Source organism: Peromyscus leucopus, chromosome 8b (genome assembly GCF_004664715.2).
Source record: "Peromyscus leucopus breed LL Stock chromosome 8b, UCI_PerLeu_2.1, whole genome shotgun sequence".
In the NCBI taxonomy this organism is placed as follows: domain Eukaryota; kingdom Metazoa; phylum Chordata; class Mammalia; order Rodentia; family Cricetidae; genus Peromyscus; species Peromyscus leucopus.
In genome coordinates, this window is record NC_051086.1 from 45,787,249 (window position 1) to 45,858,813 (window position 71,565).

General features: G+C 47.1%; 1 protein-coding gene across 2 annotated transcripts; it reads left to right on the forward strand.

Moving 5' to 3' along the window:
- Nucleotides 1-19,607: 19,607 nt before the first annotated feature.
- On the forward strand, nucleotides 19,608-51,422 carry Cdrt4 (CMT1A duplicated region transcript 4). 2 transcript variants are annotated; one of them, XM_037201062.1, is made up of 5 exons: nucleotides 19,608-19,795; nucleotides 32,467-32,739; nucleotides 36,075-36,245; nucleotides 49,757-49,825; nucleotides 50,881-51,422. In XM_037201062.1, exons 1-5 carry the CDS (start codon nucleotides 19,771-19,773, stop codon nucleotides 51,333-51,335), a joined length of 993 nt encoding a protein of 330 aa, XP_037056957.1. In that variant the 5' UTR covers nucleotides 19,608-19,770; the 3' UTR covers nucleotides 51,336-51,422. The 2 variants fall into 2 exon arrangements, with proteins under 2 accessions (XP_037056957.1, XP_028725167.2); XM_028869334.2 differs by lacking the exon at nucleotides 36,075-36,245.
- The last annotated feature ends 20,143 nt before the right edge of the window (nucleotides 51,423-71,565 follow it).

Genomic DNA, 71,565 nt, shown 5'->3' on the forward strand with positions numbered 1-71,565 from the left:
GCTAGTAACAAGCCTGAGCTATTGGCTGAGCATTTATAATTAATGATAAGTCTCTGAATGGTTATTTGGGAGTGGCTGCCAAGACACAGAGAAACTCTGCCTACAGACTCAACCACAGAGTGGCTCTTGAACACCCACCTGAACCAAGGTGGTAGCTCAGACTCTGGGTCACCACACAGCCTTCGATGGTGACAGGAACCTCAGACATCAACACAGACCCTGGCTGTGGCAGGGCCACAGACCCAGACATGGCCCTCAGCATGGCCTCAGGTGGCAGTAGATATTACTCAGGTCTGTATGGGCCCAACAGCAGTATAGCCCTCTGACACCAACATGCCCACAGGCGGTGGCCCAGATCCTGGGCATCTGTGTGGCCTTTGGTGGCAACACAGGCCACAAACATCAACATAGCCTCAGGCTGTAGTAGGACCATGGGCCCAGACATGGTCGGTCCTTGGTAGCAGCCCAGGACCAGACATCATTATGGCCCTAGTTGGCATTGTAGATTGCCCAGATCAGCATGGCCTCAGATGGCAAGCAGGCCATCTCTGTCAGCCTGCTCCTCATGGTCCTCTCTTCTCCAGATCCACCTATTTCCCCAGCACATGAATCATTCTGCCCCCCCCCATGTCCTCTATCTCTCTCTCCCATTTCCTCACCATAATGGTGCCCCACAGCCTGGTGGTGGGCTCATGGCTGATTCTGTCATAAGGTTCTTACATACTTGTTTTAACAGTTTCTCATGTCTTTGTTAAGGAACAACACATTTGTAGACAGCAGGCTCTCTGCTGAGAATGAAGTTATTATTATTATTATTATTATTATTATTATTATTATTATTATTATTGGTTTTTCAAGACAGGTTTTCTCTGTGTAGCTTTGCGCCTTTCCTAGAACTCGCTTTGGAGACCAGGCTGGCCTCGAACTTACAGAGATCTGCCTGGCTCTGCCTCCTGAGTGCTGGGATTAAAGGCGTGCGCCACCACCGCCCGGCTGAGAATGAAGTTATAATCACCTTCCTGAGGCTCAGAATCCGGCTTCCTCTTTGTTCACTGATGTAGATTGGGAACCTGTAACCCACCTCACTGTCTTCACTTTTCTCATTTCTCTTTGTTTATCCATTCAGTAAACCTTCAGAACACATAAGATGGCAGGCCCTGAACGGCCCTCGTGCCTCCCTGACTTTTTGTGACCTACTCTCCTTCTATTAGAGTGAGAGTTCCAGGGGTGCAGTGGTCTGTGTGTTTTCCTCACTAGAACAGTGATTTACACTTAACACCTAGTGACTGCATGGACACTGTAGGCGACTGTGTTCAGGTACCTTCCTGATTGCCTGCCTAGCCCTCAGTAGCCCTCTGCTTGGTAATGGAACCTCTGTCTCTGTCTCTCTCTGTCTCTGTCTCTGTCTCTCTCTCTCTGTGTGTGTGTGTGTGTGTGTGTGTGTGTGTGTGTGTGTGTGTGTGTGTTATGATGTGCTAAACATGCAAACCAGGGCCTCAATTAGACTCAGTAAATGCTCTAACCATACAGGAAAATCTTTATTGATTTCAGATCCTGTGGCATGATGGAACTAATTCAAGTTCAAATCAGTTGACTAGATCCCCAGCCTAGGGCAGAGCGAACTTGGGTAAAAGAGATGCAGGCAAAGGCAGAAGACAGGGTGATCCATCCACAAGCCGAGAGACAGGAGAGGTTCCTCCAGAAAACCACCAGAAGCAAGGTGAGGAGCAGGGGGGAGCCCCTCCTTCACAGCCTTCAGAAACCACCAATACCCCTCCTCCAAGAGGCCCTGAAACTGGAGGCTTGTAAGGTTGGCACTGCTGTAGAACACCATGTCATGGCTGCTTGCCCATGCTTGAGTGGAGCCCAGAATCAGGAAAGCAGAAGTTAGAACAATCTAGATGGACTGGGTTCTGATGACTTTGCCTTTTCTGTATAAGATCTCAGTTTCCTGGGGTTGCTGTACCATGTGCTACAAACTGAACTTTTTTTTTTTTTTTTTTTTTTTGGTTTTGTTTTGTTAAAAGACAGGCCCTGTGTTTTCACTAGAAGTTGCTATGTAGACCAGGCTGTCCTTGAACTCGTAGAGATCCTCTTGCCTCTGTTTCCTGAGTTCTGGGACTAAAGGTGTGCACCATCACACCTGGCCAAATAGGACATCTTAAACAACAAGAACATCTTGTTCCCCGTGAAAGCAGTGCAGTGTCAAAATCTGCAGGCTTGGTGGCTTCTGAGGGTCTGAGGGGACTCTGTCTCCTTCTCCTTCCTCTTGCTTCAGATTTTCTGCAGATGTATCACTCTGTCCAAGGTTCCTCTGCCCTAGTCACACTGATTAGGACTATCCTAAGGATCTCACAGATTGCAAATAAGGTCACACACACACGAACTCCACTCTGTGACATTCTCTTGTGGTTGAGAGCCTTCTCTACTTAGGGATTAAGTTCTCTAAACCAAATCGTATATTTTTCAGAAAGCCATTCAAAGAAAGGGTGTGTGTGTGGGGGAATTCCACTACTTTCTACATGATCTTTCCATATGATGGGAAGTAGGAGACCAGAAACAGAACAGATTGCATATGGAGGGAGGGCAGCATGATATTTGTCTCCATGTACATACAACTCCAGCTGCCCTGCAGGGGAGCTCATCTCCTTGCTTGGTATCTTCTCTGACTAATAAATAGTCCAGGTACCTAATGGGTGAACCGTTACTGTCAATTCCACTGGGTGAGAATAAGATCACTACCACAATTTTTGAGCCACATTTGAAGCAAGTTTTATTAAATACTGACCAGGATTACAAACCCTGGCCAGGTCCATACCTGGGATTCCCTGAGTATGGTCATGGATTACATTGTTCAGGGGCTTATAAAGGCAAACCCTACAAGGCTATGTGCTTCCCACCTTTGTCCAGTCTGGGGCAAGCATACATCCCAATGTGCTTCCTGCCTATGTACCTCCACCTACATGTGATCAAGCACATCCTGTGCAGCTGGGCAAGCAAGCTTGTTTACAGAAGTAAAAACACAGGGCTTGTTATCTGACCTGAACAACAGACCCCAGCATTCTAGGAAGTATTCCATCCTTGGGCAAAGGGGGCTTACAAGTTAGAGGCATTTTTGTTTAATAGATCTCTTAAGCACAGGAATTTAAACTTAAAACATAACGTTAGCCCTCACCGTATTTTCACTTCTCTCAATTGGCTTCTTTGTGAGGGAACCAGAGAATAGCTGGCATGGCTTCTGATCAGGCCTTATTCTAGGGGCTCAGGAGGCAGCTAAGGGACTTGTTTTCTTTCTATTTCAGGATGGAGAAGCCAGTCCTGTTTAGCAGAGGCCCAGTCCCGCATGGTTTCAGGGAGGAAGCAGTGTGGAGAAACCTTGCATGTCCTGTTGATCTCAGGGTTCCAGGTCCACTCTTCCAGCCTGGTCACGTTTTCTTCACCAAGAAAACTCCAGTTTGTGAAGCTGCAGTCCCAGCCTTGTACCTGGAGAGGGTATGGGTGGCATCCTTGCCACACGGGGGGCCTCGTCTGAGCCTGTGAGCAGGAGTATTTGCTATAGTATGTATGATTGGAATCTGTCTTGTCCTCTGCGTGTTCATGCTTTGAATACCTGGTCCCTTGCCCATGGCGTTAATTTAACAACTGGGGAGCCTTTAGCAGGTTAGATCTGGCCAGTGGAAGGTGGTCACATGATTTGGGCCTTCGAAGGTTTTATTTGGTTTCCTTTCTCTGGTTCATCTCTGTTACCACGGGAACAAGCCGATTCCACCTCACACCCCTGCAGCCCTGGCCTGAGTGGCCCCACTGCCAGACCTTCACTGACATAATGGATTGAAGTTCTCAAATGTGAGCCGAGGTAACCTTTTCCTCTGCCAAGTAGCTCCTCTCAGGTGTTTTGTCAGAACAACTGCTTGTGAGCAGGGACAGATGTCTGCTCTGGCGTCCCTAGCCCCATGTGCTCTCCTCTGGATTCCACTTCACCAAATACTTTCCCAAAAGGCCACGAAGCCCAGGAACTGTTGTTTTCAGTTTTCAGCGATGGTTGCCGTGGTTCCTACGTTCCTGACAGTTCAAATGATTTCCGGTGTTTCAGTACCTGAATCGGCATGGGCCAAGAGAGTCCCAGGTCCTTTAGCTCTAGCAGGTTCCACTCACTAAGTGGAGAACAAATGTCCATGGAAACGTAATGAATGTTTTAATCTAGGGCGTTTTCTAAGGCTTTCTAGAAAGTGTTTTAAGCGTCAGGCTGGGTGGAGGCTGATTCCTCCGAAGGGAGTTGGGCTTTCAAAAAAGTAGAAATGACCTCGGTTCTGTCCCAGAGATGAAGGCCCTCAGCTGCTTCCCGCCCAGGGTGGAGCAAGGTCATCCCGGGGGAGTGGATGCTCTTGGGCTCTCAGCTCGGTCTGGGGTGTGGGAAGGTGAAGGGTGGCTTTCGGGCAGACTGGGGTTTGGAGCTTGGTCCCGCAGCCCACTTAGAGGGTCAGCAGTTATTGAGATAGTATTTGTAAGGTGTTTAGCATGGGTGTTAGCTCTTATCACAATAACTTCATTTGGAAATAAAATAAAATAGTTTATGACCGCAAGAGATCAGACAAAGGGTCATATTGGATCATGATATTCAATATTTTTATTAATTAGAAACCTCAAAATAGCATTAAAATGAGTTATATATTTACATTTTTTCCAGAAGGAAGATGAGTAAAAAAGAAAAAGTCACAGAAGCCAGCCTATCACACAATAAAATCGACTTGCCTCTTGCTGCGTGCACCATCAGCTCTTGCATACTATAGCAGCAGTGACCATGTTATGTGTTGACTCTTTTGGGCACGGAAATGGTATTGTTCTTTGCACCAAGACAGGCTCCATATACATGGTGTTATGATTTACTAGGCTAGGGGTGTGTGGGGGGAGGGTATCCTGCCAGTGCAGGGAACCGTGCTGGCACGCTGGACAGATGCAGCGTCGGGCTGGCGGGTGACCCACTCACTCCACGCAAGCATGGTGATGGGGCAGCGAGTGGACACTCACAACCCAGACGCTACATCCGCACGCGATCTTATAATCGAGAGATAAAGAGGCAGTGAGAGAGAGAGAGAGACAGACAGACAGACAGACAGAGGGGAAGAGAGAGGGAGGGGTGCACACCTCGTGGGAGTGGAGGGCAGAGCTTTTCCTTAAAAAGAGACTTTTATGTCAGGGCACAGGGTGGCACCAAGGGGCGTGCGCGTGTGCGCACGGGGGTGGGGTGGGGTGGGGTGGGGTGGAATCAGAACATCAACACACGGTAGAAGCTACAGGCAGAACTTGTCCATCTGCATGGCCTGATAGGAATCCCCAAAATGGTTCTTTCAGTCTGGGATGCAGGAGCATCCTTGCTATGTGAATAGTGCAGATGTTATCCCAGCTCCCTTTAGAAAGGAAGAAGTCAAGCTCCCCCGGAGGAAAGAGATTTTCAGAAGGCTCAAAGGTTTTAAGAGGGGGAAGCAGAACTGGGTAGCCTGCTGCCAAGTGCTTGGAACAGGCTATGGAATGCCTCGCCCTCACAGGTACTCAGGGAGAGATATTCTGAAGAATTCACTGCTGTGTGGTGGGTCAGAAGGCAGAGATCTGTTCTGTGGGGTAGGTTCTTCTTCTTCTTCTTCTTCTTCTTCTTCTTCTTCTTCTTCTTCTTCTTCTTCTTCTTCTCCTCCTCCTCCTCCTCCTCCTCCTCCTCCTCCTCCTCCTCCTCCTCCTCCTTCTTTTTTGAGACAGGGTTTCTCTGTGTAGCCCTGGCTGGCCTCGAACTCACTCTGTAGCCCAGGCTGGCCTCGAACTCACAGAGATCCACTTGGCTCTGCCTCCCAAGTGCTGGGATTAAAGGCATGTGCCACCACTGCCCGGCTGGTATTGTGTCTTCTAATGGAGCTAGCAAGGAAAGAGAGAGACACCAAATTTATTTCCCATAGAAAGCCCACTAGCTTCTGGCATGACACCATCCTGAAGGCTCATGCAGTGAGCTAGCCATTGATCGGCAGTTATTTCCCAGGCATTTTCTGTGGAAGACTTCGGTGTCCACAAAGGCAAGAGAATAACAGGTCACGTCAGGTTCCTGGAATTGCAGAAAACAGAAATGAGAAGATTCTAAACACTTTGTAGTGTTCTTTAAAACATTTTAAAATTTTATTTGCATGTGTCTGTGTGAGCATATTATGCTCGTGCATGGCATGCATTTGTGTGTGTGTGTGTGTGTGTGTGTGTGTATGCGCGCGCGCCAGAAGAGCATGTAGATTCCCTGGAGCTAGAATTACAAGAAGTTGTGAGCTGCCCACGTGGCTACTGGAAACCAATCTTGGGTCCTCTGGGCGAGTAGAAAGCACTCTTAACTACTGAGCCATCTCTCTAGTCCTCGTTCTGGCGTTCTTGATGCTCACGCTGAAAAAGCAATGCCTAAAAAGATATGCAGATTGCCTTGCCATATAATGGCATTATTTTGCACGAACTGTGGGCTTTCAAAAGATGAATCATTTCATAGCACACAGCAGGAGGGAAGCCAGGTCCCACACCAACCTTAGACAAGGCAGTAACTAAGAGGGCACTGACCCACTGGCACAAACATGTGATCCCCTCACATAACTGCGGGAGGGATAAGAAGGAAAAGGGTGTTAGGGAGGCCTTCCTGAGGGACAGGTCAGCTGTGCTGGCAGGAGAGAGGGAAGAGAGCCTTGACCGGAGGGAGGGTCCAGACTCCATTCCGAGGATCTGCTTTCTCCCCACTTCCGGTCTCTGCTCACATTCATCCCACAGGGCCCTTTCTCCTTCCTAGGCTCCAGTCTAGTCTTGGTGGACAGAAAATTGTTCTTTGTTGACTTGCTTCCAGACTTCTTTTTCAACTATGGAAGTGATTTGGTTTCTTTGTGGTTTCTTTGAGCCACTTTACATGAAAAAGCATCCTGTGGGAATATGTAGGAAATAAACTAATTAGCACTTTAAAATTCAACACCACTCCTGTGGCCTGGCTGCCGTGTGGGGCGTGTGAGAGTAGCGTTGAGGGTGAGGGAAGCTGATGAGATGGGGTTCTGCATTAAGGTGGGGTGTGGGTGCCGTCTATCACTGGGGGAGTAGGTGTTGAGGAGCCTTGTGGAGAGGAGCTGGGCCCAGAGCACAGCTGTGGGTTTGAAAGAACCCCAGCAGCCGTGGGGGGGATCTTCCTTAGTACTGAGAGGTCAGATGCTGTGGTCATCCCAAATTTCAGTGTTGTGGCCACTGGAATCACACATGCCAAGAGGGATGCAAAGGAAGCATAAGGCTTTCTGGGAAGAGCAGGGCAGACTTTGCAAGCTGGTTCGGAATGGCTTGAAAGAGGGAGAGGAGACAGGCTGGAGTTTTCATGGTGGTTACAGAATATTGCTGAGTCTGGGGTATGGCACATGGGCAGAGGCTTGTGTGGTTTCAATCTCTTGGTGGTGCCAAAAAAAAGAGAGTGTCCAGGCTTTTAATCACCTTGTCTCACAGAGGCAGGAGGATGGAGCGTTCAAGGCCAGCCCAGCTACACAGTAAATTGAAGACCACCTTGGGTGTATAGCAAGGTCCAGTTTAACAGATCAACCAACCAGTCAACTACCCAGCCAACCAGCCCAAAATAAGCTTCTTATTCCTCTAGCAGTTTCAAATTCAGCCAGTCATGTGACCTCGACTATGGGATATATTTCAAAGAATGAATCAGTAGGTGATTTTGTCATTGTGTGACTGTCACAGAGTTCTGCTAACACAAACTAAGACAGTTATGCTGTCACTAGGTGATAGGCTATAGAACCCTGCTCTGTGTGTTCTCTATTGTTGACTAATGTTATGCAGATCATGGCTGCGTATGTTATCAGTTACGATCACTGTGCAACTCAGTAAGTCAGTAAAACTTGTTCTTTTTGGTTTTTTGAAATAAGATTTCTCTGTGTAACAGCCCTGGCTGTCCTGGAACTCACTTTGTAGACCAGGCTGGCCTTGAACTCATAGAGATCCACCTGTCTCTGCCTCCCAAATGCTGGGACTAAAAGTGTGCGCCACCACCGCCCAGCAACCTTTCTGCTATTTCTATGGAATTGACTGTATTATTTTTTTTTCAATATCACATTTAAGTGAGATCACACAGCATTTATCATTATCTACTTGGCTTATTTCATTTAACACAATGCCTTCCGACTTCATTTTGTCATGAATGACAGAATTTACTTTTAAGGGTTGTATAGTAAAGTGTTTATATGTATATATGAACGTGTATATAGAAAAGAAATGTCTTTGTGTGTGTGACCACATTCTTCCATTGATGGACTCTGACTGCATCCTAACTCGTGTGTGTGTGTGTGTGTGTGTGTGTGTGTGTGTGTGTGTGTGTGTGTGTGTAGTGCTTTAGTGAAATGGGAGCGCAGCTATCTCTTCCACAGGCCAATTTCAATTCCTTTGTTTGGCTTTGTATTTAAGAGTGGGATTTCTGGGCCATAGGGTGGTTTGGTTTTGAGTTTTTTGAGGAATCTCATTATCTCCCCAAATGGCTGTCCTAATGCACATTTTCATCGAGAGCTTACAAGGCTCCCCCCAACATCTTTTTGCCAGCTTCCCACCATGAGTCTTTTTGAGAAGAGCCATTCCAGCGGTGCTAAAAGTGTGAGCTCACCGTGGTTTTCATTTTACTTCCTTGCTGATCTTTCATGTCTCTACTGGCCATCTTCCTTCCTTCCTTCCTTCCTTCCTTCCTTCCTTCCTTCCTTCCTTCCTTCCTTCCTTCCTTCATTCTTTCCTTCCTTTTCTCTCTTTCTCTCTCTCTTTCTTTCTCTCTCTCTTTCTTTCTTTCTACCTTTCTCTCTCTTCTTCCTTCCTTGCTTTCTTCTTTCTTTCTTTTTTGAAATAGCTGTTCAGACCCTTAGCCCATTTAAAGATAGTCTCACTGCAAAAAGCAATAAATAGGTGAATTGATGGATAATTGCTGATTGGATTTTTGTATAGAGTACACATAGATCAAAAACATCAATCACACTGTACACCACAGGCAGCACAATTATTTATCAATAAAAAAGTAAGCAAAAAAAAAATGAACAAAGGCACAAGGCTTCCCACACTGCACCCCAAAGCTAATGAGAGCCATTGCTGGTGCAGACTGTGGAAATGTGTGTGTGTGTGTGTGTGTGTGTGTGTGTGTGTGTGTGTGACTTTCCCTGTTGTTCGGATGAGCGTTTGATGGGACTGGGAACACAAGGCTATATCACCGAAAGGAAGGACTGGAAACACCAAACAAGAGTCCAAGACATGAGACCTGGGGAACCGTCTCCTTTGAGGATGTGCACTTTTTTGGACTGGTTGACATGTGATTGCATGGCCACTTTATGGACTTGGGGAAAAGGACTGAAAATCTCCCAGGTCTTCCTTGAAATCTGTGTGCAAGGGACTGTAAGTCAGTCCTGTGTTTTCCTGTGCATTTCCCACTGGCTGCAGACACATCAGGGCCAACATTCTCTCACTTCCTGTGCTCCTCCAGCCTTGGTGTTCTGTGTCTTTCTTCAGCGCTGTCCCGGGAGTGGAACCTTATAGTAACTTGCCAATGGAAAATGGAATTAATTAGCGACGAGACTGTCTTGCAAAATAAATGACGTAATGTGTTCCAAAGATAAAAGAAGCCCTATGAGATTGTCTGCAACTCTGGGTAACGACAGCACAGTGTTCTTTCTGGAGCTGAGAGCTAAGGGTTGGGTCGGGAGCCTCTGACTTGGCTTTATCAGGACAGCATAGCTTGAAGCTGGGGCGTTCGTTCGTTGTATACACAAGAGAGGTAACAGACAATCCAAAGGATTAGGGCTGTCAGGGCTGAGGGGAAAGTGTGAAGCGGCCAGGGGAGGCGGCCCCTGTGCATGTCTGGGAGGTGCTCTGCTGTTATCTTGAAAACGTAGTCACCTTCGTGATTTGGAGTCACAGGCGGTTGTGAGCTGCCCAGTGTGGGTGCTGGGAACCAAACCTGGGTTCTCTGGAAGAGCAGCCAGTGTTCTTAACTGCTGAACCATCTCTCCAGTTCCAATAGCTAGCTTACACTTTTTTCCAGTTAGTATGAAAGATGATGTGTTTTATCATGACTTTTCACACATGTCTATCACTGTTCCTTGCCTGTATCCCTCCCCTCAATTGCCCTTCCCATTTCTCCATCTGACCTCTTGCTGGTCTCCTTTCTCCCCGCTGAGTGCTCCCCTTTCTGCCTTCATGTTACATGTATGTATGTATATATATATTTAAATCTGGATTCCACATGAGAGAAAACATGCAACATTTTGCCTCCCTCATGATCCTATTTTTACTCCCTTCCCTTTAGAACTCTTCTTCCCGACACACAGTCTCCGTCTACCTCCCCTGCCCCCTGCCGTGTGTGTGTGTGTGTGTGTGTGTGTGTGTGTGTGTGTGTGAGAGAGAGAGAGAGAGAGAGAGAGAGAGAGAGAGAGAGAGAGAGAGAGAGAGAGAGAGAGAGAGAACATGCCCTATTCTGTATTTCTGAGTCTGGCTTACAGTGATCTCCTGATCACCCATTTTCCTACAAGTGACATAATTTCCAGAGTCGCCTGCGGATGGCCTCACTAGCTATTATTTGTTTGTTTGTTTGTTGAGACAGGGGTTCTCTGTGTAGTTTTGGTGCCTGTCCTGGAAGTCACTCTGTAGACCAGACTGGCCTCGAACTCACAGAGATCCGCCTGCCTCTGCTTCCCGAGTGCTGGGATTAAAGGTGTGTGCCACCACCGCCCGGCCCTGCTAGCTCTTATTAACCACTGATCAGTGATGTCTTTCATTTACCCCCTGTTTCATCTTAACTTTGGCATATATTAGAACACGGTCCAGTCGGTTTCTTAAAAAGCTTTATTGAGATAAAATTCTCATTCCATATAACTTACCAGCTGAACACTTACATTCGACTTTTTATATCTTCACAGGTCGTGTGACAGTCATCACAACCAATTTTAGGATAGTTCTGTCACCCCAGCATGAACCCTGGACCCTTTAGCCATCATCTAGCATTCCTGTGCCCCCCCACTATAGAAGTGTCTACACTGAACATGCCATGTACATGGAACCCGAGGCTTTGTTTGGGTGGCAGACTTTCACTTAGCCTCATGTTCATACGATGTGCCCACGTGGTCGAGCGTAGAACACCAATCCTGTATTCCCAAAACAGTGTGCTCACCAAATGGGTAGACTCTGGAGCCAGACCGCCTGTGTTCAGATCCAGCTCCGCCCACATGCCCCATTGCTCTCTGTCCGAGCCCCAGCGAATGGTTTTACCGTCTTTTGGATTCAGCCTCACTAGGAAATAGAGATAAGAAGTCTGTAGCTTGTTTCCAGGGTGCCCCATGAGATCCAAATGAGAGGGAGCATGGCTGTAAAACTCTTGGTCTGTTGCCCGACCTCTGATAGGCCTGCAGTAAGGCTGGCAATGACTGCCATTAATTATTCAGAGAGCTGGGAGCCCCAAAGGCACATGAATGACTGTAGTACATTGTGCCTTCGTGAGAGGACTGTGACGAAAAGACCATGGCGCACAGCAGCAGGAGCCCTCAGGTCTGCATAGGAGGGAGCCTTTTATTTTTTATGACGGCAACTAGAGCCTATATCCATAACCAGGCCACTACTGATTTTTGGGACACTGCCGTCCTCTTTTAACGACTTTTGAAATTCATCACTTTAGGCAAACTGAAACCGCTATCATTCCCTAATGATTCAAACCAGCTTGCTTGGGATATTTATACTATCGTTTTAAGTTCTGGGCCACGTGTGGGAAATGACCTTTGACCTAGCACTTACAAGGTTGGTACAGAATGTATCAGGCAGGGAAGGAGAGAGGCAGAAGAGGGGTGGGGAGGATTCACACTTGCTGACTTCCTTCAGTGTGTGCACACTTAACCAGATGTCTGGTGTCACTTTTCAGGGACTTCCTCCTCGAGGTTAGTTTTTCCATAATGAGTACGTTGCACTGACTTATGGAAACATTCTTGCGGGGCGAAAGGCCCTGCCTCCATCTCCGGTGGTCCTCCATTTATTTCCTCCTCATTAGTGACGGTGGGGTGGGGTCTGTTCTCATTCCAAGAGTCAACTTATGGATTCTAAGTGTGTACGTAAAAGCCTGTTTCCGTGTTCAAATGTACTTGGTAACCCTTCCTTTCACAAGTCAAATATTGAGGGCCCCCCCTCTTGTTTTTTTTCAGTGTCAAGAATGAAAGACTGAACTTCTTGGGCTAGGCTGGGGTTTTACCACTGAAACATAGTCTCAGTTCTGAAAATGTTTTTAATAGAAAGCTATAAAATAAAACACATATTAAATTAAAAACAAAGCTTGAAATCACGTGGTTTGATTTGTATTTTCCTTTTAATATCAGAGTTCTCTCAAAGGAATGTGAACACGGAGAGGCCAGTACAATGAGTCCTTATCCAGCCACCATCTAGCTTCCAGGGTCGTCCAGTTTTACCACCTGCCTTCATTTGTGATCTGCTTTATTTTTTTATTTATTTTTTTTTTTGCTTTTTTTTTTTCGAGACAGGGTTTCTCTGTGTAGCTTTGCGCCTTTCCTGGAGCTCACTTGGTAGCCCAGGCTGGCCTCGAACTCACAGAGATCCACCTGGCTCTGCCTCCCGAGTGCTGGGATTAAAGGCGTGCGCCACCACCGCCCGGCGATCTGCTTTATTTTTATGTGGCCTTTCTTCGGGGCTGTAGTATTTTAAAAGCCGTGGCATTTTTCTCTCCCACACAGACAGCTTTGCCTTATTAGATAAGAGGCACAGAATTTCCATTATGTAGGCGTTTCGTACTTTAATCACCCTCCCCTTGATCAGTGTGGATATTTCCAGAATCTTGAGAGCATTTTTTTGGGCCACAACATACCTTCGATTTTATGTGGCTACATTCGTTTGAGGTGCCCATTCTCTTGATGTGGGCAGTCTGGTAACATCGGTATTTCTTACCAATGCCTGTCATAGCATTGGATCCAATGTAGGTTCGCATCCTGATAATTAAGGGGTTCTGTTCCTGTCTATGGTTTGCAAAATGTTTACACACCGCCTCTAGATGGGGGAATTGTTTACAGAGGCTCTGGAGATGTGAGGAAGGACAGCGCTGTGCTCCATCAGCTGGGATTACACTCACTTGTGAGGGGTAGAAGTCCGGCTGAAGCCAGACAGAAGTTAACTTGATCTCACGTAAACATCTGTCTATCGATGGTCCAGCGAGGGGCTCGGTGGGTGGAAGAACTTCAGCTCTGCATGTTCTCTGCAGTTTCTCTTCTCAGAGTCAGTGCCCGGTAGGTACAGATGGCTCTAGCTCTGGCCGTGGGGCCTGCATCCTGGGAATGTTTTACCCATTAAACCATGGCTTTCCTAATTCAGTCTGATTTGGATTGTTGCATCAGCAGAGAGGCTTATTGGGGTGCGAAGAAAATTTATCAATGGCCTTGTTGGTGGAAGTGTGTCACTGGGGGGTAGTATTTGAGGTTTCAGAAGCCCACACATGGCCCAGTGCACACAAGGCACATACCCTCTGTCTGTAGGAACCTTCCCAGAAGTTGCTCTCCTTTACACGCCAAGGCTGGATCTGAGTCTTGAACCAGCGGCTGAGGATGGTCTAGGTTATTGTCTTTATACAGGATAGCTGTGAACTCGGCTGTGAACCAGCCTCCTGCTTCTGACTGCTAGGTATCCAAGACTTAACAGTATTCCTGAGGAAAGGATTTATGTAAAATAACCAGGCAATAAGGGGGGAAATCAATAGAAAAAAAATTGTATTTTTCCACATCTCTCAATTTTTGAATAAAGTCTTAGGCCAGTTGTGAACCTCCTGAGGGTGCTGGGAATTGAACACTAGTCCTCTGCAAGAACAGCAAGAACTCCTAATCACTCAGCCATCTCTCCAGCTCCCTGTATAAAGCTTTAGGAAGAATTCAAGGAAAGCAAGATAACCAAGGAGAAGTGCGAATCTGCAGCAGAGCCCCGTCACTCACTGGCAGTGACAGATTGGACTGATCGGAACAGAGAGACCCTTGGAAGGGGTTAGTTTATGGGGCTTCTTGACTGGAAATGTGTCTAGGTTCATTCTACTGTCTACACTATGTATGGGTTTGATTAGATTTAGTTTAAAGGTGCTGAAGCAAATAGCCTTTCACAAGCAATTTTAAAGCATTACTGAAATTGTTCTTTGAGTAGATGAATGAGTAAATGACGCAGGAGCAAGTGTTTGTGAGTAACAGTGCTTTGTGAAGATCCTCGGAAGTGTGAGAACGGTTAATCTATGGTGCTTTCCTTGCCAATTTAACTGTACCGTTGGACATAGGAAATAGCATTGTGGGACTGGCTGAATGCTGCAGATCCTAAGTGCTTTGGAACAAGAAGGGTTTTGGATTTGGGTTTTCTTTTCTGATTTGCGAGTATGTGCGTGTATAATGAATTCCTAGAAATGAGTCTAAGCACAAAGTCTGTTAATGTTCATACACATTGTATAAGGACAGACTAAAGGTAATTTCATGCACTTGCATTTTGACTGTGGCCTTTCACATGAGTTCATGTGTCAAATTCTTTACTTGTAACATTACGTTTTCTCTCAAAAAGCTTCAGGTTTTGGAGCATTTCAAACTTTGGGGTAGGGACAGTCTACCTGTCTTAGTCACTGTTCTGTTGCTGTGAAGAGACACCATGACCAAGGCATCTCTTACAAAAGAAAGTATTTAACTGGGGGCTCGCTGGCAGTTTCAGAGATTTAGTCCATTATTATCATAGCAGGGAGCATGGTGGTGTGCACGGCACTGGAGCAGTAGCTGAGGGCTACATCCTGATCCACAGGGAGAGAGAGAGAGAGAGAGAGAGAGAGAGAGAGAGAGACAGACAGACAGACAGACAGACAGACAGACAGACAGACACTGGGCCATGTGTGGGCTTCTGAAACCTCAAATACTACCCCCCAGTGACACACTTCCACCAACAAGGCCATTGATAAATTTTCTTCGCACCCCAATAAGCCTCCCTGCCGATGCAACAATCCAAATCAGACTGAATTAGGAAAGCCATGGTTTAATGGGTAAAACATTCCCAGATGGTTCTCCAGCCCCCCAGAGAGGAGACGGAGATGAAAGACTGGAAAACCATGTGTCTGTTTTTGAGCATGCAACTTAGATACCCTGTGGGAGTGGTCTTGAGCCTCTCTAGGGGAGGAGCTGTGTTTGGCGGGCTTTGAAGGGGTGGGTTTGGGGAAAGAGATGGGGGAGGGGAGTTGAGGTGGATCTTCCACTCAAATAGCCATACCTCCCAATCCTTCTAATCTTTTCAAACAGTTCCAATCCCCGGTGACCAAGCATTCAAATATAAGAGCCTATAGGAGCTGTTCTCATTCAAACCATCACATCACCTTATGTAGGATCTGTAGTTGCAAGTGTGTGGAGGTGGTGTCCATGGAGTGTATTTCTTATAAACACTACAAAAACCCAACAATTTTGACTGCTTTTGGAGTATTACAAGCACTCATTTTATTGTTTTGGAAATTAGTAAATAAAAGGGGAAAATCCAGCATTTGTCTTGTTTTTCTTATGAACCATACTTCTGTGTAGCCAGAGTTGATAAGATGTGTTACTTTGCAGAAACCTTCCAATGTCTTTTTAAAAAGAGGGTAAAAATATTAATAATCTCTAGTTATTAATCAGGTACTTTTTCTAGTCAGCAGATCAATAGCTCTTAAGATCAGGAAAGGAGGGGTAACCCTGACTTATGTAGCATCTGCTATGTTACAGCACACTCTATAGACAAGTGTCTTAGTTAGGGTTTCTATTACTGTGAAGAGACACTATATGTCTTATATGAGGCAACTCATATAAAGGAAAACATTTAATTGGTGCTGGCTTACATTTCAGAGGTTTAGTCCACTACCATCATGGCAGGGAGCATGGTGGCATGCAGGCAGACATGATGCTGGAGAGGTAGCTGAGAGTTCTACATCTGAATTGGCAGGCAGTAAGGGGAGAGAGAGACTTGGCCTGGCTTGAGCTTCTGAAACCTCAAGCCCCACCCCCCAGTGACACACCTCCTCCAACAAAGCCACACCTACTCCAACAAGGCCACACCTCCTAATAGTGCCACTCCTTATGAGCCTATGGGGGCCGTTTTTATTCAAGCCACAACAAGTGAATGTGAACCCAGCCAAGCCTCTTAGATGCTAACTTACAGGGACAGAGGGACCTGTGAAAAAGTCCATGGAGGTGTCATCAGTGACTTTAGCATGTTAGCAATGAGTTTCTTCTATACATACAAGGAAACAAAGTGAAGAGGGGGTGTAGCCATAAGTTTCTCTGGTCCCATCTGGCTCTGTAGTCCTGTAGCCACTTATAAAATAATCACTCAGAGGCTTAATATTAATTACCAGTTGCATGGCCTATGTCAGGCTTCTTGCTAGCTAGCTTTTATAACTTCACCCATTTCTATCAATCTGTAAGTTGCCACATGGCTGTGGCATTACTGGTCTGCTGGCATCTTGCTGCTCCTTCTGTGGCTACTGGTGTCTCTCCCCTCTCCTTTCTTCTCTGTGTCTATCTGCTTGGATTTCCCGCCTGCCTCTAAGCTGCCTTGCCATAGGCAAGTGCCGCTTTATTTATCAACCAGTCAGAGCAACACATATTCACAAAATACAGAAAGACATCCCACAGCAAGGGGGGACACCTATCCAACTTGATTTGATTGTGTGTCCACCTTTGATATACTTAGCCAGAGTCACAGGGCCATGGGGAGTGGGGTGGGGTGGGGAACGCATCAAGACTGAACGATGTGTGTGCTGTGTCACATCCTAGAAGGGAGCGTTAACCATGAGTTAAACTTCGGCCCTAATCATTTTCCCTGATATTTTTCTGCTTTCATATATAACAAGTGTGGAGGCCAAAGAAATCCATCTAAGACCATTTGGCCAATGACTTGAGGGGGGCAGAGAGGCAGGTGGAAGAGCCATGCATGTAGGAGAGGTTGAATGGAGGCGCAGCATGTCCTCTGTGCATTTTGGGGCTGTTACACTAAAGAGCTGCTTAAAGAAGTCTGGGGAACATGTGTAGAACTTTCCATGACCTGACCGTTATCTATGGCCCCCCCACCTCCAGCCCCAAGGCCTCTCCACCCTTCATAGCTTTGTACACCGTCCCGACCTTATTTGGAACATCCTACTCCAGAAAGTGTTCCCTTGTCATGGTTTGTGCTTTGAGTCTTTCCCTAACAAACTATGTCCTTTAGGACTCACACGCTAGAAATTAGGGCCCCCAAGCCACATGTTGACAGTGTTTGGAGGGGGCATCTTTGTAGGGTGACTGGGGCATGGGGATCTGCTCTTGTGAGTGGGCTAGTCCCTCCATGGATTAATGTGTTAAAGGGCTATCAAGGGAGTGGTTTTGCTATGGAATGAACATTCTCTGACATGCTTGCTCACATAAGTTTGCTATTTAGGATACAAGAAGAGTCCCCTCTTTAGTGACAACGCAGATGTCAGCGTTAGGCTCTTGAACTTCCTAGTCTCCAGAACCAAGAGCCAATGAACTTCAGTTCTCTGTTTCCAAGTGTCCAGTGGTTTGTTGTAGCACTAGAAAATGCACTAAGACACCTGGACAAACTTGACTCTTGTGTGCCCCAACTTCAGTGTTTTGTAAAGTGGGAACCAGGACAGCAGATCTGTGGGGTAAGTTTATGAAAAGGGTTGAGAAAGAGGTTCCTGGCATGGAATAGTCTAGAACCTCTGGATGACAAATTCATTCTGTCTGGAGTGACGGAAGAAGGCCACGTTCAGTACCTGCCTTTTGGAGGTCACGAGATGCCAGGGATGAGGCCAGTTCACGGAGCACCCCTACTTGGCTCGACCCCTCTCGCGGCCGATAGAAGCACGTGGTGAGGCCACACACACAAGCATCTGACTTGTGAGGAATTTGCTACCCACAGAGGAAGGAAAAATGCATCTCCCTGGAGCCAGGAGTCAAAGGCCAGGCAAGCCCGTGGGAGGCGAACAACTCAGGCTATAGATTTCTTTTCTTGGTTTGGAGTCTTGCCAGGGGTAACAGAGACACAGACCAGATAGGCATCATGGTCCCCTACAGCACCATGTGCACAAGCAGGTACCTCTCTGAGAGGTTCTAGCTTATCCAGTGGTCGGTCTGCCTCTAGGCCCTGGACCATTTCACACGGTATTTATCTGTATAGACATCTGGACCCAGATACAAGCAGCTGAGCATCCTTCACTTTACAGGAAGCTTGTGGGTTGTGTTCTTTGAAGTTTGTGGGAATCCTAGGACAGTTATCTGCCCGTCTGTTATACTTCTAATCCTATCTCTGCCAGACCTTTGAACACAAGACTGTCCAGTGACTTTCTCAGCCTTGCCGGCTCAACACAAATCTCCCATCTTTGTCTTGACATCAACATTTTTCCAGATCCTAACATCTAAGCCTCTCTGTGCCCCTCCACACCACCATTTCACATGATTCTTCCCTTGTTGGAACATCCTTCCCCCATGTGAAAAGGAGCTTGTTAGAAACACCGAGTGAATGAAATTGAACAAACAAAAAACAAAAACAAAACAAAAACAAAACTGGGCAGTGGTGGTGCACGCCTTTAATCCCAGCACTCAGGAGGCAGAGGCAGGAGGATCTCTGTGAGTTCCAGTCTGGTCTACAGAGTGAGATCCAGGACAGCCAGAGGTACACAGTGAAAGCCTGTCTTGAAATGCGCCCCCCCCCAAAAAAAAGGGGAACACTGAGTTAAGACCTAGAACTGTGACATGATGATCCCCAAAAAGAGAGCGCTCAGTGAATCCATGGTGTAACTGACCCAGGAGTTGCCAAACGAGAAGGCACTGAGGAAGGACTGGAGTCTGGAGAGAGCTAAGAGTCCAGACAATGCAAACAGAACAGTGCGAGGTCTGCACGGGCTTTGGTTGCAGAAGCTGGTGCTGGAAAATACTGGGGATTGAGGAAGGCCAGGTAGTTGCTTTGATGGTAGATCAAGTGCTTGTCTGAGTCTAGAAGGGCAGCTTCATCCTCCTTCTGGACAAGTTGAGGACGGGCCTGAGAGCAGTGGGAAGGATGGACAAGAATGTTTCCCAGTGAGAAACGTTCAGCGGAATCGTGACTGGGGTAGAGGAATAAGTGCAGAGCAGGCTGGTCTGTCTCTCAAGTGCTGTCCAAAGACTTTGAAGATGGAAATCTCTCTACAGCTGCTCTCAGAGTGCCTTGTTAACAGGCCAGCTCTTTGTTTCCACCCCAGGTCTGAGTCAGCCATATGCATCCTTGCTGGCTTTCTAGGTGATCCTGGCACAGAGGAAGTGGACTCTTGAGCTTGCTTATCTTCGGAACTGGTCAGGTCTGGTTCAGAGTATCTTCTTGTTGGAAGTGAGATGAAAGCCAGTGTCTTTCTCAATCTCTGAGTCTGGACATCCTAAATGAGGTCACTTACAGTGTGCCTGGCTTCGGGCTTCCCATCTGGGACAGGGATGGTTACCCTAACACTCACCTTTAATGACCATCTGCAGCCAGCCAGACCCTGAGGAAAGGCAGAAGGGTACAGGGCAGGAAGCATGGCAACTGTCGATGTCACAATGCCTCTCCTCCCTTTGGATGACCGGCTACTAGACCACCTCAGGCCAGCAGCAAGATCATGGCTGGCTGCAACAGACAGAGGACAACAGGGGACCCGGGATCATCTAGTGTTCAGGGGACAACAGGAGACAAAGAATAATCCCTGGGCTAAGAAGCAACCAAGATATCAAGACAAGGATGTGGAATTTCAGGGACCTCTCAGGTACCATTGACCGGGTCCTCCTCCTAAACCAGACACTTGTGTTGACAAAGAGAGAAGGCCAGGCACAAAGTCAAAGGCACATATCCAGATTCTATGGGTCATGCCCTTTTCAGAAGGACAGTTCTGCCACTTGGTGAAAGGAGTGTCAGGTTCTCAGCACTCCTTACCTTCTCCAGTTCACAGTCCACATCACCTGTCACCACTGAGACGTCTAGCCAACATATACTGATGTTTAAAGTCTGACCCTGTCCTCAGGATTCTGACTGTTGCAGAGACCCGAGCCTGGAAGTTTATAAAAAGTGCCAAATGAGAGCCGGGTGTGGTGGCGCACACCTTTAATCCCAGCACTTGGAGGCAGAGGCAGCAGATCTCTCAGTTTGAAGCCGTCTGATCTACATACTGAGTTCTAGGCCAGTCAGGGCTACATAGCAGACCTAGTTTCAAAAACAAAAGGTTCAAGTGGCTGTCCTATACAGTCAGGGTTAACAACTGCATGTAAACCTAAGTACAAACCAAACCAAAGCACACAAAATCATGTATGTGTGCATGGCTCTTGGAGAGGCAGAGGTGGGGAGCTTCTATCATTTAAAAAATGTTTTATTTTTCTACTCATTTTAGTCTTTGGCTAGAATACAAAGAGATGGGTTTATAATGATACTTTCATACACATACACATCTGTCTCTACATCTGTACCTTTACACTGATATATCATTACACTTTATTGCTACTTGTAGGGGCATCTGATGTCCCCACAGGTGCGTGACTGAGTCTTGACAAAATATAGAACCAAAAAAAAAAAAATGTCCAACCAGACCTGGTTCATGCCTTTATTACTAAGTATCTGTAAAACTAGACATGGTGGTGTACATCTGTAATCCCAACACTCTGGAGATTGAAGCAGAAGGATTGCCATAAATTTGAGGCTGGTCTTATCAATATGGTGAGTTCAAGGTCAGCCAGAGCTACATAGTTAGAGTTTGAGGCCAGTCTGAGCTACATAATGGGGAACACTGTCTAATCCCCTAACCCTACCCTCAAGATAAAGAATCCATAGGAAAAATTAAGAGCCAGCCACACATCCAAGAAAGTTTCTTCAAAGGAATAATTAATATTCAAGTTGCCTATTTAGAAATAACTCAAATCAAGGACTAAAAAGCAATGCTAAATCAAATGGAAAAAATGAGTGAGAAGCCTTATGATCAATGAGGCACCTTAATTTGTAGATCAGGATAAGGAAAGATGAAGGAGAAAAGACTTACATCTGTGCAGATGAGGAGACCTGCCTGGGTTAGGTGAAGTCAGGGCCTTGCACCCTACCTCAGGGCAGTGTTTAAGGGGTCCAGAGCCTCCCCCAGAACCACCTCTCCAAGTCAACAGCTTCCGTGTGTGTGTGCACTTGAGCTGTGCTGAGTGAGTGTAAGAAGAGTGGGAAGCAGAGCTGGATAAGAGCCCAGGAAGTCAGAGCTCTGAGTTCAAATTCAGATGCTGCGGCTTCTCGGGGAGATGCCTCTAACTGGCCTGGGGTAAACAAGTCCTGCAGCCCCTGCTTCTTTCTCTCTTCTTGCCTGGAGATGTAATGCCGAGGGACCATCCGGGTGCTTAGACCATTGGTGAGTGCTAAGCCTCCTGTTCTGGGACCTGTGCTGGGCAGGGAAAGGCCTTTCCTCTTAAACACATCAATCTACAGATCCTGTGAGACCTGCCCCTCCCCAAGTGCAGCGATTCTGAGGTCGTCCTTTCTTCTGTGGTGCCAATATCTGGGGTTGTAGCCTTATTTGGATGGCCCTGGGGTTCCTGCCTCGTGTGTGTGTGTGTGTGTGTGTGTGTGTGTGTGTGTGTGTGTGTGTGAATATGGGAGTTCTCTGCTTGTCTGTATGTGTGTACATGTGTGGTGCATGCTGGGGTCTGCCTGTACATATTTCTGTTCTGTATCTGTGTGTGTGTGGCATATTTCTAGATGTGTGTCCATGTTCGTGTGTATCAGGCTGTTGGTGTGTATGCTGGTGTGCCTGTGTGTGCCCATGTGCACTTTTTCAAAATAGTTCCGCTAGGAAAGTGTTCTCTCTCTGAGCTGAATCCTCAGTTCACCTTTACCTCCTGTTTTCCACAGTTTCACTAAGTTGGACAAGTATCCTTAAACTCATACTGTAGTTGGGATCCCAGACCTGTGCCTGGGATGGGAAGCTGGCTCCCTTCTGCACCTTCCAGGGCCCTCAATGGCTGTCTGTGCTCTCTGTTTAAGGAGTAGCCTGTCAGCCGTGCCCTGAGAATGGACAGCCGGCATGGAACCTTGGTGACTGTGGGGAAAGCTCGCGGATGGTTAAGCCACCCACTAGTGGGCTTGGGACAGAGAACAGAGGAAAACATGGAAGGAAGGCTTGGAGAATGCTTTAGAGGTGACACTTGGGGATGTCTAAGTGGAAAGGAGGGGCACAGTGGAGAGGGACAGAAATGTTGTTGAGAAAACCAGGAGGCAGGGTGATGTGAGAAGTTGAGGATCCTGAGCCAAGAGAGCAGGGAAAGGACATAGAAGATGGATGCTGGTAGCTCCTCCTCTACCTAGGACCTGTTCTTCAACCATAGCCAGCTATTCCCATAAGCTATAGGACTGCCACTCAGGAGAACTCCCATTATCCCAAAGCACAGAGACAGAACTGCTTAGAGAAGCAGTCAGTCTTTCAAGAGACTGATAGCCCAGAGCACACGTGTGAATGCTCATTTCCTTTTGGGTACCAAGAACCAAGCTTAGGCCAGGAGGTGGCTTCCACCTTTGAAAGGCTCAAGAGCTGTTTGGGACATAGAGGATTAACCCTCTTAAACCTGTAGGCTTGCCTGGCCTGGGAGCTTCACCACACCCTCACCTCCCCCATTCCATCTCTATTTTATGCCTATCCTGAAGCTCACAGTCATATCACTAGAAAAGAGTGGGCCAGAGAGGACAGGGCCTTGCCTAAGGTCATACAGCTGGTGAATACTAGAATCAGGACTCGAACCCAGCACCATCTGATACCAATATCCCAGCAGAGAGCTTCTGTGCCATGTCTTGATATCCTATGCTCTGACCTCTGACTTGGGCATATTTAAGCTGGAAATATGGCTTGTCCTGTCCTCTTCCACTTGTATCCTAGCTGATCAAGCCAGCCAACTTGGCAACTCAGCCTAGACTTTGCTCTGGCTGCCACCCCCAGCTGGACACCCATCTTTCTAATGCTTCCCAGTCCTGACTGTCCTCAGGCCTCTCATATGTCCCCTATGACAGAAGAACAGTTTGGGAAGGGAGGCAGGACACAGATGCCAGGGGTGGGAAGGAGGCATTTCAAGGTGGAACGGGTGGGCATCATGGCTTCAGAAGGGGCTGAAGTCACTAGTGGCACGGGCGGTCACTGCGGAGGAGACAGCTGGAGACCTTACAGGGCAGGGCTGTGCGGAATGTACCAGGAAGTTACTGAGCCTGGAGAGAAGCAGGGCCAAGTTCTAGCAAGAAAGCAGGAATGCACTGCCGGCTGGGCCCTTGCTTGCAAAATATTTGCCTACTCAGATTCTCAGTTTTATTGTTTATTTCTAAAATAAATGTTTGCTTTACCTTTGTAGCTGTGAGGTCTTTAGGAACATGGAAAAGAATGACTTTGTTCTGGGTGCAGAAATATGCTTTAGGCCTTGGAGGCACTTTCCACATCGTGGTCGGCATCCTTGCGTGGTCAGCAGGTACCTATGGTCCATCTGGAGTCTTTGTAGTCACGCCCACAAAGGACCTTCCCTCAACCTGGATCCTCCTCCCTCCCCTCCATCCCAGGACCTCAGATATGCTAACGAGGCCAGCCAGCCACACTAACTCCCACCCCCAACCCTGTAACTCTGTCCTGAGGCCTCTGCAATGGTTGTGGGTCCTGCATCACAGTAGCTTTTCTATGCACTCTTACATTTCTCTCCTCTTAGCAACTTTGGTTCTGTTCTGTCTGCTCCACTCTTCCCACCTGCTCTGCCGCCCTCGCATTTTGAAAAGGAAAACATTTTAAATTAAATATTTGGGCCCGCAAGATGGCTTAGAAGGCGGAAGCACCTGTTGCTGAGCCCCGAGACTTGAGTACGATCTCTGGGACCCATATGGCAGAGGGGAGAACTGACTCCTAAAGCATTCTTTGGCTTCCTCAGAGGCTCATCTACTGTTACTGAGTCGGGGTCGACCTGTGTCTTAAAGTCTAGGAGAACGGAACAGCAGAAGCAGCTAGGACAGGTGTTGAATGCATTTTCATATTGATGGTCAAGTGATGTAACAGCGTTTCTTGGCAGTGTGAGCCTGTGTCCCCAGCTCTGAGGCACCTTTAGAGCTGGCATCTTCTGGGCTCTCTGTTCAGTGACCTCTGTCGATTTTTATGTTCTGATACGTTAGTATCTAGTTATCCCAGCCTTAGAGCCGAGTTTGAAAGCCACGCACAAGTTCACTCAGCCCCGGACCTCCCATTACCTTTTCTGCTCTCACCCTTTGCCATGGCCATAAAAAGTCTAAATTAATTTGTCAGTTTTTCCAAACAGAAGCATAAGCCGGGTATGATTTTGGTCGGGGTTGCACAGAATCTATGGGCCCCATGTAGGAGAAATGACATTGTTTTGTATTTGCTGTTGTGTTTTTGCAATGAACACGACATCTCTCTATTGAGAACTTAATTTTTTGTTCTTTTTTAAATTCAGTTTTAGTCCAGTTTTTGAATGCAACACTATCATTGAATTTCTTTTTGGAAATTTTATTTTCGCCGGGGTGGTGGTGGTGGTGGTGGTGGTGGTGGTGGTGCACGCCTTTAATCCCAGCACTCGGGAGGCAGAGGCAGGCGAATCTCTGTGAGTTGGAGGCCAGCCTGGGCTACCAAGTGAGTTCCAGGAAAGGTGCAAAGCTTCACAGAGAAACCCTGTCTCAAAAAAAGCTATTTTCTTTTTTTTTTGGTGGAAATCAGAAAAATTCAAGCATTTTTAGGTATGTGAACCTTGTATCTGCTAGCCTTGCTGAACCAGGCAATTCCATTCATAGATTATTTTGGATCTCTGCACAGATAACCACAGTGTGCAAATTGAAAACACCAGTTTAGAATCAGATTGTTCCGGGTCTGAGCTTTAATCTTATCATGTACTAAATGTAGCACTTGAAGAGAGTGACTGGGTCTGAGCTTTAATCTTATCATTTACTAAATGTAGCACTTGAAGGGAGGGACTTGTTTTCTCCTGAAGCCTGTCTCTCTGTCTAAACATTGTGACTTGTAGTGAATCTGAATGAGATGAAGCACAGGTCCTCATCAGCGTTTGGATTCCCACTCAGTGTCTTTGTGACCTCAGCTTCCCTGAGCTCCACCACCTTCAGCTCTGGCTTGGGTCATTTGTGGAATGTCAAGTTTTCTAGCCGCACTCTCCATGGATGACCCGCCATCAGCTTCCGTGACACGTCTGTCTTTGGGGTTCTTGACAGACAGTGGCCTTTAGCATCGGCCCTCTCTTGTGCCACTTTTGCTGGGCTTCGTGAGAAGCCCTACCTCTGTGGTGGGCTCCGCTCCATCCTTCCTTAGGTTTCTCTTTGCCCACCTAATAAACATTCACTTCTTATCCCTCCACCATGCTCATCCTGTGAAAACGGGAGATAGGATAGTCTTTGGTTTCTATCAAGTTTCTATGTCTGGGACTATGACCACTATCCAGGACAGCTGCCCACTGGGGGTTGCTACTTGGATATTCCATAATGCCCAACAGTACCTTAGCATCCTGTCTTTGAACCCACCTTTTCTGATACCTATTCCATCATCTAAGTCAGAGACCCGAGGCCTTCCAGACCTCTCACTCTTCTTTCCCTTCATGGTTAATTGTGACCACACTTTGTGCCCACCCTTCTCAGTCTCTTTCCATCGTTGGGAAGTAGCTTTTCAGCAACTGCCCTTCTAGCCTTGCTGAAGTCTCGGTTTTACTAAGTTGAGATTGCATTGATTTTAATTAGACCTCAGAAACCCTCCAAAGATGCTGTGAAAACTTCCCAGACCCCAGGACTTAATGTAAGAGAAATTTATTTCTCACCCTCAAATTCAGCTGGATGCTTTGTGATGGAGTGCCATGAGATAACTTAAGAACCTAGTTCCCTTCCCTTGGGAGTCTCTGTGATCTCTTGGGGACCTGGAATTCCTTTGCTTCTAAACTATGAATAGAGAAAGAAACACTGAAGGTTAAAGATTTTATTGAGATGAGTCTACACGGAGGGAGAACTCGACGCAAAAGCTCTAGTTGATTAAAAGGAAGGGAGAAGAGGATGTGCTGGGAAACAGCTCTTAGCTTCCCAGTAAGATACTGGTAGAGTTCAGGAGGCAGATGCTCCTCTTAGATGGATAGACAACTATAGGTCTCTACGACAAAAATTTTTCTAAAGAGAGCTGATAATGTTAGTCCCTACTTAAATTTGTTCAGCAGTCTCCACAATGCCTGCAAGACACAGACAGAATTCTTGAGTGTGAATGGTCCAGGCCATTGGCTCTCAACCTGTGGGTCATGACCCTTTTGGGGGGTATCAAACGATCCATTCATGGGGGTCACATGTTAGATATTCTGCATATTGATATTTGTTGTGGTTCATAACAGTAGCAAGATTACAATTACGAAGTAGCAATGAAAATAATCTTGTGGTTGGGAGTCCCCACAACATGAGGAACTGTATTAAAGGGTTGTGGGATTAGGAAGGTTGAGAATTACTGTTCTAAGCAGAGGAAACACACAGCACAGAAGTCCAACACCCTGAGATCCTGCAGAGTTGACTTTTACTTGCTTACACCCCACTTCGTAGCATAGCCCTCTCCCACAGCACAGGGGCGCCCCATGTGTTGGCTGTCACTTTAGAGCTCACTGTTCTGTCCTTTTCTGTTCCTGCATAGATTCTCCTCTTGTGTCTCTTCTCGGTGCTGTCCCCTCATATCCTCGGAGCAAATGGCACCCTGACACTGGAGCTGTGTTCAGCTGCCTTTTGGTGTTCTGGAGTGAGGAAATGGGGTGTTTGGGGGGTTCTCAAGGGCTTAGACCAATGACACTGGTTTTCACCTGAGAATTTGTTAGAGATGCAAATTCTTGGCCTTTGCCCAGATCTACTGAATCAGAGATCCTGGGGACCCAGCAGCCAGTATCCTCATAGGTGTTCAACGTGGTACCAACAATAAGGAAGCAGATCACTGGTCACGTTTGTCTCAGAGACTGGTCAGGTGTGCACCAGAACATCTGTTATAATGACATGAGCGTAAGTCATCTACCCCAGGAGGCTTTTTAACTTCCTTGGCTGTGTGAGGAGTCAGTCCTCGATGCCTTCGTGAAGCCTTATGTCTCCTCCTGCCTCCCAATTGCTTCTAACTCCAACTCCAGGGGATCTGATGCCCTCTTCTGACCTCTGTGGGGACCTGCATACACGTGGCATGCACTCACACAGACACACTTATGCATAAGTAAAAGTAAAACAGAAAAAAACCCATCTAAACACAGTGACATGCACTGTACAACAATAACATGAGGTGACAGGATAGTGGATAGTGAGTTGAGTAACCCTAACTAGCACGCTGAAATCCGCAGGGTTTGGTGAACTGGCAGAGGATGAGTGGAAGACCCGAGAAGCGTGAACAGAGGCAGTCATGGATGGAGTTTGGAGCTCCACTCCTAAGCGTCCTGGGGAGGTTCCTGCGTCGTCGGGATATGTAGGTTGAGGAATCACACACACACACACACACACACACACACACACACACACACACTGGTGCCTGCTTTTGAAAGGTCACTCTGGCTGCTGAGTGTACAAAATACACTCCATGGGGGAAGACCTGAAAGGAGGAAGCCAGTTTGGGGGCTGTGGACTACCTGGGTGGACACTGAGGCAATAGCGGGAACACGTGTTTGGCCACACGCTTCTGGTGCCAGCTACTTGGATTTGAGTCTTGGTTCCGTCATAATAGGCTTTGAGCAAGTCACTGAACTTTCCTCTGCCTCGACTTTATCATCTGTAAGAGGGGATCATACTGGCACTCAACTCTTGGTTTGTAGGGAAGACTCAGTAAGCTAATGCAGACAAAATGGGGCCACCATGGTGTGTTGTTATTCCTATTGTTCTGTTAATAGCAGCAGCAACACTTGTCACTATCAATAAAACAACAGATTTAGGCTGTGTCTGCAAGCTGAATTGACATGATTTATGGATACATTGAGTCTTGAGGGGGATGGGAAGGAGAAAAGACTTCTAAGTTTTTACCAACTGACTAATTAGTGGTGTTGAATAAGAGCAAGCCACAGGAGGAGCTGGCTTTGTGGTGTGATGGGATGAGGGTTAGCAAGAGTTCAACTGAATGGGGGAAAGTCTGAGGTACGTGTAACACACCTGAGGTGTCTGGAAGGGGGATAAATGGATGGGCCTGACGTCCAAGGCGGATCTAGTCTAGAGGCCCAGAGACACACCTCTGGAAGAGTGGGCAGATGGGAAAGCCCAGGGTAGGGGTGGGGTAGGAGAAGAAGCCAGTTTGGATCCCAAGATGACCAGCCTGGGAGGTGAAACCCAGTAGGGGCCCACATGGGCTCCACAATGAGCACGGAATGTGAAGCAGATGGTTGAGCTCAGCATCATAGACGGTATTTGTCGTGAGTGAGTGGAGTTTTACATTGTCAGCTGGTGCTTAGAAACCACTCAGTTAGACAGGTCTGCTTCTGCACACTTCTTGATGCCAAGAATTAATAAGAAGGCCGGGCGGTGGTGGCGCACGCCTTTAATCCCAGCACTCGGGAGGCAGAGCTAGGTAGATTTCTGTGAGTTCGAGGCCAGCCTGGTCTGTAGACAGAGTTCCAGGAAAGGCACAAAGCTACACAAAGAAACTCTGTCTCAAAAAAAAAAAAAAAAAAAAAAAAAAAAAAAGAATTAATAAGAGGAGAGGGGGTATCCCTGAGGACAGCAGGACAAACAGCCTTCCCAGAGCTGCTTTGGAACAGGATAGCAAAGTTTCTAGGGCAAGCTTGCTGCAAGCTGAAATAAACCCCACCTGCTTTACTACTCAGAAGAAAAGCCTCCTGCCTCCTTTTCAAAATAAAATATGAGAAATCACCACTAAAGGCGACTGAACCAAGGTGGAAAATGTCTAAAACTGAGTGAAGAGTTCCCAGTGATGTTATAGTTTGGCACAGCTGCTCTGGGTCCTGGAGCATCTAGATGCTCGCTCCTGTGACCTCCCCACACAGGCCATGTGCATTTTCATTGACAAAGAACTTAAGTTACTGTAATAAGTGATGGGCTTCATTGTGACATTTAAAAATTTTAATTAAAACATAATTGCATCACTCTTCTCCTTCCCTTTCCTCTCTCCAGCCCCTCCCACGTTCCCTTCTTCCAGCCCCTCTCATGTCCTAGTCCTCCAACCCCTCCTGAGTCGCCCCTCGCTCCCTCTCAAGTCGATGGCCTCTCTTTCTTTGATTGTTGTCGTATAGATGCAGAAGTATATAAATACAGTCTGCTGAGCCCCTTAATGTTGCCTGGTGTATATGATTTCGGGGCTGACCGCTTGATGCTGGATGACCAACTAGGTTTTATGAAGTCCCACCTTTCAACTGTTGGCCTTAATTCTTGAGCAAATCATATCCTATTCAGAAAGTCCTTTCCTACACCCCTGTCATGTAGGTTACTGCTTATGTTTTCTTCTAGAATCTCCAGTTACAAATTGAGGTCTTTGGTCTACTTGGAGTTGATTTTTGCACAGTGTGATAGATATGGGTCTAATTTCATCCTTCTGCAAGTGGACATCTTTTTCCCAGGACCATTTGTCAAAGATGCTGTCTTTACTGCAGTGTGTGTTTTTCCATCTTTGCCAAATCTCAGAGAGCTGCAGTTATGTGTACTTCATTTGGATTTCTGTTTTGTTCCATTGGTATACATGCCTGTTTTGGTGCCAGTACCATGCTATTTTATTACTGCAGATTTGTAAGATACCTTAAAGTCTAGAATGGTAATTCCTTCAGTATTATTCTTTTTTGGTAAGGATTTTTTTTTTAAATATCTGGGGTATTTTCTAGTTTCATATAAATTTTAAGGACCTCTTTTTCTATTTCTGTGAAGAATGTCATGAGGATTTTTGATTGAGATTGCATTGAATCTGTAAATTGCTTTTGGTAGGATGGTTATTTTCACAATATTAAGTCTACCAATTCATGAGTGTAGTAGGTCTTTCTATGTTCTAATATCTTCTTCAATCTCTTTCAGAAATTTGGAATTTTCATTGTAGAGATCTTTTGTTACTTTGGTTAGGTGTATTCCAATATATTTATTTGTCTTTAACAAATTGTCTTTCAGACTGCAAATGGAAGCGTGTCTATGATCGCACTCAGCTATTGTTGGTGTGTAGAAAAGCTATTGATTTTTTTGCTACTATTTTTCTTAGGGTCACTGTATGTAGCCCTGGTTGTCCTGGAACTCACTATGTAGATCAGGCTGGACTCAAACTCAAGGAGTTCTCCTTCTACTTTTTTTTGAGTGCTGGAATTAAAGACATGCACCATCATGCCTGGTTAGCTACTAATTTTTATAAGTTGATTTTTGTTCTGCCATTTTGCTGAAATTAATAGTTGTTTCTAGAAATTTTCTGTTGGAATTTTTTTACAACCTCTTATGTATATTATCATATCCTCTACAAATATGGGTGATTTGACTTCTCTTCCCATTTGTATCCCTTTCAATTTCCTCCTCTCGCCTTATTGGCCCAGCTAGTACTTTGTGCACTACATTGAAAAGGAGTGAGGATAGTGGACAGCTCTATCTCATTCCCATTCTAATAGCATTGCTCTGAGTTTTTCTCCACATATCAATGATGTTGGCTCTGGGCTTGTCATATACAGCCTTTATTGTGTTGAGGTATGTTCCCACAAGCCCTACTCTCTCCAGGACTTTTAACATGAAAGCATGTTGGATTTTTGTCAAAGGCTTTTTCTGCGACGTGATGATCTTGTGATTTTTATAGATAACACTACACTTTGCTCTTATTAATCTCCAGTCCTCTGTCTTGATGTCCCCTTCCTCCCTGCAAACAGTCATCGTGTGCCTTCAAATTCCCTCCTTCCAGTTATGCCCCTTTCTCCCTCTCCACCTGCCCTTAAGATCTCATCTTCCCTTCATGGAAGGGGCCCTTTATGATCCCCTTTGTGCCTACATGTACACATTGCACATACGAGCACACAATGTATGATATATGTGTGTGCGTGTGTGCATCTGTGCATATGCACAAGTGTGAGTGGAACTAGGTGTGTGTGTGTGTGTGTGTGTGTGTGTGTGTGTGTGTGTGATATTAAAGGACAGTCTCGGGTATTGACCTTCATCTTCCACATTGTTTGAGATAGGGTTTTTGCCATTGCGTAGTCCAGGCTAGCTGGCCCAAGAGCTTTGGACAATTCTCTCGTCTCTGCCTTCTGCTTTTCTGTAGGAGTGTTGGGATTACAGCACTGTGTTTTCATCTGGCAATTTAAAGTCTTCATTAAAGCTTTTTGAATGTATTTTCACACACAGATCTACTTTCATTCTTTGAGTGTGGATGGTCAGGTTCCCCAGCACCATATGTTGAAGAGGCTACTTCCCCCCCCCCCCCCCGTATATTTTGGCAGTGAAAAGCCAGGTGGCTGTATCTGTATGGGTGGATTTCTGGACTCTATTCCAATGGTCTGAGTGTCTGTTTCTGTGCTCACACCAGTTCCAGGGCACTGTCTATCACGGCAGGGGAGTTATGGCCACACTGTGCACGTGCACGCGCACCCCCCCCCCCAGTTCTTCTCACATTAGTGCATGTGCACAGATGCATACACATCGAATCCACAGTCAAGCAGAGACAGATGAGTGCCTGTGTTCACCTTGCTTCCTCTTTTTCATTCAGAGGCTCCAGCCCCTGAGCTGCCCACAGTGAGTGGGCAGGTGTCATGTCATCCCTCCCCCCCAATTGATCTAATCTAATCAAGAGGATCCTTCACAGGCATGTTCTGAGGCTGGACAAATCTAGGCAGTCTCTCACAGGTGTGCCAGAAGCATGTCTCCTAGGTGATTGTAGATCCTGTCAAGTTAAAACATGGGCCATTACAACCTCATATTGGGGATTAAAATTTTCCTCCCTTCCTCCCTTCCTCCCTTTCTTCCTCCTTCCCTCCTTCCTCCCTTCCTCCCTCACTCTCTCCCTTCCTTCTGTCCTTCCTTCTTTTCTTCCTTCTCTCCTCCCCTCTTTTCTTCCCTCTTTCCTGCCTCCTCCCTTATTATTTCTGATGAGACAGGGCCTTACTTCCAGAACTTTCTATGTAGTCCAGACTGGCCTCTTAACTGACTGCCACGTTGTTGTCTTAATCTCCCAAGTGTTTCAACCCCAGCCCCACAGGGCTTGAAATTCAACTTGAGCTTTTGGAAGTCTTTGAAAAGCCAACGATGCCCACTCGCAGACTTCTTGCATCCCTCAAACTGTTCCTCACTCGGGATTTCTCCTCCTCCTGGGGCTGTGAAGAATCTTGCAACCATTTGTTGCAGCCCTGTGCATCTATGTGAGGGGGATGTAGGCAGCACTTGAGGCTGAGGGACAGAGTGACACAAACGATTACACATGAACCGACTTTCTGGACTCCATTTTACAGCCTTTGGATAAAGCAATTCTTTCTTTCCACTTTCCAGAGTCAGCGGAAGCGGAGCGAGCACCTTGGCTCAGGGCTTTGGAGAAATGGAATTCGTTAAGGAGCAGGGAAAGGGGAGCGCAAGTCGTTGGCCCTGTCCTGTCCAGGGAGCACACACACACGCGGGCAGGAGGCAGCTCCTTCGCGTCCACAGAGCCGCCTTTCTTCTCCAGGAAAAGTGACTCTTTCACAGCCCTTGGAGGGAAGGAAATGGAAAGTCCCGCAGCAGCATCAGGAGCCCCTCTCCCCTCAAGAGGGCTTTCTGCTTCTCAAGGTCAGGGGCGGAGCTTGCCATTGCATGGAGGCTACTGCAGAGGGTCCCCCCTGTCTGTGCAGCCTGGTGCAGGGCGCGGGCCGGGCTTAGCAGGAGCTTTTCTGAGAAGCAGCTGAGCTCAGACTCTGTCGGCTCCACATTCCTGCAGGATGAGGGAGGGATTCCAGTGTTTACTTTGAACAATGTTTTCCTGTGTCTGAACCGAACCCACGACGTGTTAAATTCTTCCAGATTTCTGGCTCCAGACTGCAGCTCCAGCGGGACAGAAACAGGTTTACGGCCGTTGGCCGAGGCGCGAACGCAGGGTTGGTCTGGACACCTTCTGCGCCTAGAATTTCCACTCGGTGGATGGAAAAGCGGATCAGCGCCTGGGAGGGGCGTGTGGTCTGGATGTAGCAGCACGCCTGGTTAGGCTGGTGTCTTTCGCATTTCCCACCCTAGAGGGCAAAAGTTAGCTTTTCTGCTTTGAGTGGCATCCGGGAATGAGAACTGGAGAGTTTTGAAGCGTTTTCCTGGGTAGGGTAAATCCGAAAGGAATGCGTCTGGTGGGATGTTAATGACCTACAGTACATTCCAGTTCCTGGGCCTGCTGCTATGTGAGGAGGGACAGGAACACAGGGGTTAGGGATGGAAGACAGACAGGTGCAGGGAAGCCCAATTCTTCCTTCTGGAAGCACAGAGAGGCAAAATGACACCGGGTAGAGAGCTGGACTGGAAGGGTGGGTCCCCCACCACAGCTGAATCAGAGCACTGGGGAGGGAGTGCGGGGAGGCCCAGGGCGTTCTGTGCAGTAACAACGTCTTTGCTCTTGTGTCTGGGATGATGAGCGATTCAGGGACATTCTCATGGGGCCCCGTGAAGATTTGGGATCTGTTGTGGAGCCCCACACTCCAGGCAGGGGGATAGCTGTCAGCCCCAACAGCCTCAGTCCAAGCAGGGCATGTGTCAGGCAGATCTTTTAAGCCCACCCTGTTCTAGAACCTGTGCTCTCAGATGATGGAAATTTACTCCTAAGTCCCCCTCATAATAATGTGTGTGTCTATGTGTACATGTGTGTTCAGGTACAAGAAGCAGAGGAAGATGGACTCTGGTCCTGAAGGCCTAGGTAGAACCCAGATAGTATTTATGTAGCAATATTGAGAAAATAGTCCTGTGATAAGACCTAGTGTTTTGATCTTGACATTTTCACAAGACCTTTTGGATAACATGTACGTTTACATGATCTTCAGAAAGAAAAAAAAAAATCACAAAATTTCTACTTTTTGTATGCATCAAGGCAAGTGTGAGGCAAGCACCTTAACCATCCAGAGCTTTCCTCTTACACCTGGCTCCATCCCTACTCCAAGCCTGGTCCCTTGGGTAGCATCAGTGCACCTACTGTGTCCACATGGCCATGTCGAAAATCAGCTTTGCTAGAAGGAAGCACAGCGTCCTTCCTGGAGCAGCCCATAGGCTTCAGCTCCTTACATACATATTAGCTACTCTTCTCGTTGCTGCCAGAAACTACCCCAGAAAAGCATCCTAAGAAAAGGGTTTATTTGGGCCCTTGGGATGAGGGCCCAGTCCATCATGGCAGGGAGGCATGTCGTGAAGTGAGGTGGCTGGTTTCATTGTGTCTCCATTCCGAAAACAGAGACATGAATGTTGGTGTCCGGTGATTTCTCCTTTCAGCCTCTTTTGGTCAGTGGTGACCCAGCTTACCGGATGGTGTCACTCATATTCAAGGTGATCTTTTTTGTTCCTCAGTTAAATTTCTCTGGGAATGGCCTCACATATGTGTACAGAGGTGTATCTCCTAGGTGATTTTTAAACCCAGTAAAATTAACAGTGAAGACCGAAACGATCACTCTGACAAGTTCACTTCTTTTGGTAGGAAATTCTATTGTCCCTTAGAGATGGGAGTGGATGAAGGAGGGACTATCCAATCAACTCTCTCTGGATGCTGCCAGAGTAGGAAGCCTTTCTCTGTCTCAAGGTTACTTACAGGATGCTTTTCTTAGACCACCTGGTAAAGGCCTTGTACTGGCTATTTCTCCCTGTGGAACAAGTTACTCTAAATTTAGTTACTTAGTATTTTGTGTTTCTCATTCTATACTTGCAGGGATTTATTTGCAAGATCTGGGAGAAGTCAGGGCAATGAACGGTTTGGGTAGGATTGTTCTACAAATAAAGACATACATTTGGCATTTGGATTTATACTTGTTTGATGAGTTATAGAGCCAAATAACTGTTGATGCCACGTTGAGGGTGTGTGGAGATGAAACGGAGAAAGACTGCAGGAAGAACCAATGGAGACTGAGGGGGAGGGTACCGAGAGATTCGGGAAGAGATTGGGTCTGCGTGCTGTCATGAAAGCTAAGTGGGAAAATGTTCCCCAAGTATAAGAATGCTCAACTCAGCCGGGCGGTGGTGGGCGCATGCCTTTAATCCCAGCACTCGGGAGACAGAGCCAGGCGGATCTCTGTGAGTTCTTGGCCAGCCTGGTCTACAGATCGAGATCACCAAAGCTACAGAGAGAAACTCTGTCTGGAAATGGGAGTTAAGAGGGTAGAGGCCTGGGGCATAAGTGAAAAGTCACTCTTCAGTAACAGCAGGGCGACTTCCCCCACCTAGTGAAGGAAGGCAGAGTGGGCGGGCGGGAGCACCTGGTGGCAAGTTGGTAGGAAATTTAGAGAGAGATGAGAGCATTCTTGGATCATGGACTCTTGGATCTTTCTGGAACTAGAAAGGACAGTAGCTGAGGGTGAGAAGGGGAAGCAGGCAGCAGGCGTTGGAAACCATTTCTTGGGAGATGAGAAAGTGGAAAGAGCAGCAAAGGGGAGGCCCTGGGGTGGGCTAGCAACGGGACGCGCTTCCGAGACTGAGGCAATAAGAAATGAAAGCTTTGGCAGCTGGGCAGCCTGAGTGTCAGTCCTAATTCCTGTCACTTAGTAGCTGTGTGCCCTTGGACAGACAGGCTACTCCACAGACTCCACAGGCTCTAGTTTCTTTGTCCGTGAAATGGGGATAAAACAGAACTTTGTCAAAATTAATTAGTTAACATAAGATGTTTAGAGGGTGCTCGATATGTGGTATGGCGTAGAAACATCAGTTATTCACATGTCATGGGAGACCTGAGCACGCAGCAGAAACAGCAAGCAGGGCGAGGAGGTTGTGGGGGGTTGTGAGAGGATAGACAGAAAGGGCAAGGCGGTGTGTTAGTTCCTTTCTTATGCATAGAAAGGCAACGTGACCAGGGTTTGCTTGGGCTTCTGGCTCAAAGAGATGCCCTCCACTGTGGCGAGAGAAGACCTGGCGGCAGGAGTGTGAGACAGTTTGTCTCATTGCACCTACAGCCAGCAAGCAGAGAGAGATGGATTCTGGCAACAGCCTGCTTTCTGCCCTGCGCTTAGCTCACAGCGTGGTGCCTGAGGATCTCAGCTCACAGCACGGTGCCTCCCACATTCAGAATGGCTTTCCCCTCCTCAGCTCCTCCTTTCTGGAACCACCCTCAGACAGACTCAGAGGTATGCTTCCATATTGACTCAATCCAATCGAATTGACAACGCAGATTAACCATCACAGGTGGGTTGCTAAGAATAATCGTTCGGGACCATTGGAGTTTAAACGGGATTTAGCAGGAAGTGAGGACACTGTGGGGAGGGATAGATAGCAGACATGAGTTTCGGAGGTGAGGAGTTCCAGGGATGTGGAGGCTAGACGTTGGCATGGAGCTCTGCCATGATGCTCTACTCAGAGTGACACCCGTGGCCCAGGAGCTAACACTGTCAGTGACTGAGGAGCAGGGGCCAGGTCTCAGAAGCTGCCGATGCCTGGTGAGGGGAAGGCTGCCGTAGTCTGGTGGCCTGGCCTTCAGAGGAGGGTCAAGGAAGGGAAATGACTTGGCAATCACAGGGGAAGAGATCAAGGACCTGCTTTCCGGCAAAAACCGGTGGACTTGGGTGCAGCTGGGGCAGGGGACATCCTGGGCTTCCTTTCAGGGCCTCAGGGGACTCTCTGTTATAGGGCCAGGAGACAGGGTGCATTCTTTGCCTGTTTCCAATAAAACAGTCCTGGCAGAACTTCTATAAATTGGTGTGTGTGTGTGTGTGTGTGTGTGTGTGATGTGTGTGTGATGTGTGTGTGTGTGTGTGTGTGTGTGTGTGTGTGTGTGTGTGTGTGTATGGTGGTGATGGGGAGTGTCCCTAATTTCAGCCCCAGCCTCAACCTCACAGCCTCACTTTTCCAGATCTTGAATGATCAGGTTATTCATGGCTTCAGGTGACTCCCAAGCCTTTTGATCTCTGATGATCATTCACTATCATGTGGTAAGTGCTATGTATAATGAGGTCATTTCTCCTGCTGCCAGTGACAGGTAGAGTGTGAAGTATGTGTGTGTGCATGCGTATACATGTTTGTGTGCATATACACGTGCATTTGTGTATAAATGCGCCCATGTGTATACATGCTTATGTATATTCATGGACATAAGTCTGTACCTATTTGTGCACCTGTATTTGTTCAAATACATATTTTCACCCATATGTAGATACATGTGCGCATGTACATGTGTAGTGTGTGTGTGCAGGGCACACTTAATGACTATAGAAGCCAAAATGGGGATTGTCTTAGGGATTCTATTGTTGAGCTAAAAACACCATGACCAAAAGCAACTTGGGGAGGAAAGGGTTTATTTCATCTTACAGATTGTAGTCTATCATCAAGGAAGTCAGGTCAGGAACCTGGAGGCAGGAACTGAACAGAGGCCATGGAAGGATGCTGCTTATTGGCTTGCTCCCCATGGCTTGCTTGCTCAGCCTGCTTTCTTATACAACCCAGGACCATCTGCCCGGGGTTGGCACCACCCACAGTGGACTGGTCCCTCCCACATCAATCATTAATCAAGAAAGTGCCTCACAGGCAAACTTGCGTATAGGCCAGTCTTCTGAAGGCATTGTTTCAAACCGAGGTTTCCTCTTCCCAAATGATTAGCTTTGTGTCAAGCTGACGTAAAATTAACCGACATGGGGATACTGATGCAGTATTAAAGAGTTTGGTATTCCAAAGCTAGGAGTCTTGCCTTTTATATTTTAGGCAGTGCATGATGAGTTTTAAATAGAAGGGTGATATGATCAGATCTTGCACATTTTCTTCCCCTGTTTGCAGTGTCGCACCTGTTTAGTGCCTGGCTCGCAATGAGCCATCGGCACATATTTGTTGAAGAAATGAATGTATTTATAAATGTTTTGACCTGTAGCTTTCAAATGGAGATTAGACCAGAAGAGAATAAAGTAGGAAGACACGTTAGGGGAGCAGATCCTGAACTTGAGGTGCAAGAGGGATGGAGGGGTCTAGTTTCCGTTTCCACTTGGGTGAGCAGGAAGGATGGCTGTGAACAGAAACTGGCATGGAGGCAGAGATCTTTCCAGAAGTATTGTGACAACAGATGTGGACCTGGGTTCCGGACAGGTTCAGTCTGATGAGATGCAGCAACACAGGGAGGAGCTTGTTAGTGAGCAGGAGGAGATGGGAATCCACTCTTAGAAAAGAGACGGGTCGGAGGAATGTACTTTGGTAATTTTCAAGGTGTTAGTGGTACTGAAGACACAGAGTGAGACGGCTTTGGCAAAGTGGCTAATTCTGACCAAGCTCATTTCAAAAAAATTTTTTTTTGATTGATAATTCAGTATCCCAATATCATAATGTGCATATACCTATGGGTTACTAAATGTCATTTTCTAGAAGATTGCCTAGTGAACAATAGTAGAAGAGATTATTTTCATCAGTGTGACCAGACGATGGTTTATCCTTTGTGTGTGTGTTCTTGTGCACAGGCATGTGCACATGTGTGGCTGTGTATCTGCACACCTGGGCATGTGTGTGGAGGCCAGAGGTCAGTCTCAGATACCGTCAATAAGTTGTTTCGAAAGAGCGTTTTTCGCTGACCTGGAACAAGCAGGCCAGGCTGCTCTCCGGTGAGTCTCCCTTTCCTTCCCGAACTGCCTCTATACTCAGCTTTTTTACCTGGTTCCTAGGGATCAAAGTCTCCTTGTGTTTGCAAGGCGATCTTAACCTACTGAGCCTTCTCCCCTGTCCACAATGCACCCTTTTTATTCCCTTCCTTCTCTATGATCAAATATTGATGTTCTCGCATCTATGGTATCCTCTCCCGATGGAGAGCTGGATAAACGTCACAAACCTTCCTGTACTTCTTTACTCTCTCCCTAGGAAATATGGGACAGAATTTGGCGATCTGCTCTTCGAGAGCATCTTTATGAGCGATAATGGACATATAGAAGTTTGTACTTGTTCATGTGCATACACCTGTGATAGCCTCACTGTAGGGCTCCACGTGGCTCCTGCAGCTTGAGTTGGCATAGGTTCTCACTGGTCCTGTTGCTTTTCTTCCTGTCATGCCGTGAAGCCCCCAGCTTTCCTGTTTACCTCATGAACCATCCCCTCCGTCTGCAGCCTCCCTGTCCACGGGAGACACAGCTACATGAGCTGTCTCTTGGGGTACTTTTGCTTATTGATTGATTTTGCTTTGTTTATTTCTTGGTACCAGGCATTGAATGTAGGTTTCTGTGTATGTTTGGCAGAGCATATAACCTCCATGAGCTATAACCCCTGAACTATAACCTCCATGAAGTTCCTATTTTCAAATACTTTTTGTTGTTGCTGTTGTTTTTGTTTTTCAAGATAGGGTTTCTCTGTGTAGCTTTGGTGCCTTTCCTGGAACTCACTCTGTAGCCTAGGCTGGCCTCGAACTCACAGAGATCCGCCTGGCTCTGCCTTCCAAGTGCTGGGATTAAAGGTGTGTGCCACCACTGCCCAGCTGTTTTTTTTTTGTTGTTGTTTTGTTTTGTTTTGTTTTGTTTTGTTTTGTTTTTCGAGACAGGGTTTCTCTGTGTCACTTTACCAAATACTTTTTATTTAGAGTCAATGCCTTCCTCAGTTACTAGGCTGGCCTTGAAGTTGTAACCTTGCCTTAGCTTCCTGAGGAGCTGGGATTATTGGCCGGAGTCACCAGGTAAAGGGGATCTTCCCAGCTCTTTCTTTGACATGTTGTGCCAGGAATGACAGCTGGGGGCTTCTGGGGACAGCCCTCCAGCATGACGATCCTTCCTGGAGGCCTCTGCCTCGCTTCGGTGGTGGTCCCAGAATCTGTCGTGTCTTCTATTCTTACTCTTGTTACGGGCTGTCCTGTAATGAGGAAGAGACCTGGAGCTGGCGATCCAGAACCCTCGATCCACCAGGCAGACGTCTCACTTGGTTTCTTTTGTTTGTGAATATGAGGGAGGAGGAGGAGGAGGAGGAGGAGGAGGAGGAGGAGGACACAGCTCACCTCAGAGTGGAGGGGAAGTGGGGAAGTGACTCTGGGCACGTGGAAATCTTTGCCGAGGAGAAACCTTGGGCAGGCAGCATTAGCTGTGCAGAACCTCATAAAAACCGGAAAGCTGTTTGAGTTTTGCGTTTTAAAAGACACTGCGTATCACTTCTAGGGGCTAAAACTGGAAACACCTTAACATCCCCAAACAGAGGCATCATGGATAATGGTTCATTCCTTAGATGGATTGTTGAGTAGCCTCTGAAATAATTATGAGGGATCTTTAACATTACGAACAAGTGCTAAACAATGGCTGAGCAAAAGTGGTGGGCTGAAAAGGATATATGTAAGGATGGGTGGGACGAGAGTTGCATGATAACATTAGGATTGTGAGATTTAAAAAATATGATTCAAATTTAATATAATGTTGATATATAATGTCTGTTATAAGAACCCATACAAATGCTTTTGACAAAGCATATACTTAAATTTGGGAAACATACAAAGAGATAGCCTTTTTCCCCATGGCACGTGTCTCAAATTGCTTTCCTAAGGGGCTGGCAATTTGTTCTACTTCCTGTTCACAGTTTTCTAGTGACCACGGTGGCAGGCCACAGATGCAAAACAATACAGTACTTTACTCACAAGGTAGAGTTTACACACATACTTCACTCCATTTCCCGGTTTGCATAATGCTCAGGTTCCCGATCCGAGCTTGCCTGCCTTGCCAAGTGCTCCATCAACCTTTGGTTTAATTTCTATTCTGTAAGTCGTGTTAGGGTGACAGTTATTGCTGGGTGTGCATGAAGGGCATTTGTGACAATGTGCAAACTCTTCCGTTTTCAGTATGACAATTTGGACTGTTGTTCAATTGTGGGCCATTTCACCCCCAACTACGGGGAGATTGAATCAATCATAATTTGGAGTCACCTGTGGCCAGAGAGTTGAGTGCATGTTGTAATACAGTCTTTTATCACGTTCTGGCATGAACTGGGACCCAGCTGTCAATAACAATAGAATAATGGAATCTTACAGGAGTGGGTGATTGCCTTAACTCTTTGCTTCCAGGAGAGTCTCAAGTGCCAGTCACTCTCTTCAAAGTCTGGGTTCCTGGCCCCCATTCCTAAGCTCTGAGCATTTGAGAGGAGATTGCCTGAGCCGCTGATCTCAATCAGCCCTGGGAAATGCTGGCTGTTTCCCCGTGTGTTCTCTAGGTTCACAATGCCCCATTGTTCCAGTGGGAGCAGGACTTCCTCTTTCTGATTGATTAGTCATTGTGCAGCCATGCATTTTCACAGTTCCATTGCTCAGGAGCCAGCTGTCAGGCTGTAAGGGGGTCTCTGGGCACAGACTGCCTAAATCTTTTCATGTTTGGTTTCCTAAGTGTGGGCTGTTCGGGTTGTTTCTCCATATCTTTCCTATTTGACTAGCTGATTAATGTACAAGTCTACCCTAAATGTCCATGCAGGAAAAAGTAGAAAGGCTCCTTCGTGCCTGTTTGATTTGTTCTAGAGATTTATTTTTAAAATTGGAATGTGATGTATAGATAACACAGCCCACATGAGCTTTACACCTAATAGGTCTTCATATTACATCTTTCAAAATGAACAGTGTGTTAGATGAAGTATTTCTTGAATAAATATAATATTCAGGTTCATGGTTGTTCCTGAGAGCTGTGCAATGCTCAGAACTTCTTCCGGTAGGGAATTTGGGAAGTGTTGTCTCAACCAGCTCAGCATAACAATTCATGTGCAGAAAGCAGATAGTTTGGAGACAGCAGTATCTGCCTGTAGGAGGAAGAGGGAAGACACCAGGGCTGTCATTAAGATGGAGATCTGGCCATCACTCTCCTTGTCCTTAGGGATTCAGCAGAATCAGTTTGCCTTCCTGATTCCTGATTCCATTTCTCCCTTCCCCATCCAAGGCGGTCTGTCTTCCTCACAGGGTGATGAGCAGCTTTTGATGTCTTCTTCTGCTCAGTATCTGGCTGCAGACTGGCTGATGGGATATGTTTAGACTTAGTACAAGGCTTCTCTGCTTTCCTTTCTGATGACACAATGGCATATATTAGACTTGTTTGGTCTCTTGTAAGTATGGGAAACCTGCTTTGCAGATCCTGGATACTGAGAAGGGCAGACATTAGAGCAAGAGGTGAATGTCTGAATGCACTCTGGTTCTGGGGCTCTGAGTGAATGCAGGACCCACGCTGTTCAGTACAGTATATGACGTGCATTGTGGATTCCGTGAAACAAATAAACGCTGTATGTCTGCAGATTTGCAGACTCCTTTTCCATGCTGGGAAAAAAAAGCACTGGAAAGTTATGACATTAATCATTAGAGAACATATGTATCCTATAGCAGTATTAATCAGAAGTGTAGCTCCTCCCATATATGGTAGGTGGGATTCAGGAATGGCAGGCTGGTTGTTAGAAGATGGGCAGCATTGATGAGGTTTGCATGGCAACACCCGAAATGGAGTAGTGATCCCTAGTTCCCCCCAAAGAGGTCCATGCCAGAACTTAGCACTGTCAAAGCTGATCTGTAAGAGAGTGTAGTTATGACCTTGTTTCTCTTCTTGAGTGTGTGTGTGTGGAGAGAGGAAGAAGAGGTGACCATGCATTGCCACACAGGGAGAGGAACAGACAATGTTCTTCTTCCCTGAAAGACCAACTTGTCCCTCCCCACCCCTCTGTCTTCATAGTTCTAGGGTTCCCGATGCTCCTCAGCATATCTAGTGACTCTCCTGTATGCCCCTCCTCTAGAGCCCACTGGGGTGGGTAGGGGGTGCTCATGGGATGGGGCAGGTGAAAAGCAGAGAGAGCGGTGACAAGGCAGAAGCTGGTCTGATGTGCCCTCAACATTTCCTCCAGGTGTGAGATGCAGGGACCCTGGGAGGGGCCTTGTTCTGTACGGGGGAACATGGCGGGCTCCCCGAAGGTCACTCTGGCTGGAGACCAGCCCCTGGACGCATGCACTGCACTGAGTCGATTCCCACCCTGGTACATCTCGGAGATCAGCATTCCAAGACACTTCTGCTCTTAATGGCAACTTCCTCCTCTGCCAAATGTAAATGGGCAGTGGCCAGACAGCAGAAAAAGAACCGGGCAGGGAAGGAAATGGACAGCTGAGGAAGATAAAATGCAGAGGGGGTGGGGGGGATGAGCCTTTGTGCCAGGCCTGGGAGAGAATACCAGTCTCCTTCCGAGAAGGTCGAGACTTAGGGACAGCCCTGGGAAAGAGGGTGAAAATGAGCCCAGCGAGATAAGCATGCAAACAGTGGGAAAGAGAGAAACACTGGGCCATCATGCTGGCTTGCTCTTCTATGTCTGGATAGTTCTGGGGGCCTCTGGGGAGGATTTCAGAAGGCTGTAGTAAGGACAGGGCCTGCTACCCCCTGAGCCTCTTTACTGTTCTGTGCTCTTATAATGAGGCATTCTCTGAGGCATGCAGTCCTGAAGGCTGGAAAAGGACCTTGTTTAAAAATCCATGTGAATGTTTCATTGATTCCTAGTTCCATGAGATTCCCTGTCTAATGAATCAACATGTCAAAGGCAATTATTCTGCATGTTCACTCTGCAGACAAAAAAAGCAGGTCAACATATAACAAACCCCGAGAAGTACGGCTGGGAAGGCATTTACTGTGCCGTTTAACAAACCTGCTTGGCCATATGCCTGCTATCTTGTATAAAATGGATCCTATAAACGGTGGCTCTCAGGCTACATAACCTATAGAGCTGTATGGGTGGCCCTTGTCCTGGACTTTCCCCGCTTCTTCTTAAACAGTGCCTAGTAACATCTTGGGAGATTCTTACATCCTGTGGGACACAATTCAGGCACCCTCTTACCAAGCTGGCACCTCACTCATGAGTATACACTATCTTACAGCGTCAGGGCAAAAGCCTGCGTGGAATTGACTTGTATCAATGTACTAATCCATTAATCCTGCCTGGAACCACAAAATCCTTTTGTAAGATGGTTTCCTGAGATAAGGGCCCAGCTTGCGGCAGACAGAGAGTGAGGTAATGGGTTTTGGAGAATCCCGTCCACATGCTGTTCCCTCATTTGCAGCGCTATTAAGCCACGGGTTTGCTTCCGCCTTTGACCGAAGTCCATCCACCATTGTCACATGGTTGTGGCCCCATTAAGTGTTCTCAAGGACACTGACATACAGCACACAGCACGTAAACACAGAAAGGAAGCTGGCGACATAGACAGCCTTCTGGGTCCTGGGTCCTGTCTCTAGGTAGTTGGTGTCACCTGAGAAATGGACAGTGTTTCACAAGCATCCAGTCCTAAGCCCTACTGTGTGTTGGAATCACCTGGTGTGCACCTCATCACTGTTGCTGTGAGAGAATACTGACCCCAAGCAGAAGTCTTTATTTGGTTTACCCGTCCATCGTTGAGGGAAGCGGGAATCACAGAGGTGTGCTTGCTGGCGGGTTCCTGGGATCATACTTACCCAGCTTTCTTACCAGCTCGAGACCACCTTCCCAGGGATGACACTGTCTCGGTGGACTGTGCCCCCCATGCAAGTTAAGACAACACCCACTGTAGCTAGAGTTTTCCTGCCTTGCCCACAGTCAGGACAAATCTTTGTCACCCGCCAGTCCCACAGCCGCTCAGACCCAACCAAGTAAACACAGAGACTTATATTGCATACAAACTGTATGGCCGTGGCAGGCTTCTTGCTAACTTTTCTTATATCTTAAAGTAACCCATTTCTAGAAATCTATACCTTGCCACGTGGCTCGTGGCTTACCAGCATCTTCACATGCTTCTTGTGCTGGCAGCATCTGGCCGTCAGTCCTTCTGCCTTCCTGTCCTTTTATTTCTCCTCTCTGTTAGTCCCGCCTATCCTTCCTGCCTAGCCACAGCCGATCAGGTTTTATTTATTGATCAATCAGAACAACTTGACATACAGACCATCCCCCAGCACAGCCAAGTGCAGACCATCTCAAACACCTGCACTCAGGCCCATGGTCCTAATCATCCTCTATACGGACCTGCTGGGTAACGCCACAAAGAACCCAAGAAGGGCTCCCACAGGACATACAGATCATCCCACAGCAACCCACCCCCATACTTTCCTCCAGGCCAGTTAGATCTAGGCCGTTCCTCCGTTGAGGTTCTCCTCACAGATGTCTCTAGGCTGTGTCAAGTTTACAGTCAAAGCTAGCTCTCTTAAAGTGTTTTAGTTAATAAGTAATACACGCACATGTATTATTTGTGCCTAACAATGGGGGTTCGATGGCATATGTAGCTAGAGTTTTCCTGCCTGGCCCACAGTCAGGACAAATCTTTGTCACCTGCCAGTCCCACAGCCACTCAGACCCAACCAAGTAAACACAGCGACTTATATTGCTTACAAACTGTATGGCCGTGGCAGGCTTCTTGCTAACTGTTCTTATAGCTTAAATTAATCCATTTCTATAAATCTATACCTTGCCACGTGGCTGGTGGCTTACCGGCGTCTTCACATACTGCTGGTCATGGCGGTGGCTGGCAGTGTCTCTGACTCAGTCTTCCACTTCCCAGAATTCTTCTCTTCCTTGTCCCGCCTATACTTCCTCCTGCCTGGCCACTGGCCAATCAGTGTTTTATTTACTAACCAATCAGAGCAACACATTTGCCATACAGAACATCCCACAGCAGGCATATTTCAATACAACTATATAATAGTGCACTGATCAAATCCAGCCTCCCTTTACCCACCTTCCTCAAGGCCTTTGCCCTTCTGGGAAGCTTTAATTCCTGCTCTGCCTCTCATCCAGGCAAACCCCAAGGTTGGGAATGAGAGTCGGCACCATAGTTTTAAAGATCTGCAGTACTCCCAATGTGCAGAAAATCTGAATTGTGCTGCTTTAGAAGCATTTCACTATCCAGACACCTCAAGACAACTAGATCTCCTTGTGTTGGCTAGTCTTAGGTCAATTTGATACCGCTATAGTCATCGGAGAGGAGGGAACCTCAGTTGAGAAGATGTCTCCATAAGACCCAGCTGTAAGGCATTTTCTTAGTGGCTGATGGGGAACAGCCCAGCTCATTGTGGGTGGTTCCATCCCTAGGCTGATGTCCTGGGTTCTATAAGAAAGCAGGCTGAGCAAGCCATGGGGAACAGCACTCCTCCATGGCCTCTGCATCAGCTCCTGCCTCCAGGTCCCTGCCCTGTTTGGGTTCCTGTCCTGACTTCCTTCAACAATGACCAGTGATATGGAAGTGTAAACCAAATCAACCCTTTTCTCCCCAACTTGCTTTTTGGTCATGGTGTCTCATCACAGTGATAGAAACCCTAATGAAGACACTCCCTCAGAGAAGCAGGGCAGCAATTCAACGATGTCTCATTTCATTAGTAACAACAGAGGCCCTAACAATTTAAGGAACACAATCCCTGCCACCGTTACGCCACATTCCAGGACAGCGTCACTCCTTTGAGTCTGAACTCAGCATCTCAGACTAGATTCTAAAAGTGTTGCGGTGAGAAATTGATCGGGGACTGGGGGGCGCTCGCCTTGGACACCCAGTTGCTTGAACATGGACCTTGGTGTCTGTGGGAGAAACAAGCTGCTTCAGCGAGGCCTCCCACCCCTCCCATCAATGCTGTTTCTGTCTGGGGACTGTGGCTTTGCATTGCATTTACAGGAAGACAAAATAGAACCTTTTGTGCTGGACTGGAAGGAGACCGTGAAAGGCCACCGCTTGTCTTCAGACTTATGTCAACTATTTATCTCTTGTTGTTTTCAACAAGTCCTCCCCATGCATTTTGAGACTGTCTCAATCACTGGTTTTCTCCAGTGTTCCCAGTCCCTGTTGCAGCAGGTATGAGAAAAACCTGCCGCCCTCTGTGCTGTGGCACAGAAGCCCGGTGAGACAGTGTGAGGCACTGGGTGACACAGCACAGTAGTGCTAGGAACCAGGCTCCATGGTTGCTCCAGATTCATTAATCAGAAATTTAGAAGCAAGGGTGAAAGGAATTATTCCCAGTCTCCTAAATATCACCATCTCCAAATGTGTTTCCACCATCAGGCACTGTGTGTGGGGGCACAAATTCTAATAGCTGTACAAACGTGTGCTCAGTTGAGTCTCTCTTTCACTGGAGGTGGACCGGAAGAGTTGGGGGGCCATTTGGATGCTCTCTGCTTGAGGAAACTTGGGATGGATGACTGTAAAGTTTGAGAACCTGGGGCTGGTCTTAGAAGGAAAACTAAGATGCCTTAAAGTTTACTTTAAAATTATCCCAAGTATCTCTTTCTAGGTAAGAGGACTCTCTGAGCATTATTGGTTCTGTAGCCTCGAAAAACTATATTGATATTATTTTTTAAAGTGCCTTGCCACTGAAACTCAGTGGAGAATCTTACAAGACCTGGATCTAAAAGGTTTGACAAAAACTGGCTTTTGTCTTCTCTTTCCCTGCCCCCCCCTTATTTTTAATATGAACAAATCTCCAGGATACTATCATGTGTAGGTGTTTTGAATAAAATGTTGAAATTCATGGATAATTTATTTTATGAAAACATCAGAATTTAAAGTTTCTGTTAATGACTTACTCAAATCCCATAACAGTTCCTTGACTGGGAGGACAAAAGGTGTGGAAATGTGGACCCCTCCTATGTTAGAGGTGGGTGGTCCACATGTGAGCAGGTTGGCATACCACAGCTCACTTCTGCTGCAGCTGACAGAAATGGCACCAACCGCTCATGCTGGGCACAGGGAGGTGCTCAGTGTGGTCCGTGCATCGAGAGCATCATCATCATCCTCTGGAGGTATTTGTGGAAGCAAATTCTCAGGTCCTCCAAACAGATCCACTGGATTGGAACATCTGGGGGGTAAGGCTCAGCCTCAGGCTCTGCAGGTTATTCTCGGGATTATCAGAATTGGGAAGCACTGACCCTAGGCCAAGAGTTCTCAGGCTGTGGTGCCCAGTAACACCAACGACCCCCAAGAACGCGTTAAAAATCATGTGCAGTGTGTTTTCACGGGTCTTTGGCGGGTGAGGGCTGAAAGGCTCCATGACCCTTCCCCAGACTTAAGGGCCACAGAGATGGAAAATCTGAGTAACAAATAATGAATTCACGGGGCAGAGGAGTGGTGCCTCAGCCAGTAACCTGCCAGCCATGCCAGTGTGAGGACCTGGATTTGATCTGCAGCCTCTGCTTGCTTGGGCAAGCTCTCCAGGTAGATGGACTAGTGAGGCTGAGAATCACTGACCATGGTGCCCACCAAGTCCTCCATCTTCGTGAGCACACAGAACATTAAGGCTTTCTGATTTCTGCCCCTCCTTAGGGACCCCCTAGGTGTCTCTTGGCAGCTGCCTGACCATCTCTGCCACTTCTGTCCCAGCTGCAGACTGGGAAGTGCAAGTCAGAGGGTGGGGCCCTGCAGTACTTGTAGGAACCAGACCCGGACTCTCCAGGACTGCCCAGTGTTCAGACTGGAAAGCCAGGGGATCTGAAAGCAGGACTCCTGAAGGACAGGTCACGGCAACGTAGGGAGCTGGAGCAGGGCCACACTAACGGGGAATTGGGACTCACCCCGCTCTCCCGGAAGGGACAGACCACAGGACCTAGGATCCTCAGGGTGGCTACTGATCACTTGTCAGGTCAGCTTTAGGAGGCCCTGGCTTTCACATTTTCCCAAAGCCATTTGGACCTGTGATAGAAAGAAAACTCTTAACAGTGAGAGAGAACGGGAGCAGAAGAACACAGGAAGAGTCAGGGTATGGGGAGAGGGAGTCTGCTGTTGAGCTGGTAGAAAACACAACATACTTAGCAGACGCCATGGCTGCTGCTTACTCTGCTTCTGCCATGGTCATGTGAAGATCTTTGCATTTGCTTCCAGGATACAAGGAAGGGCTGGGGAGGAGGTGACATCCAAGGCCATACTTGGAGCTTCCATAGGTCTTACTTGGTAAAAGGCGATGTCAGGTGAGTTCTTCAGGCAGTGGAATACATGGCACATTCTTTGTTGATAGATCTGTTCCCAGACAAACTCCAGCTGCTCAATGTCCCCCAAGGAGCATGGGAATAGCTGTGTGCAGTAGTTCCTGTTCCCCAGGGGGATGTGTCCCAAGACACCTATGAGTGCCTGAAACAGTGTATAGCAATAAACTCCATATCTTCTATGTATGAGTACCCATGATGAGGTTTATAAATTAGGCTCACTGAAACTAGTAATAATAGCTAGTAATAAAATAGGAAATTATAATGATATATTACAAAAACTGATGAATTATTTTTTCCTGGACATTTCTGCTTAATATTTTCAAGTATTGGAGAGTAACATGGGGCTGGGAACTATTTTTCTTGACTGCCACCCATTATCACGCTTGTTTGTCTTTCCTTCTGAACTCAGGTTAGAGATGGCAAGATAAATTTGTTTAATTCTTCTGCCTCCCAAACTCCCACTGAAATGACCTAAGGCTATAAAACCAGGGAAAATGGGGCAGGGGAGGTGCTTGTCATTTCTGGTACCCAGAGTACGGCCAATATTCTAGAAGGAAGGCCTGTCCTGCCCAGGACTCGGTATCTGCTAAGGAACTAGCAAACAGGCAGGTAGAATTCTCGTCAACGTGCCCACCCACGGGGGTCTCAAACATCAGCACTTCTGGACAGCCGGACAGCAGGCACAGGGAGGCACGTGTGACCGTTGAGTTCAGAGCCACCGTCAGGACGCTGTACTAACTTACAAGCCTCAGTTCTGTCCTTTGTCAAATAGGGAGAACGTCTACATCACAAGACGCAGTAAGGATGGGAAACAGTACGCGTCCAGAGACACAGCCGGAAGGTAACTGGTCCAGAGACACAGCTGCTAAGGGTTGGATGCAAGTCATTGCCAACCTGCAAGGAAGCCTTCGGAAAGTGGTCTCATTCTAATCAGGCAATGCCTCTAATGAGGCAACCAGAGTTCTGAAAGGGTGAGACACTTGTTCAAGGTTCATGCTGATTCAGGTGGAGTAGGCTGATGCTCCAAGTCCTGAACCTAATTTGCTATTGTTTCTATGTGTCCCCCACCCCTCGCCCCCTCGTGCCGGCTTCTTTTGGCAATTTCTCATGTACCTCAGGCACTTGTTTCTACTAAGTTTGGGGGGGGGGCTTATAGGCCTAAGCTGCCACACCCGACTAACACTGCTCTTTTCAGCAGCGCTGGGTCTCAAACATTTTACACAACACAGTGTAATAACCACTCATACAGCATTGACTGTGCTAGCATTTTGTTTTCTAGAGGTAATTTCAAAGCACAAGGACGACTACTCAGGTTTTATGCAAATACTGCATCGTGGTTTTCCTACTGAAAAAAAAAATTGTCTGTGTAGCTCATTCTGTCCTCAAACTTGTGACCCACCTGCCTCAGCCTCCTGAGTGTTGATTTCACAGGTACGCATCTCCATGTCCAGCACACAGCATTTTTAAATAAGGAGCTTAAACACATTACAGAGGTCGGTAACCGTGGGGGGGCTCTGGAATGAACCTCCTGTGAACACTCAGGGATCATTCTAGGACAGTCCTGCAACAGCTTTCTAAGCAGACATTTAGTTGAGGACAATAGAATTTGGGGCTCAAACCCACACTTAGATTAAAAACACTTGAAAGTGAGCCTGGCTCAACCCAAGTCTCTCATTAGTAGCATTCTGCTGTGCTTTAATTGATAGTCTGTAGAGTATCATTCGGTTTATTATCTTTGGATTGAGTTTTATTCCCACTAGATAAATGGGGTAGGGGGTGGGGGTGGGTGTGGGTGGAGGGGAGACTTCAAACTGTGGTCCCAGACCCCGGGAGTTCTTTGATGAAGTGAATTACTGAGCGTGCAAGTGTTTCTAGACCACTGCATTTCTTTTCCAGTGGAACACCCAGAAAACACCGAACTCCCTCTGACACTACTTGAAAAACACAGCCCTTGGCCCGCCTACGTCACACACACCTCCCTGGCAGTCAGGCGGCTCATTGACAAGAGCAGAGTCCGAGAGCTGGAGTGCATGCGTGCTGCTGAGGAAAACCGCAAGTCCGTGAAACAGAGCAAAACCAGCTTCATGATGCTGAAAAGGAAGAAGTCGTCCAAGTTCTCGGAACTCGTGCTGAAGGATGCCCTGTCAGGATCCAGGCTCTCCACGTGGGACCATTTCTCAGCAACAAACCTGAGTCCCATATTCTTCCCAGAACCTGAGCAACTGCAAATGGAAGCCAGAGAGGGTCCCACGTTCAACTACAACAAGATCATTTTCTCCAAGAGGCCTGCGACGAGGAAGCTCCCATATGGCTTGCTACAGGACAGCAAGGAGACAAATGCCAAAGGTTAACCAAGAGCCAGCCCTGCAGCGGTCCCCTGAGGATGTACAACAGCCACCCTCCATTTGCTACGAATTACACCACGTCTTTGAAATGTGCGCTTGTTCGTGTTTCTACACGGCTTGGCAGACAGAGACCTTATCAGAAAGTGGGCTCTGGGTGGGTAGACAACCCCAACATTGGAGTTGGTGGGGGTGGGGGTGGGGCTGCTGTAGGCCCAACTGCACGCGTTTGCCCACACCCAGACAGCAGACAGAAACCACAGCGGTGACTTGACCAGTCCATTTGATAGGCTCTTAAACCCAGTGACTAAAGGGGGCAGAAAGGTAAGAGAATCCAGCTATCAACAGGGGAAGCTCCTGTGGGGAACCAGTGCCGTCCCTGGAGTCACCGGAAGTTAGAGGCCGCAGCGGAAGAGGTGTGCAGGGAAGCTCAGATTTTCCCAGGTGTGTGAGGGGGTTTGGCCCAGCTTGTGTTAGGGACTCAATGCTGAGGAGAGAGCCCCTGCAGGGTGGTACCCCCACCTCTGAGAAGGGGTTCCTCTTCCCCTGGTATCACATCTGTGAGGCTGGTTCAGGGAGTGGTAGAAAACTCAAAAACTGGATTCAAATGCTGGAAGGCATTGCCACTGCCTGGCTGACAGGCAGGAAGGGATCCCAGGGGAAGCTGCCAGAGGCGGGAAGGGGACAGTGGGAACCATCAGGAAGCAGAGAGTGAGTTCTTTCCCCGCCCCCAACAATGCAGACTTCTGCTAGCGCCCTCTGTGGGCAGGGCGTGGTAGGGCATAAGGAGGAACTTGTCAGCTGATTCCCGGCCCTACCATCTCCCAGGCAGATGCAGTACAAGAGGATGATCTTTGAAACCAACAGAAAATTAGCCTCGTGACTACCAGTGGGGTTCTGATGCCCCCTGTGGCTCCCGAGGCTGGTATTGGATTGCTTTTCCCTTAGAGGGCTTACAAAAATGGTGTGTGTGTGTGTGTGTGTGTGTGTGTGTGTGTGTGTGTGTGTAGTGTGTGCTGAGAAATGGAGGATTCTCCTCCATTTAAAAAAAAAAAGATATTTTTTACTTTACTGTGTGAACATGTATAAGTGTGCCATGGTGAGTGTGCCATGGTGCTTGTGCCGTGGCACACATGGGGAGATCTGAAGACAACTTCGGGGCAGTTGGTTCTCTCTTCCCCTCATGTGAGTCTTGGAGACTGGCCTCAGGTTGTCAGACTCAGCAGCAAACATCTTCACCTACGAAGACATCTTGCTGACACTCTCTTGTACTCCCCGTTTTCTCTTGGGGAGCAGAACAGATGTGAATATGGGGGAACGATTAGGATTCAGGGGTGAGTTCCGGGCTGGACACTAGATGTCACTTGTCAGGTGACAGCTGGAAATGGCCCCACCCATGCTCTGTATTGGCTCCAAAGTAAGTAAATCCTCCTCGGTCACCAAGTCACCAAGCTTTGTCTTCAGGCGCAGACCGCCTCCTGTTTGGGTTTACCTGTTATCGTGGATGACCCTACCCATACTTTGGTGTATTTTCATGGTAGCTAGTGCCCGTCTCCTCCAGCGCCAGGTGCACAGGGTGTGAGGTACTAACATTGCAACTGCCTTGTGAAAAAGACCGGTTCTCCTTGCAACGCATTTTCTCTTGACTGTAAACGCTTGGCATCTCTCACGGGTGCAGGTTTTTAGTCTCTGGCTCCTGTGCAGGGTCTGTCTGAACACTAGTCAGTTAGAAGCTCCCAATCCAATCCTGGGGTCTTCACCCTTGGCCAGTATAAGTTCTGCCAAACCATAGCTATTTCCCTGTGAATCTCAATAAGTACAGCTTGTGTCCTGGAGACACAAAAGAATTCTTCTAAGGGGAATTTTTATCTAAAGACTGTGATGTACTGGTAATTACATCTGTAATTCAAGCACTCAGGAGACTGAGGCAGGAGAATGATGGGCTACATAGACCCCCGTCTCCAAATAAACAAGTTAAAAACAAAAAGCAACACAAAACCAAACCAAACCACACAAACCTCTTTTATCCCTTCATGGGCATTTCTGCCCGGGTCCATCTGGGAGAGCGTGGGCCACAGCGTCTCTTTAAATGTTAACAGGGGTCTGAGGTCACTGTGATTATTTCTCCTAATTCCTTTAAGGACAAAGTGATGTGGCATTTCATAGGCATTTCAGGTTCATTTTCTTTGTGTTTAATACTTTAACCATGCACTCTATAGTAGTTGATTTTTAGCTACACAATTTAGCATAATTTCATTCTCAGTCTAGTGTAACAACATAGGCATGAGCCAGGGATGTCATGCACAGCTTCTGCCCTGATGGAAAGGGCCTGAGCTTTGGGCATGCAATGTCTCACGGGGCAATTTTAAGACTGAAAAAAAAAAAATCAATTCCTTTTGAAATGGAGGACTCAGCTTAAGTCTAGGTTGGGGACACATGGGTCTGGCCACTTGCTATATTTACAGGAGAATTGGGGTTGCTGCTGGGAAAGAATTACCTCAGGGAGGAAACTGAGAAGGACTAGCTGGGTGTGTAAGCTTTGGCCACTGGGTGCAAGACAATCCTTACCCTCAGTGACTTACAGTGTGCCATGCTTTGATATGTCCACTGGTTCAGACTTTGCTGAGGGCTGTGGGGATGAGGACCAGTGAGTCCTCCTCCGAGGATGGTTTGACTAAAGTCTCAGAGGCCCTGGAGTACCAAGACCAAGAGAAGATGTCTTTAGTTTCACAGTCCACCAGAACACAGGTCCCACTGCTCTAGGTATGGCCTTGAAATCTCCAGGTCTGGGAAAGCCCAGAACATACTTGTTGGGACCAGCTTTGTTCATGCCTAGTGTTTCCAGAAATAAACATGGATCCTTTCCAGGACCCTGACATCCATCCGGAGCAGGCAGGGCATGCATGAAGTGGAATGTGGATTATTTCCACGTAACCTTATCTGCTTGTTCAAACCAAGGAATCCCGGAGTATCTCAGGTTACTCTGAGCAAGCAAATGGCAATCTTGAAGAAGGAACTGGCTTTCTCTGATGTTGCACAAACTATAGCCTCCTCTCATTTAAAAACTAGGTTTTTTTTTTTTTGGTTTTTTTTTTTTTGTTTTTGTTTTTGTTTTTTGCTTAGCAGAATTTCTGCTGTAATGGGTGTGCTTGCTTTTGCAGTCTGTGTCGAGCCAGAATGTGTACTTTGTCAGCCGTCTGTGTTGCTGGTAACTAAGGCCACATTCTGACACATTTCATTCAGCCGTTTTACACAGATTCCTTGGCTTCCTGGGTACAAAGTGATATTTACCGTTTGGGAATTCCAAACGGGTATCAGACAGTTGCTGTTTAACCTCTGTGGCCCAGCCGAGCCTCTGGTCAGTTTCGCTTTGGACACCAAGCAGTTCTGCGTTCTGGAGCTTCCTTAGCAGGGGGCCGGGGACTCATCTTGATGGAGATTAGGCCTGCTTCACTGATAAGAGGCTGCAGGAATCTTCAGGGCAACTTCCAGAGCAGAGGTCCTGGTTATGGGTGTGGCAAAGCAGACATTTGGGGGTCACCTGAGATCTCTCTAACTGGAATGGGAGGTAGAGGCAGGACCTAAGCAGACACGATATATATGTTATGCGGCATGCTCAGCATGCCTACTCTTCTTTTGTGGTCCAGTGTCCTTATGCAGGAGGGGTAACTATCATACAGTTTTGTAGCTTCCCTCTTTAGGATACGGAGAATATAACAGGCAGAACATAACTCAAGGCAAATGATTTCTGGGCCTTGCCAGGGCTCTTTCAAGGGATCTAAGCAGTCATGGGAAGTAGAGGACCCAGCATAAGATAGAGACCAGGTCCCTGCACTGGAATCCCAATCAGCTACTGACCATGCATCTGTGGAGATAAAGAACAAGGCTTACGTGCCCCAGCACTCCAGCCACTCCCTCTGTGTGCCGGCAGCAGCAGTAAAAAGATTATAAAATGTTTTGTAAGCTGTGTCCAAGCAAACAGGTCCATCCACACCACACGGTTCTTTTAGGCTTTAACTCATGTTTCCCCCCACCCCCACGCCCCGTGTATGTACAGACCAAAGGGCACATTTTTAGAGGCCCCAAGTTATCTGTGGCAGATAGAGCATAGACTGAGAAAGCCACAGAAAGGGTGTTGGGGAAGGGAAGTAAACAGAAACCTGATTGGAGCTCAAAGCTGAGTTTCTGTTTGTTGAAAAAATCTCTTCCTACCTCCTACTCCTCCCTGGCCCATATCCCTTATCTGGGACCCAGGGCCTCAGTCAACTTCTTGGAAATCACAGGGTGACATTACTACACCTGTAGGGCATAGCTGGGTTCTTGGGAAGAGCCAGGAGGCAGTACAGGGCACCTGCATTACCGTGACCTCACGGGGCCCTGACGCTTGGCGCACATTGGTAGGATTCCTGGCAGTGCACTGCAAGCATGGAACAAGAGAAAAAGTTAAGTGTGAAGTTATGTCCCTTCTGGTAAAGGCCACAGAAGGAAGGTACACGTGGAATTACATCACCCCATATTCTATGCCACCCCACATTCAGGGCCTCACGCTCACCATGACTGGTTTCTCCATGCCACAGGGTGAGAAATGTAGATGTGCAGCTACCTCCTGTGGGTACACAAGCCAAGTGCACGACCTTAACTTTATATTCCAGAGGCAATAAAAATTTCTACCCCCTCCTCTGGCATTTCTAGGCAGTTCTTTCACCGAGGGCCCAGCTCAGCTTACGTAAGGCATGCATTCACTTCCTGTCTGTGTTCAGTTTTTTCAGCGACCCAGAGCAACCCATGATTTTTAGTAGATATGGGGACCCGAGAAGGCCCAGAATTTCAGACAAGTTGGGAACTTGACTCCTGGCACTGGTTCTGCACACGTGCCAAATGGGCGTACTCTTCGTAGAGAACAGTTGATTCGAGAGCCAGCTGCGGCTGGAGGGAAACCGGCCTCAGTGTGGCTGACTGTTCCCACTTTCATTGGAACCTGGCTGTATCCATTTTACGGTTCCGAATCCTGGGGCATGCGTTACCTGGGTAAGTGGGTGATGACTGAAGCAGGAGGCCTTGGCTGGCCCCCCAGCCCTTCAACACCCAGTGTGGGGTCACTTCTGTAGTTAGTACTTTCCCTGCCCTCACACCGCCTTGGATTTTATCAGTGACAGTCCTGCTGAGCTCAGGGTACATTGTAAAGCAGTTTTATTTGAGACCTTTCTTCACATGGTCAGCTTGCTCTATGCCTGTGACCCCACAGGTATTGGACAAGCCTGGCCATATTCTCCTAATTTCCCCCTGGAGTCTGGTGTGTGGTCTGGCCCGGAACTGGTGCTCAAGGATTACTTAAGTAAGGTGTTTATAAGAGCAAGCCCTACGACTCAAACACTGAAGTCCTGAGAAGAGAGTTCTTCAGGGACAAGAGGCTAGTAAACAACACATTTTTTTTTTTGCAGGCAGGAAGAGGCAGCCTTGCTGTGGAGTTTACTCCTCGTCTTAATACTATTATTCGAGCGAAGTATACAATGGACACCTTTTTATGTGCTTTTTCTTTTTAGGGCCTGGAAAAATAGAAGGAACACGGGACACAGAATCATAAAATATCCGGTTATTCTGTTCCTTTAAAAAGGACCAGCTCAAGCCCGTGTGACGAAATTCCAAGTTTATTTATATTTTTTTTTTCTGTAGCCTTTATCAGAAGGGACATAATTTCACAACCCTAACGCAGCATGTTGACAGGCATCCAGTAAATGCGTGCCGAGTGCTTCCTTGTGCCAGGCAGCGTGCCAGGCCCGGGGTGGGCACGGCAGACATGGAACTCTATTTTTGTGGTAGAGACGCTGGACAAGCATACCATCCCGGCACAGGGGAAGGTGTGTTGTGCAGGAGCTCGGGGTGCTGGCGAGAGTGTATTTGCTGAGGGCTCGTGACTGCCCTTCCTCAGGCAGAGGGGATTATGGAAGGAGGCAGGATTAGTGTCAGGACAGCTGCTCATAAAAGAGAGTGAGGTCATGTCGAAGCTGCGGCCAAACTGAATTTTCGTGGCTGGGTGAGTTTTTCAAACTGTGCAAAGCTGTCTTCGGTTTATAGCCAGCCCTGGTTTCCATGTTTGTTTCTGTAGCACCATGGAGCTGATCCCTAATTCAGGCTGACTTTTCCGAGAGAGCATCTCACTTTCTGCTCCTGGTGACAACACAGAGGAAGGGCCAAGCGTTTGCAGCTTGTCCCAGGGCTCACTCTCTGCCTCATTTTCTGTCCTGGAGGCCTGGGCTGGGCAGCAGCAAAGCAGGCCTTGAGGGCTCTTGAGTGCTCGCTCCAGACCTGGGAAGGTGCCAGGCCCCAGCCTCCAGTGTCCTTCAGAGTCCAGCCTCCATTTCCCTTGTTCTCTTACACCAAAGGGCCAGTCCTGTCCTTCAAGTCTTCTCTGTGACAGGAACCTTGCAGTCTGCCTGCTTCTCCAGGTCTCTGTACCTGGAGCCTGGGGTGCGTTTCAACCTTGACATTACCACCGTGGTTCTTTCCTTTTTTCCCTGTCCCTTCCCATCTCCGTTCTTCCTTCTTTCCCTTCCTCCTCATCTACTTCCTGCTCTCCCTTCCTTCTCTTCTTGTCTACTTCTTGCTCTCCCTTCCCTCCTTGTCTACTTCCTGCTCTCTTTTCCTTCCCTCCTTATCTACTTCCTGCTCTTCCTGCTCTCAGTGTCTACTTCCTGCTCTCCTTCCTCTTGTCTTTTGATCTCCATTGTCTTTTTTTGTAATTGCAAAATAAAATGATGCTGCTTATGTAACTGGTTTTCTTACAATCTGGCTAAGAGGATTCTGACCTCTGTAAACTTGAGGAGGGCATGTTGTTTTCATGTTCAGTTTTCAGGCATAGGAGCCTTCATCCTGAGGACAACAGGAAGTTCCCAAGCACTTCCAGCGAAGCTCTGAGAAATGCTCGCATGTTTGACAAAATGTGTCGCCCTGGCCACCTATCCTCTCCTAGAAAAAGTTATCTTTCTTTACCTCAACATAGCCGTTGGGGCCCTTGCAGCTTCCCGAAGCATGGCCCCGACAGGGTATAAAGGCCAAATCTTGAAGGCCTGGGAGAAGAGCAGCAGAATCCTAGTTGCTCCTAGATGGGATTACTTTCAGGCGGCCATAACCTAAGCTTGATTTCTGTTGTCTGCTGAGGACCAGCTCCACCTTGAACGTGGATCTCAGTAGTACATTCATGTAAATTCTAACCCCCCCCCACCCCTCAATTGCTCTGTTAATCTTAGAGATGTCGTAGCCACCTACACCCCATTTTCTCCTACTAATAGCTTCATTTATTTTTCCATCACAGACACAATGCCACTGCTAATACTGATGCTTTATTCCTAAGATGTGTCTAGTTCTGTGACCTGGAAAGGACAATGACAACACTCAATGGGGGGTTTCCGGTTGCCTACCTTGTCCCATCTACCATAACAGAGCAGTTGGGGCTCCATAATGGCTTAGCGGAGCAGAGGACTCTATCTAGTCCTCTATTATACTTATATCACCTCTAGATTATAAGCATGACAATGTCAGATTATGTAAATGTTACTCTTCTGTGTGGTTGGTGAATAACAACACAAGGCTCTGGGTGTTCAGTATTTTTTAAAATATTCTTAAAAATATTGCCTATGGAGTCTGTTGAATGTGGATCCAGGACCTATAGATACAAAGGGCTATGTCTATATGGAAGGACACACAACATGTTCAGTTTTCTCACTTGATGCCAGTAGCGAGGGACAGATACTGGGGGAAACCCATCTCTGGGATTCAGAGACCTGTCAGACTGCAAGCTCCCACACGTAGAGAAATGAACCACTCATCCAGACCTCAGTCTTTCTCCGTAGACACGAAGCCTCACTACGTGGGCACCGTCACAATCCCAGCCCCACAATCCTCACTCTGGATCCTCCTCAAGCTGGCAGATCACAGCCCCTCCAAAGAAGACATGGTGCAGCCACCACCAGGACACGTGCCCAGCAGGCAGGCATGGCGTTCTGATTCTGACCTGATTAGAAGCAGAACTCGCATTTATCAGCATTTCCAGCTGCAGGAAGCTCCATGCAGCCCGAAGCATAGTGAACTAGTAGATTTGGACTGAAGGCCCATGTCGGGGTTGACAAGGGAGGGTTGGATGTGGATCCAGTACCTGTGGATATGAAGGGCTCTGCGTTGAGTCCTAGGACTGGCAGCAGGCTGTGTAAGGTGGATTGTAGGACTCCTGAGGTAGGGCTCCAGTTGGGATCTGATCTCACATATCAATGTTGCATATTAGAATTGGAATTGGACTGTACCTTAATTAAGGCTTTTTGGTCATGGGCTGAAAAATTGTTCAATAAACACACAAATTGAGAGTGACATGGGGTAGATGATGCCCTTAGAATTGTATAATCAACAGGTCTGCAACTATACAGAGCTCTGGAAGGAGACACTTTCCTTCTGTGTGGAAGGGTAAGGAAGAGTCTGTCTTCTGTGTGTGTATCAGTGTGTGCACACGGAGGTGTTGCACTTAGAAAAACAGCATCGCGGGGCTGGAGAGATGGTTCAGCAGTTAAGAGCATTGGATGCTCTTAGGATGCAGGTTAGGTTCCCAGCACCCACGTGGTGGTTTACAGGGGCAACCTGAGCTAGTGACGACTCTGTATTTGTGAGGAGCCCTCAGCGAGATGTATTAGTTACCTTTCTGTAGCTGTGACAGAATAGCTTTGTAAGCTGAGAAGAGAATAGGTTTATTTCTGGCCACGGTTTCAGAGGTCTCAGTACATGGCTGGTTCTGTTGCTTCTGAGTCTGAGGAAGCTCACTAGTACCTCATGGTGGTCAAGAGACAGAGAGAGGGAAGGGAGGAGGGAGAGAGGGAAAGAGAGAGAGAGAGAGAGAGGGAGAGATTGATTTCAAAATCTCTAGGACAAAATACATTCTTCACAGGCACACAACCAATGACCTGCTTCTTTCAACCAGGCTAAATGAACTGTGAATTCATCAATAGCTTAACCCATTGATGAGCGAGTACCCTCATAATCTCAGCAGTACTAGGGACAGGGACAAAGCCTTCAACATGAGGGTCTTTGGGCACATTCCAGCTTTGATCTGTATCAGAGCCACTCAGTGAAACAGCTGCCATCAGAAACAGAGATAAGCGTTTGTCTCTAGTAGTTTAACCTCACAGTAATTTGTTCTGTCCTATGGCTAATGAATACAGGTAGGAGGTAAGGTCAGCTCATTCAAGGCACAGACATGAGAGATGAGTGTTTATGTTTGATAAAGAAGCATTCTGGGGTGATGACTCAGTCGGTAAATTGCCCGCTGTGTGAGCATGGATCCCCAGTGATGTGCATCTGAAACTCCAGGGCTGGCCTTAGGGTGTGGATGTGGAGACAGGTGGACCCTTGGAGCTCATTGGCTAGCCAGCCTAGCCCCGTAGTGGGCTCCGAGTCCAATGAGAGATATCTCAAAAACCAAGGTAGACTTTCAGGTAGCCCCTTCCCCGTTGGGTGGCTCTACCTCCTTGTGTATATGGGCAGCACTGATCGGACTCAAGAAATTATTAATAAAAAAAAAAAAGACATGGAGTTGGGAGGGGGATGATGTAGGAGAGTACTGGGGAAAGCTGGAGGGGGAGGTAGTGCTGGGTGGATATGATCAAAATACACTATAGATGTATGAAAAAAAATCAAAGAATAAATAAAAATATTATTGAAAGATAAGGTGGAGAGTGACTGAGATATGCTCACCTCTGGTCCCTGTAGACACTGACACACATGTGCATATGCACTCACATGAACACACACACACACACACACACACACACACACACACACACACCAATAAATATAACACAGCGGAATTCCCAACCTGCCTTACCCTCAGCCCTATTCAGCCTCCTAAAGACAACCATCATTAACGGGTTGATGTGCATCTTTTCTTAGTCTATTTTCAGAACTTTAAATCACTTCACACACCCTTGAGGTGAGAGTCCAGCTAACAGCTCTTCACCTCTCCCACCTCTCTCAGCTTCCTTTCAGTAGCTCTGCTCAAACCCCTGTGGCCTTGCTGAGTCTCATCCACACCCTCCCTCCCCAGGCCTTCCTACCTGCCCTCCTTCGGAACCTTCTAGAACCCTCCTCCAGCCTCTTGGTTCTCTTCGATAGTCTCCTCAAGTCTCTGCCCACGTGTGCTGCTCACCGGGGCTCTTTTCTGAGTGTCTCATTGAGAGTTGCCTTGCTTCTGCTCTTCTTCACACAGTCATTTTCTCCACATCTCTGCACCGTGTGGCACAGCATAGGTTCTACTTATGGTTACTGTCCTTCTCCTTCATGGAATGACACACCACGAGAGCAGAGGGTTTGTCTGTTCTGTTCACTGCTGCGTCCATAGTGTGCGGAACGGTGCCTGACACACAGGAGTTGCTTAGTAGAGCATATACCGGTGAATGCACACACGACCCTGCCTGTCGCCCACATACAAACACAGTCTATGATACACAGCGTTCTACTCTTGCTTTTCCAAGCTCTTTGAAATCTCAGAGGCTGTTGCCTCTGAACATAGTCATCTCACCTCATTCAAATGCCTGCTAGGGGTTGCAATGCTGAGAATGTTTAGCTATTAGTCCTCTTGACCAATATTTGGGTTTCAATTCCCTAACCACTGTGAGTAGTGCTCTAGATCGCCCATAGCCTACATGGCCCCCTTCTTTCTGCCTGTGCAAAGAAAGGACCTGTGCAAACCGAGCAAGTGCTTCACCAGGCCCCTTCATCAGGTTTTCATTTCTACACCCCTCCCCATGGTTTTGCTCATTAACATAACTGCGGTTTTGGCCTTGACTTGTGGACTGCAAGTCTGGTCTCTGCATTAAGCCTTTCGTATGCCAGTCTCTTGCTCATACTCTGTCCACCATTTTACTTGTACTCTGACGTTTTATTGTTATTGTATAGATTTAAATATTTTACTGTCAGCCTCGTTGATACTTCTATTTGTGACTTCTTAATTCTGCTTCCATTTTAAAGGCTTTGCTCACATGCAAAGATTACCTCACATTTCTTCTCGTACTCTTGCTGATTTTTTCCCTTTCCTTTGAACATCTACTTTTATCTGTCATCTTTTATATAAAGGCACAACAGAGGGTTGCTTGACTCTCCCCTCCCCCATGCTTAGCCAGCTCTACCAATAATATTTATTGAACTGTCTTTTCTACAGTGATGTGTGTCTTGCTTTATATCCAATCCTGGACTTTCTAGTTTGCCCTCAGACTATTTCAACTCGTTAATCTATCCCAGAACTAAACTGCTTCACTAACACAGCTTTATAATCCTTTTTTTTTTCTGAGACAGAGTTTCTCTATGTAGCTCTGGAGCCCTGGCTGTCCTGGAACTCACTCTGTAGACCAGGCTGGCCTCAAACTCAGAGATCTGAATGCCTCTATCCCGAGTGCTAGGATTAAAGCAGTGCACCGCCACTGCCCAGCTTGCATTATAATCTCTTAATATGTGGAAGGAGTAAGCCAGAAGGACTTTCTGAAGTTTTTTGCTCAGCACGCAGGACTTTTTTCTGATTTGCATTTTCTACCCTTCCTTCCTTCTTTCCTTGCTTGCTTGCTTCTGTTTGAATAATAACTTGAGGCTGCTACATACAAAAAGTCTTTTGGCAGGACTGTAGGCAAGTTTAGATGGCAAAATTGCCATCTTTTCTCTTGGATGATGGGAATGCTGAGTGGAGCTCAGATCCCCGAGGCTGTACACTGGCCAGCTCTGTCTTCCTGCTGAAGCTTCATAATCAGAGGATGGGAAGGTGCTATGGTTTGAATGCGAAACGTCTCTCACAGGCCCATGTCTTTGAGCCCTTCCTTGGTCCCCAGTTGGAGGAGCTGTTTTGGGAGACTGCGGGACTTTTGAGGCTATGGCCTAGCTAACAGGCCTTGAAAGTGACATGGACTTCTGGTTCCAGCCCCTGATCTGTCTGATAAGATGGGAACAAATCATGCTGCCAGCTTCCACCACCGTGGACAAAGTCACTCTAGTCACCAGATTCTCCCTGTCGTCATGGACCGTACCTTCTAGAACTGTGAGCCTGATTAAACCTTTTCTCTCTAGTAGCTTCTGTCGTGTGTTTGTGAGGAGGGAAGAAACATACAGAAAGTGACAGTCTTCCTACCTGCCTTCAGTTCTCCTGAGGTCACAGCCCTGCTGTGCTGAGAGTTTGAAGAGGTGGTGAGGGTTCTTAGCTCCAGCAGGTATGAAAGGGAGGACCAGGATTTGAACTTCCCGACTTATGTAGCGGCCTCGAGTTATTATTCAAACAGAAGCAAGCAAGCAAGCAAGGAAAGAAGGAAGGAAGGGTAGAAAATGCAAATCAGAAAAAAGAAATCCCACCCTTGGTACCCTTGGTGTTTGATTGTTGCACAGGACACACTGGACAGGCTGTGAGGCCACCCTGTGGCCCCAGCTAGTGCAGATACACTGTCTTTAGCCTGTCTGCATGGTCCAGGGCTTCCTGTGGTCCTCAGATGTAGTGGGAGGTTGGTATGAAGTTAATGTTTGGAGTGGGTGAGTGTAGGAAACAAAAGCAGATCTTTAGACATTTTTCCTTCTCTGCTTCTTTCTTACAGAGTCTTAGAGCATCCACAGAAACAGGCTCCCATTGTGTGCCCCTGTCCTGGGCCTTCTGCAGTCTCTTTGAGAGGACTGAGAAGTAAAACTGCATGCTGTGGAGACGCAGCTACAAGGGAGCCTGACTCACCGGGACCCTCACCTGGGAACCACTGGAGTCACATCTTAGATGCCCGTTCCCCTCCTCCAAGCGTCTATTGTGGTTGAGTTCTGGTGCCACAAGTGCTTAGACTTTGCTTCTTGTGCAGGATGAGCTCAGTCAGCTTCACACATACACCAGAGGCAATGCATAGAGCCGGAGACCCCTGCCTTCGATTTTCAGAGACCAGTCTGACATGCAGGGACAGGGGGTCACGAGGCTGGGAGTGCTTTGATTTGAGTGAGAAGAAAGTCACCTGCCTTCAGCCCAGAGCATTCTCCCTGGGAGTTCAGTGTCAATGGCATCTCCCAGGTGTCCTGTAGGGTTTGAACCAGGGGTGAGCTTCCTGGCCCATGGAACATCACCAGTGGTGTTGGTGCTACAGACGTGATCCAGGGCTAAAGTTCTGGCAGTCTGTATGTCCTGTGCTTAATTACTTTGCACTCTTCTTTTTAGTTTCATGTTCTTCCCATTGCAGAAGGTCCTCCCACTTTAGGAGCATTCCTATCTTCCTAGAGTTCACCACTGCATCAGTCTCAGGGGAGTCTTGGAAATCAGAGGCTAGGATGAAAAGATAGAGGGTAGCATTGCTCTCTTCCGTGGACCAGCTGGAGGCTCAGGGTCTTGGCTCCATCCACAGTCATGCCCACCAGGGCAGGGCTCCTGCCATCTGTGAAGTGGAGATTTGCTTCACAGGCAAGGGGAAATGATAATTATGGCTGTGTGTGTGGCAGACACTGCTGTAGACCATGACGTGTGTCTTACCTCCTTCAAGCCCCACAAGCATTGTGAGGCAGCTGTTCATATTATCCCCATTTTTATCACAGCGACATGCAAGGATTCAGTGAGTCTAAAAAGATCTCTAGCTCACTGTAAAATCTCATTAAAAGTGGTGGCAATTGTACACATCAATCAGAGACATTATGTTAGCAGCTTAAAATTGCCCACCATTGGAGTAGCCACACTCGGGAAACTGGCCATCATGACAATTCAGGTGTTTGTGGGCATGTGTTTGTATATGTCTCATTATCCTCGCCCCCATTTTTATAGAAATAATCTAAAATTTGGCCTCTATTAAAATCTGTATCCTAAAGGAGGCCCTCCCCAAATTCTTTAACAGAGGACAGGTAGCTCTGGAGCTTGCTGTCACCATGTGGATCAGACAGTCCAATCAGAGAAGAGTTTGACTTCAGTGGACTTCGCCTGCATGGACCTTGCAGGAAGGTGGGAATTACGGTGATGGACAAGTGGCGTGGAGAACGCTGGGTAGTGCTTGGCAAGCCGGTGTGGTTTGCCATCACTGGGAAGCAGGCACACGTGTCCTGCCACAACTCTTCTCCAAGTCCTCGCATGCAAAAATGCTGCCCAATCATCAGATCACTTGAAAGGAGCAACGCAAGGTGAAGTCCACGGCAACTCCAGGATGTGCTGAGCAGGAGAGCTGCTGGGAGGAGAGGACTCAGCACAGGATAACAGGCGCTTCCGGTTCCAGTTCTGTGTGGACTTCCCTGCGGGAACCCAGGATCAGTACCAGGAAGCTCTGCTCCTCTTGGTGAGAAAAGGTGAAGTGTACGAAGAACCCCCGTCCAGCCGATCACTGGCCCACACGTGACGATCTGCACAGGATGCTCTTGGACTGCGACATGCTGCACCAGTGCAATTGTCATGATTTCCACGACAATGTCTTCTCTTATCATAGCCTAAGCCAGCATGTGTACTGTATGGACTGAGAGACGACTTGGTGTTTGAATGAAATAGATCAAAAGCAGAGAAAGAAAAAGTATTTTGTGCATGTTGTTTATCAAGCAATTAAATGCTTATGGTGGGTATCTATCTGTCTGTCTGTCTACCTATTATCTATCTACCTATTATCTGTCTGTCAGTCTGTCTATCTATCTGTCTGTCTACCTATTATCTATCTACCTATTATCTGTCTGTCTGTCTATCTATCTGTCTTTCTATCTACCTATTATCTATCTACTTATCTATCATTTATCTATCTGTCTGTCTACCTATTTTCTATCTATCTATCTATCTATCTATCTATCTATCTATATCTGCTTGTATATCATATCTCTACCAATTATGTATCTGCTTATCATTTATCTATTTACCTATCTATCTGTGGTAGTATGAAAGAAAATAGCCCCAAAGGGAGTGGTATTATTAGGAGGTGTGGCCTTGTTGGAGGAGGTGTGTCACTGCAGGGGCGGGCTTTGAGGTCTCTTTTCCTCACACTTTCCTCAGTATGGCTGTCAGTTGACTTCCTATTGCTTGCGAGATGTAACACTCTCAGCTTCAGCACCATGTCTGCCTGTATGTTGTCATGATGATAATGGACTGAACCTCTGAACTGTAAGGGAGCATCCCCAATTAAATGTTTGACTTTATAAGGGTTGCTATGGTCACGTTGTCTCTTCATAGCAATAAAAACCCCAACTGAGACATTATCCATCTATTATCTATTATTATTTATCTTGCGGTACTGGTTTTGGAATATAGGGACTCACATATAATAGCAAAATTCTCTACCTCTTAGACACACAGTAGGCCTGGACCTGTATTAATCAACCCTCACCTCTGTGTCACTGTTCTATCTTGTCCATATTCCCCCGTCTTGGTTACAGTTACAAGTTGGGCATCTTTAATCTAAAATTCCCAAATCCAAAATACACCCAAATTGGAAATACTTTACATGCTAGCATGACTCCACAAACAGATAGTTCCAAACCTGACCTCAAATAACAGGTCACCATCAAAATACAAGTGCACTAAAACTATTAGGCGGTGCAGAAAACGAAAGGAAAGAAAGAAAAAAAACAAACATGCATGAACTTTATGCTTACCTTTGGGTCTGTCTTAGTTACTTTTCTATTGCTATTATAAGATACTGTGACCAAGGCAACTTACAGAAGAGTTTATTGTGTGCTTACAGTTCCAGAGGGGGAGAGTACATGATGGAGGAAGGCCTGGCAGCAGGCAGGCAGGCATGGCACTGGAGCGGTAGCTAAGAGCTTACATCTTGATTCACAAGCATACAGCAGAGAGAGCTAACCAGAAATGGCATGGGCTTTTGAAATCTGAAAACCCTCTCTCAGTGACACACCTCTGTCAACAAAGCCACGTCTCCTAATCCTTCCCAAACCATCCCATCAACTGGGGACCAAGCATTTAAATACAGGAGCCTATGGTGGCCATTCTCATCCAAACTTCCACGGGGTCCCATCCCTTAGATACCTTATCCTATATGCGACTATTCCAAACCTCTAAGAAATCTAAAATTGGAAGCAATCTGACACCAAGTGTAATGGTTGGCATCATTACTCGCCCTCTACAGGTTATAATTTTCCAGTCTCTTGTAGTGGATGAGACATTTTAGGATAAGACTCAAGGATTGCCTTCGTTTCCCCACTCAGCAAGCATGCACTGAAGACGACAATTCACTTCAGAGGAGACCTGTGAAGGATAAAACCAAATTCCTCACTGCTGGGGCCTGCCAGGAGAATACATCAGAGGAACCCAAGGCAGGTTAGGGTGGTATGCTGGAAATACGCACTGATAAGAAACAGACCAAATGCCAAAGCAGTTGATAAGGGGACAGGAGTTGGAAGACACACTTGGGGCTGAAGGTTGCAGTGACTTAGCAGGGGGGAGATCAGTAGAGACACACGCTCCTTTACTCCTATAAACTGTGACTTCCAATGCACATTTAGTGATAGGGGACCTTCCTGGATCATGGGAGAAATAAAAACTAGTGCAACTGAGCTTAGAATCCTCCAAGATTCTGAACGCCTCTCCAGGCTGAGCTGATGGAGACAAGGCAGCCCAGAGCTCCTCTCTAAGATTAGATGACCACAGACCCACCGGTGGAAGAGAGAGTGGCATGCTGAGGACATATGCTTTATTCTGTCTGACCAGTGGGCTCTCTCTGCCACAGGAGGTACATGCTGTCCCCCGAGAGTGTATTCAGAATGACTGCTAGCAGCTGGCTGCTTGGGTACACCCCTGCCATGCAACTTGAGGCCTTGGAATGCCCATGCTTGGGGCCTGAGGCATGCCGAACAAGCTGGACACACAGAATATCACCTCCTTGGTAGTCACGCTCCTCAGAGCTGGCGGCAGGCTCAGAACTACAGACGCCTCACATGGGAAGCTACTAGTTCTCCCATGGGGCAACAGTGTCCTGTGTCGAGGGCAATCAAAGGAGCCGTTCAATGAGTTGAGTCTTAGAGGGCTTTAACAGAATCAGGTCAGCACCCAGCCGGTTGGAGGCAGTGCTACCCCCTGGGCAGGTGGTCCTGGGCTTTATAAGAAAGCAGACTGAGCAAGCCATGGGGAGTTAGCAGCATTTCTCCATGTCTCTGCTTCAGTGGCTGCCTCCAAAGTCTTTGGGTTCTTTCTTTAGTAGTCTTCCATAATGGATTGCGAACTGTAACATGGAATAAACCTTTTCTTCAAGTTGCTTTTTGGTTTTGGTCTTTATCACAGCAACAGAAAGCCAAGTGGGATACCTAGAAATGATAAATGGGCACAGAAGAAGTATATAAATTATATGCAAATGCCATGCTCTCTTGCAGAAGGGACTGGAACATAGATTTTAGTGTCCTTGGGATGTCCTGGACTAACTCCCAGTGGATACCAAGAGAAGACTGTATGTTGAATGACTTCATAAGCATTGAGAGCTCACTAGCTAAAGCAAATAATATGTATATTTGCATGTGTGTATACGTGTATGTGTTTACTTTTTGTAATTATGGAACTTTTCTGCCAAATGAAGCAAAAATGTGGACATCTGTCACAGTGAATAGATGAAGGATGGGCACCTGTGCTTGAGTCTGAGAGTGGTAGTGGGGTGCTGGTGTGTGCCAAGGGGCCACAGTTCCATATCCCTCTTCCCTTTCATTGAAGACAGCTACAAGTGACTGCAAGAAGCTGGGTATGTGTGAAAAAGAAAGGGGACAGTCCCCAGAAGTAACCTCCAAGGTGGCCGCTGTGGAAACAAAGTTGAACACAGGCTACAGAAGGGTCTGTTGCTTCCTCAAATTTGTATGCCAGTGTCCTAACCCGTGGTATGTCAGAATGTGACCTTATTGGAGATAGAGTCTTTGTAGAGATAACTATGTCAAATGTGACACTAAACCAGTGCGACTAACATGAAAAGGGGGAGCTTGGATGCTGAGGGATGCAGTGTGTAGGGAAAGCACCAGGTGAACCTGGAGAAAAGCTGTGTGTATGTCAAGGAGAGTACCAAAGAGAAACCCTGCCAGCGTCTTGATCTAGACTTCCATCTCCAGAACCATGGATACAGCAAACTCCTACTTGAGAGCGCCTCTTTCTTTGTGGATCTTTGTACAGCAGCCTCAGGGAAGCCTGCAATCAGGACACCAGCCAAGCTGAAGCTCTGATCCAGAGTCTCAGGGAAGATAGTGGTGCCCTTGGGGCCACTGGGAAAAACTGGATCTGGCTGCCCCACAGTGCTCCGTCAAGAAGAGATTGCTGCCCCATGCTGCCTGGTACTGCTCAAGGGCACCACCATCTTATCTGCTAAGCCAACTGGACTTCCAATCTAGCAGATTAGGACAATTCCTGGACTGGCTAAATTTGGGCCTTCTAACTTTAGAGGTAGGTCTCATTGCTCAGCTAATCCATTCCAACAAGGTGCAACCCTATGTCCTAAACTTTGGAGAGGAAAATAATGTTGTACTTAACACTTTCCAGAAGTCAAGCCTGTGGGATGCTGACGTTCCTGATGAACGTGGCCGGCTCTTCTCTCCACTTCTTCATGTCTGCCTGTCCAGGGACACAGCAGCTGTTCAAGCAGCTTTACTCTGGTTTTACTCCTTTTGCAAAACAAACAAACAAACAAACAAACAAAAACAAACAAACAAAAAACCCAAAAGAACAAAAACCTCAAACCGCCCAACAGCCCAGCTGCACTGGCTTTCTCCAGCTCTCCCACTTCCTTCCTTGTGTCCGATTTCCCCCTTTCAGTAGCATCACTTTCTTTCATGTGTACATGGATTTAGCTTCTCTTAGCATTTTTTTCCCTCTAGGCTATTTATTCTGGTAAGAACAATAAAATCGGGGAGAGCCTGGAGTCAGTGGCCAGGTAGAGGACTCCTTGCCCATTTTCAGTGAGCTTGCGATGACATCTGGTTATCTGTCTGGCGATCTATCTATCTATTTTATCACATATCATCCATCTATTTCCTGTCTCTTTAAAATTCTAGTGTTCTACAGCATGGTAGGATGTCTACAGGCCATAACAGCCCATTACATATTTTCTGAAGAATGGAAGAGAGAAGTTTTAAGGCTCCAAACAAAGTAATGGAGAGCTGGACGTTAACCGCCCTGATTTCATCGGGACACGTTGTATGCATGTTTTGAAATAGCACAATTTCTTCCACAAAACATGCGATTATTACATGTTGGTGAAAAAGAAAACTAAGATCTAAAACTTTATAGATTAAGGGGTTGGAGAGATGGCTCAACAGTTAGGACACTTGCTGCTCTTGCAGAGGACCTGGGTTTGGTTCCCAGTGACCACATAGTGGCTCATCTCTAACCCCTGTCCCAAGGGTATCAGACATCTCCTTCTCACCTCCACAGGCACTGGACACCCATGTGGTACACAGACACATATGCAGGCAAAATACCAACATACAAAAAATAAAAAAAAAAATATTTATAGATTAAAATTGATACAGTAGAGACTTGTACACATACAGGACAATATAAAGCCTGTCCTTCCCTGGTGATCTTTCCTCTGCATAGGCTTGAGATGTTCATGCAGAGAAGCCCATAATTTGAACCAGAACTCTGAGCTCTCCAAACTACAGATGCATGGGAACCTCTTCCAGGGGCTCCAGATCTGCCACGAGCTCCTCCCAGTTCCACTGCTTTTTCTTAAGACATTTTTAATTTTCAGTTTCAGATTCAATACACAGTTACTCCCCAAAACATGCATAGAGAAGCTGAAAGAAAAGAAAACTACTTCTATTACTTAGAAATCCCCATTAACATTTTGGCATGCACACTTGGGGGTTTTGCTTTACTGTGCTACACACACATCTAAAAATACGTTTACCAAAGCAGAATTCAACACACATTATGTTTTCAAGGAGTTAAAATCAGTACATCACCACATCCCTGAAGAAAGGTTTCTCAAGGACAAGTGATTTATTTGTGACTAATTACAACAGCTTTCTTCGAGGGGTTTTAACATAGCAGAGCATTGTCTCATAGACTGCCAGCTTGGGCTTGTGGTCCATGTTAATTTCTAATCTTAAAGTCTTTCACCAAAGAGTCAGCCACCTCCACTGACTAATGAGAGCATCCATGCATCCCCAGGGTATCTTTGGGGGAGGAGTGCTTCAGTGGGGGAACTTACAGTTTTATATTTTATGAACAAGGACTATTTAGCAAATACTAACAAAGTTGAGGAACCACCCACAATTTAGGGAACTCTAAAAAAAAACTTTCTGGGATTTATAC

Excerpts from the sequence above, each read along its gene's own strand:
- Cdrt4 (XM_037201062.1), top strand. The coding sequence starts at position 19,771 with ATGTGGAATTTCAGGGACCTCTCAG. Across the intron at positions 19,796-32,466 it reads GAATTTCAGGGACCTCTCAG|AGTCAGCGGAAGCGGAGCGA; the intron begins GTACCATTGACC and ends TCCACTTTCCAG. Across the intron at positions 36,246-49,756 it reads ACCCTCAGACAGACTCAGAG|GGAGAACGTCTACATCACAA; the intron begins GTATGCTTCCAT and ends TTTGTCAAATAG.